At 32.5% G+C, this 72089-nt stretch overlaps 6 protein-coding genes across 7 annotated transcripts; 4 read left to right on the forward strand and 2 right to left on the reverse strand.

Annotated features, from left to right (window-relative positions):
- Positions 1-978: 978 nt before the first annotated feature.
- Positions 979-16923, forward strand: LOC125812111 (cleavage and polyadenylation specificity factor subunit 3-II). Its single transcript, XM_049491604.1, has 13 exons — positions 979-1101; positions 1217-1394; positions 2353-2425; positions 3252-3369; positions 4901-4974; positions 9303-9439; positions 10403-10466; positions 11289-11354; positions 12492-12561; positions 13906-14010; positions 14223-14364; positions 15631-15730; positions 16087-16923. Exons 1-13 carry the CDS (start codon positions 1077-1079, stop codon positions 16921-16923), a joined length of 1989 nt encoding a protein of 662 aa, XP_049347561.1. The 5' UTR covers positions 979-1076.
- Positions 16924-18980: 2057 nt separating this feature from the next.
- LOC125812117 (E3 ubiquitin protein ligase RIE1) lies at positions 18981-25202 on the forward strand. Its single transcript, XM_049491610.1, has 5 exons — positions 18981-19670; positions 22878-22997; positions 23913-24042; positions 24123-24281; positions 24595-25202. Exons 1-5 carry the CDS (start codon positions 19180-19182, stop codon positions 24754-24756), a joined length of 1062 nt encoding a protein of 353 aa, XP_049347567.1. The 5' UTR covers positions 18981-19179; the 3' UTR covers positions 24757-25202.
- Positions 25203-28548: 3346 nt separating this feature from the next.
- On the forward strand, positions 28549-45461 carry LOC125812068 (protein VAC14 homolog). Of its 2 annotated transcripts, none has more exons than XM_049491558.1 (20): positions 28549-28936; positions 29096-29209; positions 29474-29593; positions 30797-30886; positions 30966-31085; positions 31489-31517; positions 31604-31746; positions 31846-31940; positions 34949-35035; positions 35191-35298; positions 35431-35522; positions 37837-37918; positions 39262-39327; positions 41385-41500; positions 41617-41737; positions 41951-42112; positions 42224-42352; positions 43484-43552; positions 44171-44455; positions 45093-45461. In XM_049491558.1, the coding sequence occupies exons 1-20, from the start codon at positions 28841-28843 to the stop codon at positions 45099-45101; spliced, it is 2133 nt and encodes a 710-aa protein (XP_049347515.1). In that variant the 5' UTR covers positions 28549-28840; the 3' UTR covers positions 45102-45461. The 2 variants fall into 2 exon arrangements, with proteins under 2 accessions (XP_049347515.1, XP_049347516.1); XM_049491559.1 differs by having other exon boundaries at positions 29528-29593.
- A 3809-nt stretch (positions 45462-49270) lies between these two features.
- LOC125812070 (probable calcium-binding protein CML25) lies at positions 49271-49979 on the forward strand. Its single transcript, XM_049491560.1, has 2 exons — positions 49271-49633; positions 49728-49979. Exons 1-2 carry the CDS (start codon positions 49289-49291, stop codon positions 49965-49967), a joined length of 585 nt encoding a protein of 194 aa, XP_049347517.1. The 5' UTR covers positions 49271-49288; the 3' UTR covers positions 49968-49979.
- Positions 49980-54679: 4700 nt separating this feature from the next.
- Positions 54680-55158, reverse strand: LOC125812071 (uncharacterized; the record flags this gene model as incomplete). Its single annotated transcript, XM_049491561.1, has 1 exon — positions 54680-55158. A coding segment is annotated over one exon (273 nt), but the record flags the coding sequence as incomplete, so codon positions are not given.
- Positions 55159-62711: 7553 nt separating this feature from the next.
- On the reverse strand, positions 62712-67230 carry LOC125812073 (1-aminocyclopropane-1-carboxylate oxidase homolog 4-like). Its single transcript, XM_049491562.1, has 2 exons — positions 66271-67230; positions 62712-63138 (listed from the first exon to the last, which is right to left on the reverse strand). Exons 1-2 carry the CDS (start codon positions 67108-67110, stop codon positions 62884-62886), a joined length of 1095 nt encoding a protein of 364 aa, XP_049347519.1. The 5' UTR covers positions 67111-67230; the 3' UTR covers positions 62712-62883.
- Positions 67231-72089: the final 4859 nt, after the last annotated feature.

Raw genomic sequence — 72089 nt, forward strand, 5'->3', positions numbered from 1 at the left:
CATATATATTTGCCCACGTGGACATAAAAAATAATGCAAATTATAAATAGTAATGTGTCCATGTGGGCACATATATACCTTTAAAATACACTATTAAATAGTTTAGGGGGTAAAAAATACGGTATTAAATAGTCTAGAGAGGTAATAGATCCTTATGAAAGTTTAGTATCGCAACAACAAATCCGACCAAAGTTGAGGTATATTTTAGACCCTTATCCCTAAATTAATTGGTATAGACATATAACAGAATTCAACGAATTTTGTGAAAATAATTCATAAGTGACTAAAACTCTCTATTTCAATTTGTGTGAACGAAACATTTACTCCTTGCGCGATTTTAAGCGCCAAATTACATACTACCACTCTTCTAAAAACATCTACTATTCCAATGAATAGGCACACAAAGAAATATAAAAAGGTAACACCCATAATTATAAATTATTATTTATACACAAATTTAACATGTGTATTTTTACCCCAAACAACTGAGCAAATTATAGAAATTAACACTTTCAATTTTCAATAAAAATGATTATGTTAAAAAACAAAGTATGCACTGAACTATTGATATTTAAATTCAACAAAGTTAACACTTTCGTCAAGTATTAATCAAACTTTATTTATGAAGTTAACAGTAACTCACATTTAAAGGTACAATTGTATAGTTTCTACTATTTTTGAATTATTTCTAGACTTAAGTGTGGTTCTTAAAAGTATAGTTTCTATTATTTTGTATATCTTTTTCATGTTTAGTAATTAGTATAATTTTTTGTGTATTATGAGTTTTTCTTTATATTTATGATTAATTTATATATTTTTTTTTTTTTTGTCAAATCAATAAATACAAATTATTTAATATTTGATGAGGATTAAAATGTACTTAGTACATAGTTACGAGACTATTTTAAACCTGTCCGCAAACATAAGTAACCATTTTTTGTCATTTTGTCGTCCTAACCCTCACTATATATATGCATCTTTTTCTTGAAGGCAGCTTTTACTAAGCAAAAAGTGAAAGGAAAGAACCGCGAAAGTTGAATTCTACGAATTCATAAGAGAAAATTGAAAAAAAGAAGATGACGATCGATTGTTTAGTGTTGGGTAAGCATTTTTTACTTTATTTTATTATACTTTTGATATACTATACTATATACTATATGTATGCCTACCACATGTTTGATGAAATGCTGAAAAGAAACAATTTTTGAGTTTACAGGTGCAGGACAAGATGTAGGAAAAAGCTGTGTAGTGGTAACTATAAATGGCAAGAGGATAATGTTTGACTGTGGAATGCATATGGGACACGACGATCATCGGAGATACCCAGATTTCTCTCTTATATCTGAGTCTGGTGACTTTGACAATGCTCTTTCATGCATCATCATCACACATTTGTATGTTACTCTGCCACACCCCCTTATCATATGTTTCAATAAACCCCTTTACACCTTGTTGGATTGTTGTTACATACTCCCTACATCCCGACACTTTTCGACACTTTTTGACTTGACATGAAATTTAAGAGGAAAAAAAGGACTTTTGAAATTTGTGTGGTAGGTTTGAAGGGGAATTTTAAAATTAAATTGTTTTCAATCGTAAAGCGACATTCTTTATGGGACAGTCTAAAAAGTAGAGTGTGTCACATAAATGGGAATAGAGGGATTATCACTCATTTGGTATCATATTGTCATGTATTATATTGATGAATGTAATGTTTGGATAAATTGTATCGTTTTACATTTTTATGTAATGCCATACATAAGCAGTATGATGAATAAATTTACAATATTAAAAGTAGGTACACGGTAATTATTATAAGAAAAGGTAGAGTTAGGGATAAAATATAATTATTACAAACATGGGCAAATTGAGGAATTAACAGATAACTAAGCGATCACACCTACCCTGTCGTTACAGAAAATAAGACTTTTCATCCTTACTTAAGGATAGATTTAACCATACGAATCAAATTTAAGTAATATCAATACAAACATTGTATTTATATGTTACAATAGAATAGGTAACAAGATATACCCCAGCGTGGTGAGTCACATCCCCTATTTATATGATGGCTTTGTATTCTCTTACTTTTTTATCTTGTTTAGTGATATTCAATGCACTTCTTTAGCGATAGGGGGAAATTTTTCCCCTGCTTGACGAATTGCATCCCCTATTACATGTTTATATCATAGTGAAAGTTGCTCTTTTGTTTAATTTAATGAAACTGATGACCCCCTTTAGAGACGGAGGAAAGATTTGCCCCAACTTATTGAATCACATCCCCTGTTAAATGTATATGCTATTTTAATATTTTTATTTGTATGGATCTAATCTAATGAACTTTGGTTGCAGCCACCTAGACCATATTGGAGCTCTTCCATATTTTACTGAAGTTTGTGGGTACAATGGCCCCATATACATGACGGTATGGAGTTTCGCTGTTATCCAGGAAAAGTATAACTCGTGATCTTAGAAATTGTTCCGACTAAAAAATCTATCTTACATTTACATGTAATAAACCTAATTTACCTAACATTAGGGATACACTTGTTATCAAAATGCAATATAAATCAATAAATATTGAATATCATGGAGATTATAAAAAAAAGTCACGAGTTGCTGTTTACATTAATTAGACAATGTGAAAATAAAACGTGAAGCAAAATCAGCACAAAAAGAGTTCTGTTTTGGACATATATCCAGATACTTCCTTTAAAATATTAAAGCACTAGAGTAGATCAAGAGATTAGGGAGATGCCTTTTACAAATTAACAAATACTCCCTCCGTCCCTAATTACTTGTCCACTTTTGAATTGGTACACATATTAAGAAAACAATAATTGATATAGTGAGTTTACCATTTTACCCCTATTAATTATGAAGTTGATGAATTAAAAACTTAAAATTTTCAAGAAGTTCTACCTTTTTCGAAGTAATTAATTGAGGGTATAATGGGTAATTTTTTTTTGTCACAGAGGGAGTATGTGATTGCCTACAGACAAACCAGATATGTTGGGAGATTTTTAAGAAAATCTCAATTTTGCTTCATGTTTTGCGCAATATTTTGAATTCCTCTTTTATTCACATCTGATATGTAATTATCAGCCCATGTAATATATGCTTTTAGTATCCAAATTCTTTCTTTGCTAGAAATATTATGAATGAGCAAGAATGTGTACTTGGATTTTCAACTTAGTTTCGCCTTAGTTTATCGTCTACTCTGTGATCAACTTTAATAACTCATCCTTCAGTATCCAACAAAAGCTTTAGCTCCATTGATGCTGGAAGATTATCGCAGAGTGTTGGTTGATAGAAGGGGAGAGAAAGAGCAATTTAGTTCTGAGAATATCACAGATTGCATGAAAAAAGGTATTCTTTCTCCTACTAGTCACTTCCGTGACCTATTTATAGTATGATTAGTAATTGGTGGCAAATGGTTAGAATTTTGTACAGTTCGCAGTATATGTTCATATTGCTTCCATTAAAGTTATCAACTAGGCAAGTTAACTTCTCAGTAGTTATACCAACTTTATTTGGGTCAAAGCAAAGGTAAGTTAGACTGAGCATATTTATGATATCTGTTGAGGAAGTTCACTTTAATTTATTTAATTATATCCTCAACACTCCCCGTTATGTGCACTGCTCATTCTTTTTTCATGGCTAAGCACATAGAATTCTTTTTGATAATGAGTGGCATTGAGATTCGATCCCAAGACCTCTTTCTACTCTGATACCATATTGAAGTCAGTGTTGTCAAACCATATTGAAGATTTGAGGTGTGTGGCCATCTCATCTAAAAGCTTAAGCTTAAAACTGTTAGAAAGAACACACTTTTATTTACTTAATTATATTCTCAACAATCTCTCATGTTGAAATAAGATAGTAATATATATTGTGTATCACTGCCATAACCACTTACAACTCTAATATCCTATTAGTTCTCCAAAAAGAGAAAACCATGTGCAAAGAGGGAGCCATTTGTAATTGTTGCATATATATTGGGTGATAAAAGCTAACTGACAATAATTTGGATTTTCCACTCCTCACATGGTTGCATGAGTGCATTGCCTGACTAATGGACAAACCCTTTCTGTTTATTTTGGTTAAATCTGCTGTCTCAGTTGAGCTGCAAGTCTGACATATGCACAAACCTTTTCTGTCCCCCCCCCCCCCCACACACACACACAAAATTAAATTGGCTGCTTCAGGCTCTTGACAGTTGACACCATTAGTGTGGTTTCAATGGTTCTAATAGTTGCCTTCTCTGACTCATAGGTTAACTACACGAGCTTCTTATGTGGTTTCACTAGTTATCAGTCGAGTATGATAACTATGTTAAATGTGTTACTGCTGACATCAATGGATCATATAGCAGTAACAGTGGCTTGTTCTGCTGCCTCCAGAATCCCATTGTTGAAACCATTCAATATTATTGAGCTTATTACATGTCTACCTACAACTCAGAATTCACACATTGAGCCATTTAGGCACTCCCAGATCATAGGGAACTACATTCTTTTGGCTGGAGATAGATTATCCGTTATAGATCTTGCCAATACTTCATGCTAAAGTTATACTGTGGAAACAAAACAAAGGGAGAACAGACGGTTCTCATTGAAGTACAGGTGTTTTATGAAATCGCTAAATTAAAGCTAGACTTCTAAAAGTTGGCAAGAGAAGCTAGATTCCAAGAGATTGTTGATTGAACTCCTAGATTGAGCAACATTAATTTAATGCACATGCAAGATTGGATTGATGAGTGAAGTGAATTCTACCGATCTAACAAAATGCAGCTATTACATAAGTTAGCAGACATGCTGAGCTAATGATATTTTCTGCATCTTTTCTCTTATTCATCTCCAAATTGATGTGTTATTTAACTTTTGCAATCGGTTTGCAGTTACTGCAGTGGATTTGAAGCAGACTGTGCTGGTTGATCGAGACCTTCAAATTCGAGCATACTACGCTGGACATGTATGGTTTAAACTATTCATTCATTTGCACAAACACTCCAATAACTTTTTCACATGCATTCATTGGTATCAAGCAGATTGACCTGTAGGTTTTCTTTTCAATCTCAAGGGAAAAAGGGAACATCAATTAATGATGAAAACAAAAGCCACATCAACTTAATTCACGATAACGAGTCTGTTTAGATTGACTTATTTTAGGCAGTGTTTTAAAAGGCGGGGGCACGAGGTGAGACGTTTTATGTAGCATGGGTGAGGTGTAAGTCCCGAAATATGGGGGTAATTCCCATGGATCTACGGGGTATATCTCATGTATCTTTAATTTTATAATTTTATAACTATGAAAATAAGAAAATGTAAAAATTTCAATAACTCTGCCAATAAATTCAAATAAATCACTAGTCATATAGAAAAAAATATTATTATTATTATTTTAGAAAGGTATCAACACAAAAAATGATAATATTCAAGATCTTTAAAATAAAATCATCATCCGTTTCATCATTGATCTCTACTTCTACTAGTCCTTCCCATTCTCAACTAATATTTGCACTGGTTATGTTTACATATTTCAAAGAAGAAGAAGTTTAAAAAGTGTAAGAGCAATGACAAAAAATGGATAAAGTTGTGTCAAGAACATAGTGTTACGGAATCTCTATCCTATCAATTTCCGGCATGGCTATCTAGAATACTATTTATGGGAGTGTCATTTTCTATGAGAGGTAGAGAGACTATTTCTGGAAATAGCCTCACTGCCTCCACGAGGTAGTGGTAAGGTTTGCCTACATTCTACCCTTCCCATACCCCACTTGTGGGATTTCACTGAGTGTGTTGTTGTTTGAAAAAATCTCTACAACATGAAAATATGATAACATTAAGTATAAAAATCACTACCCCAATAATAAAAATATGTTATATACTTTTAAAATATTTAAAAACAAATTTATCGCCCGGGACTCACACTTTCATGTCCGGGGCTTATGCCCCAATCTAGGTTGTACACCCTATGGATCTACACTTTTAATTTTACTCTGGAACATTTTTGTTATGCCCCGCCCCGTGGCTCGCCCAGAAAACACCTTTGGAAACACTGATTTAGGTGCTTTTAATCAGTTTTGTAGTTTTAAGGTAAAATAAAAAGTGATTTTAAGCACCTGTTTTTATGCTGAAATAACAAAAATAAGCCAAAAGTCCCAGATAAAGATTTCTAACTTATAACTTTGTACTTACAAGTCATAAGTTATAAGCCCATACAAATGGACTCAATGTTAGAAAAGGATTATGAATTGGATTAAAGGGAGTTAGGTATATCATCTTTTCAAATTTTAAAGGAATGGAAAATGAAGATTAAGAGAGTCATATCTTAGGAGTTAACTGGTAAGCCAGTCTATTGCAACTGATTCTTCTCCTTTAGGTTGGTTTGATCTGAAAGTGTTCTCAAGTTTAAACTGGCTATTTTCCTGGTGCGTATTTCATATTTCAACTTTTTAGAACTAATTATTCCCTTTCCAACTGACCTACATTTCTGAAGCATATGCAGATTATTGATTGACTCTTCTAACCTCCTCTTCTCTCACACACATACGCGATCTTGTGTTAGTGCTTCTGGATACTGCTAATTTACTCGATAGCTGTGTGAAGCACACTAGATTTTCTGTGTTCTTTCTTCAATTTGGAAGCTACAAGCAGCTATATATACTCCATGTCAATAAGCAGAACTGTGTATGTTTGTCTTTTTCTTTCCTGGCTCATTTTCTCCAACTTGAGTGAGAACAATTTTTTGTTGCATTTGGAAGTTCCTCAATTAAAGCAGCAACACAGCATTATCACAAAACAAAAAGAAAATAGCAGCCTTGAAAATCCAATGTGATACCTGGGCATGCCCCTGGGTAGCAAACACAAAACAATGGAGATATGGAATGGTATTCTGGTGAAAACGGAGAAGAAACTTGCTAGATGGAAGGCACAATACCTATCCCTAGGGGGTAGATTGATCCTCATAAACTCTGTTCTGGACTCTTTACCAACCTATGTGATGTCCTTGTTTCCAATCCCAGCAAAGGTGGTGAAAAAACTAGACAAGCTTAGAAGGAACTTCCTATGGAAAATCAATAAGGAGGGAAAGGGTTATAACTTAGTCAACTGGAAGAATGTTCTTCTTAGCAAAGAAAGAGGGGGTTTAGGGATCAGAAATTTGAGGCTGCAAAATGAATGCCTTTTGATGAAATGGCTATGGAGATACATTGAGGAAGATGCAGCTCTCTGGAAGGAGGTTATAGTAGCAAAATATGGAGAACTAAATCCCTGGTGTACGAAAATCACCTCTGAACCATATGGGGTGGGGGTATGGAGGACAATCAGGAACCTATGGCCACAAATGGAAGGAAATGTGTATATTAAGGTGGGTAATGGAAACAAAACTAAATTTTGGAAAGATGGTTGGATAGACCAAACCTCTCTTAGAGAACTTTTTCCAGATTTGTTTCTAATCTGTGAGAACCCTGATGCTAGAGTGAGTGATTGTTGGACAGAACAGGGATGGGACATATCTTTAAGAAGACTACTTAATGATTGGGAGGTGGAGAGGGTGGCAGCGCTACTGGAAAAACTAGCTGGAATGATTATAACTACAACAACAGACAAGATCCTGTGGAAACATAGCAAGGATGGAGTCTTCTCAGTCAACAATGCCTACAAAAGAGGACTAATGGGGATGACAGGGGTCCCAAAATATAATTGGAACTACTTTTGGAAGAGTGACATTCCTACAAAAGTAAAGTGTTTCACCTGGTTAGTGATAAAGAGAGCATGTTTAATAGAAGAAGTTCTACAAAAAGAAAGACAAACAACTGGTTCCTAGGTGTTTTTTGTGCAACTTGACAGGGGAAACAAATAACCATCTCTTCCTGCATTGTAAGTTTACTGCTCAAATTTGGAACTTGTTTCTCAACATCACAAGCATGAACTGGACAATGCCAGAACATACATCAGATCTGTTGAGCTGCTGGATTAGGAGGGGAGGCAGTAAGAGTCAAAAGAGATGGTGGAAGCTAATACCATCATGTGTATGGTGGTCAGTCTGGAAAGAAAGAAATGGAAGATGTTTTGAAGATAGATCCAATTCCATCCACAAAGTTAGATGAAATTGTATAGTATCTCTACTTTTTTGGTGTAAACAACTTTGTATAGATGATATAGACCAGATTATAGATTTGATAGAAAATCTGTAATTATCCCTTTTTGGAGGTAGCCAACATACCCTTAATGTTGAAGAATTCAACCTTACCAGTTTCAAAAAAAAAAGAAAATCCAATGTCTTAAGTTACCCTTATCTCAAAAAAAAGAAAATCCAATGTCTTAAACAATGAAAAGAGGAGAAAGAAAAAAAAACACCTAATTCATAATATGTCTAGCACCAATAATAAAAAAATGCTACTTAGGAAAGTGATATTGCGAAATATACTACCAACAGAACCCACCCTTCGGGGGCCCCCAGTTGTTTGGACTTGGGACTTCCATGTTGGAGGTCTCAAGTTTGAAACCCCTTGCCAGCGAAAGCAAGAGGTTTGCCTTCTGGGTTGAGCTCGTCCTGGTGCGGGTTACCTCTCCTATGTGGTTAGCGAGCTATTGCATAGGAGCGGGGGTTTTACCCTGTGCGCACCCAAAGGATAGTGGCTACGGGTTTCCCTTGTCATAAAAAAAAAATATACTACCAGCAGAAACCAATTGATCAATCAGGAAGTTGACACCACACTACTTGTGTATATACTCATACATATATAGGATTCCCTCACTACATTGGCGTACTGACTTGCGGAAAAATAAAAGCACTAAAGATAACCTGATTGCTATTGCTAGCTGCAAGTTCATTCTTGGAGACAAAGTCATGCAATGCAAATTATAAATCTGAGCTTAACATAGATGCACATACTGTCCTTCTCTATATTGCTGCTGTCTGCCTTCCTTTGTTTCCCTGTAAATATGGCACATGTCATGGGTGATCTCATGTGGAAGACATTTGAACCACCAGCAAATGTGGAAGAAAAACATGGAGTAAAATTAAAATTCTGGATTGATGAAATGGAAAAGAAATTTGTGTTTATCCCTATTAGTTCATGATGTTCTAAACTAGCTGTCTTGTCAAATATTTTAGATATCTTTGATTGAAATCTTTTTATATATCAGACAAACATTCCTTCTTGTGAATTTCAACTCAACTCCCTTCTATTATTATACACAAAAAGAATAGAGCCAGAATTTTTTCATCCAGCTGTAAATCATGCATGAAAGGTCAATCAATATGGTGTTGTGAATATCAAACTCTATGTCTAGGTTCTTGGTGCTGCAATGTTTTATGCTAAAGTGGGCGATGCTGCTATGGTATATACTGGAGATTATAATATGACGGCTGATAGACATCTTGGAGCTGCTCAAATTGACCGGCTGCAGCTGGACCTTGTCATAACAGAGTAAGTAGTGGATACTGGATACCATCTAGAAAATCACCTGCATATGCATCATGGTTGTACCTGTCAAAAGAATACCATGGTAAACAATCTTGGTCAAATATTTAGTCTAAATCAATATTGATGATCATTTTTCTAGTTCCTTTTTTATTTCGCGATTTTCTGCATTTCAAGTGGATTGATGACTTTTGAGTCCCACATCAGTTGTGGGAATGGAAATTCGACTCCTTACATAGTCGGCGACAATCCTCACTCCTTGATCTAGCTTTTGGGGTTAAGTTAGCCTGAAGGTCCATTTCTTTATCATGCTATAGAGCCATACCCTTCCCAATTCATTCTTTACCCGACGTTGGGCCCCATCTTATATTGTCCACTCTGTGTGTGCAAGGGGTGTTGAGTCCACATTGGTTGTGAGAACGGAGATTGGACTCCTGATATGGTCTTGACAATCCTCACCTTTTGAGCTAGCTTTTGAAATTGAGTTAGGCCTAAGATCCATTTCTTTATCAATGACCATTATCGGTTTCCTGATTTCGATGCTCTTTTGGCTAGGCTTGGCTCAAAAAATAGTTTGCACTTAAGAAAAAGTATGATTCAAGATTTGATGAAATATAGTTACCAAGTTTCAAAAAAAAAAAAAGATTTGATGAAATATTGACTAGCACCAAAATCATATGTTAGTACTTGCCAAGATTTATGTCTCCTGCTAATTGGTTTGACTGGAACATCGCAGTGTGAAATGGCATGAACTTGATGTAATATCCTCCTTTTCCCTGTCTTATTCCATGTTGGTGGTATCATATTAGTGTTCTTTCCTTCTCATAGCCTCTTCAAGACAAGTTAAAATCATCACTTTTGATTCAAAATTTGTAGATATCCTGATAAATAAATTTAATGGCATTATCCTTGCTTGAAAAATGATTTTTTTTGCTGCGAAGATCTCTACTCATAATTTTGTTCTTACAGGTCAACTTATGCAACCACCATCCGCGATTCCAAATATGTTCGGGAGAGGGAGTTTCTCGAAGCAGTATGATACTTTTGGCTACTAAAAAGAGTTCTTTTTTCCAATATTGTGCATATGTTTTTCTTATGATTTCTGCTTATAACACATTGCTCTGACAGAATATGCTTGTGAGTGTTAGCAAGGGTCTTGTCTGAATATCCTTGTCCGGGGTGCTATGCTTTATATCCCGATGTCAATGACTAATGTTGATTGGTATAAGGACCCTAGTCTAGTTCTGAAGCATTGACTCTTCTAACAAAGTCAAAAGCGAGTGATGTGATTTGCAGAAGTATATAAATAGTTTGCATGGTGTGCTCACAGTGATTTTAAAGTTGCGATTACAATCTGAGTGCTGTACTCCATACCTAAAACGATATTTGCTTGTGAATTGACAAATCATTGATATTGTCTAAGTATCTCTTAAAAAGTGGTAGGGAAAGAGGCTGCATTGCATTTTCTTTTAGCTGTCACCCCTTGATTGATGATTGATTTCTAACACTGAACAAATCTGTACCAAAGGGAATTTGTGTTTTGTTTAAGACTTGCAAATTAAAAGATGTATGCACGTGCACGTTGTTTTCTTGTTTACGGCACTTCATCAATTACTGCAATTAGGCATAATCTCTTTCAGTTGTATATTTTTTCTGCTCACTTTGCTCTATTTCGGAATTGGAGGGTTTTTGTCTAAAACATTGTATTTATTGCCATTCTCTATTATTAAGAGTCCTTTATTTCTAAAATATTTGTGATTCTTTTCTTGGCATTATCCATTCAATTTGCTTTATTGTATTGTTGAATTCGTTTTTATGTACTCTTGCTTTAATACCAAAATTTGATATTTTTTAGATTCACAAATGTGTTGATAGCGGAGGAAAGGTGCTCATCCCTGCATTTGCTCTTGGAAGAGCTCAGGTTTTTATTCTTTATTTTGGCTAGATCATAAATCAACTCTATTTTTTTCCTTTTTTCTTTTTGATAAGGTGTCTGGGCTATCTTGCGCGTATCTCGACTAATTCTACTGGATACTTGTCACTAGGGGTGGGTGTTCGGTTCTTCAGTTCGGTTGTTCGGTTATGGAAAAATGTGCAACGAACACCGAACCAATTTAGTTCAGTTTTTTCAAAGTTCGTTCTATTCGGTTTTCTAAAACGTTTTTTCGACGCAAGTGAGTAAAATAAAATAAGGACCAAACCAAATTAAGTATAACGTTAATAGTAGAATTATACCAATATATGGTACTAAATTACTAATTATACCAAAATTATATTGGAATTATACCATATAGAATACTAATTATACCACTATTATACTGGAATTATACTATATATAATACTAGATTATCCACTATTATATTAGAATTATACCACATATAGTACTAATTGTACCACTATTATGTTGAAATTATAACATTACTGAAGAGTTAAATGATAATCAATGGTCCTAAACTTCTAATCAGTATTTTGTTTCCAGACATTCCATGAAGAATGTGGTCAACTAGTCCAAACTCTAGTAAGTTATGCATGTAGCTCTCTGAGCTGGCTGTCAATTTGGTTTCAAATATTTGATTATGAGAAACTAAGACATCAATGCTACAAGAGCTTCTGTTAGGCTTGTATTTATTTGGAAGTCCAACTCACTCCAACAAGAGCACCCACATCTGATAGTGCCCATGTATAAGTAATGGTTTACATATTTCAATCAATCAACTTGTACATCAATTCCAAACTTGTGGGAAGTGAGTATGAATCCTCTATATCTATTCCACTCTATCTGCGCTCATTTCACTCTAATATTAAATAAATAAGGAAAATTAGGAGTTTTCTAAGTCTAGAGGTTCTCTATATCTCACACTTATCACTGCTATTGATTTATACATGTGTGGTATAAGTTGCCAAATTATATAACTGATAAACATGGGCTTTCCTCAATCTTACTCTTGATGTTTTTCTTTATGTTCTTGCTGCTTCTTACAATTTTCTTTTCTTCTGCACTGTAATATATTATAACACAAGTATTTATTTTATTGGTGAACTATACTTCTCCAAACAGGAACTCTGTATGTTATTGGATGACTATTGGGAGCGGATGAATCTTAAAGTTCCTATTTATTTTTCCGCAGGTTCTTCTCCCTTGATTTCCTTGCATAATTCCTTTTGTCATTGCAGTTATGTGATATTTCTTTGTTGAAATCTTGGTCCTTCCTTGATCAGATTAGAAGAATTAGAGTCAGAACTAGAATTCTGCAAGTGCACATATATCTCTGTAACTTTATGTGTGATTTATTAAGTGTTGTTGGAGCTATCAAGCTGTCTGCACTATAACATGCCAAGCAATTTTATGTCATATTTAAGAGCTAAAAAAATAAGCCTCCCTGTGTACGTGAAAAATAGTTATTACTTGGTAGAATGTATGCCTTTTAGGATATCCTACTTAGATTTACTGGAGATACCTATGATAGTGTTGCATACGTTTGTTACAGTCTTTAATTACCAGATATTTCCCTGCCAAAAAGTTATTGTGCATGTCAGTAATAATAATACAGCTTCTAGCCACCAGGTTTCGAACTTGAAATGAGATTTTTTCCATTCCCAGTTCCACAAGTCAACAAAATGGGGTTATGATCAGATATCAACTTTGGTAGAATGGTTTGTTTGATTTGAGAGAAGCTCTCCCCTCATTCTGCAGTGTAAGAACCTAGCAATTCTGGAGGCACAATCAAAATCCTCACCTCTTCTCCAAGTGAAGGATCCTCCAAATAAAGGAGGATCCACCTATTCTAATTCCTCTATGCAATTGGAAAATTCTGCCATTCCCCCACTTAACCTGCGGCAGCTTGTTATCTCTGAGGGATATCTAGTGACATTAAAGTCACCACATACTATCCATGGCCCAAGACAGGTGCTTCTCACATTGATCAACTCTTGCCAGAGTGTCCTCCTAAGTCACTCTATTGCAGTCAGCATACACACCAGTTAAATGCCAGCTCCAGTTATCATTTAAACTGGTGAACTTGCCTGTTATGCATTGGTTGCCATCCATCACCATCTCCCCATTCCAAATTCTTTTATCCCAAAGAATTAGGATTCCCCCACTGCTCCCCGGAGCCTCCTTTTGGATTTTTCCCTTCATCTATTGTGCCATATATTCTGAATAACATTGTCTATGTGACCATCAAGTTTTGTTTCTACCAACACAAAGACATTAGCCCCTCACTGTTGAAGAAGCTTTCTCACTAACTCCCTCTTACTTCCCCCATATAACCCCCTAACATTCCAGGAGATTACAACTGCAATAGTTTAGCCTTGAATAAATATTTTACGTATTTCTTTCACTAGGTTGTCATATTAGTTCTCTTAATTAATCTTTTTGGTGGTACAATAATTCTGCAAACATTTTGGATTTACGTAATGTTTTTTTGGTAGTTTGACGCCTTATTCTTAATCCTGAGCTACTAATCTTTCAGGTTTGACTATACAAGCTAATATGTACTATAAAGTTCTCATAAACTGGGCCAGCCAAAAGGTGAAAAATCTTTCCGCAACACGCAATGCATTTGACTTCAAAAATGGTGCTTCCTCTATCACTCATTGCAAGCTTTAGGAAATTGTAGAAATACTAAAACAGTAACAGGGATCACCAAGCTTTCTTGTTCCACGATATTCCTCTTTCTGTATTCCTTAGTAGTTCAAGTGAAAGATTAAGATTTATCTAAAAAAGTGAATGATTAAGATCATACGTAATGCTATGCTCATTACATTATCTGTTGCTTGTACTTTGTAGTCCACAATTTTGAACGTTCCATGATAAATGCTCCTGGACCTTGTGTTTTATTTGCTACTCCCGGCATGCTAAGTGGTGGATTTTCACTTGAAGTTTTCAAGCAATGGGCTCCGTACGAACAAAACCTGATAGCTCTACCAGGGTACCACCTTTAATTCACTTTTATTTAATATCTTGTCATGAGACAAAAAGAAATGCATTTACAAATGTTAATGATACATCCTTGCCTTTGTCTTTTAATAAAAGATGTCTGGGTAATCAGGGACGGATTTATAGCCCAATTTGTGGTGCACGTGAACCCATGGTCTCTCGTGAAAACTAGTATTTTATATACATATTCTTTTAGATTAGATCTAATATTATGTGCTGGCTGCCATGCTCCAAAAAAGTCAAATGGTGCACTTCGTTGAACACTGGGTTATTTGCCCAGAGGAACAAGGATCAATTCCCCCCTAATACTTCCTTTTTTCCTACTTTCTTTCGTGGTTTGCCCACGTGGTGCACCCATGTTATACAAATTCTGGATCCGCCTTTGCCTGGGTTGAGTAAGCTGCTTCAAAATATTTGTCAAGTATTTGCATGCTCTTTTGCTTCTTGAATCTGAAACTCTTGAAGAAAAACTTAATAGTTTATCTTTACACGTTGTCAGCATTACCAAAATGCTATTGAGAGAGTAAAATCATGAGAACTGACTTCCATCAACTTTGCGAGGTGCAACAAAATTTTCGTTGGATCTTATGTCTCAATATACATTCTTTCTTGGTCGAGATGATTGATACTGCTCCTAGCATCAACTGATGATTGTCAAGAGTTGTTTCATTTCAAAAGTGAATATATTCAGTCATTCTTTCCTGCATGGCTGGACCTAAGCACTTGGTGATATCTTTAGTACCAGGAGAAAGTGGGAAGTCAAATTAGAAAACGAAGCTCAGGGTTTGACTTTTTGCAATTCCTTTGGGAATGAGAAAATTGAAACTCATAAATAGGGATGTAAACATTTTATTCGTAATGCTCATTTCTTGTTTATGTATTTTAATCTTTCTATGTTCCCCATCTCATGTTTCTTTCTTCTTCCCTATCAACTTTTCCATATAGGAGCTTTAAGGTCAGCTAGATTCCATTTTAAATACTCCCTACTCTGATTGTGTTCTTTACCCTTTACTGTAAAACTCAGTTGAGCACATCAAAAAGAACAGTGGTATGCTAACTTCATCAATTAATTTTTCGGCTATTGCCTCAGTGAAAGAACTTAAAGCTCTCTCATTTCTCTTTTTACACGTTTAGACTTTAGTCATAAGGATTATTGTTCTTTATCACCATTAGGACTATGTGGCTTCCTATTCCACTTTCTTTGTCACCATTTTACCTACACTTATGTTCCTACTATCCTTTGAATCCTATTTTTCAGATATTGTTTGGCTGAGACAGTAGGACACAAGTTGATGAGAGCTAAACCTCCTGCCAGAATCGATGTTGATAAAAGCACCCAGATTGATGTGCGCTGCCAGGTACTTCTATTCTTGTATCCTCTTAAATTTGCTCAATTCCATGACATACTAGCTCTTTTGTATATGTCTTATCATATGCTCCACTACAATGTTGATATTTTTACTCAAATGACTCTTCAAACAACTGTTAAACTGTCTGGTAATGATTGCGTTAAGAGTTAAATGTGAGGGTTCCTGTCATTTTTCCTTCTGTACAAAATTGTCTTTGTTTCTCTGTTTTAGATTTCTACTTTGGATATCAAAACTTGAAATTATGGATGATATATAGAAACATTTTCAGTTTCTATTTTTTTTTTGTTATTTAGCTTTGATCTTTCTAACTATATAAGTTTATCTGTTTCTTGGATTTTTGCCAGATTCATCAGCTGTCTTTTAGTCCACATACTGATTCCAAGGGAATCATGGATCTGATCAGATTTCTGTCACCCAAAAATGTAATACTTGTACATGGGGAAAAGCCCAAGATGGCATCGCTCAAAGAGAGAATTGAATCAGATCTTAGGATCCCGTGCTATTATCCTGCAAATAATGAGTCTCAGCGCATTGAATCAACTCAATATATTAAAGCTGAGGCATCCAAATCATTTCTCCAAAGTTCTTTGAGCCCAAATTTCAAGTTTCTAAAAACAATTTCAAGAGCAGACACTGGTTTCATTCTTAATGAGAGAGCTGAGTCTTGTGTACAAGTATGTGATGACAGAGTAGCTGAAGGGGCAGTCATCATGCAGAAAGACCAGCACCCAAAAATTGTACACCAGAATGAGTTAATGGATATCTTAGAAGCAGAAAATCATAAAGTTCAGGTTGCTTACTGTTGTCCAGTGTGCGTCCCTAATGAACCTAAAAATGTACCTTTGTCACCAGGAGAAGATATGCATCCTGTGCTTGATAAACGCTCCTTGCTGCATTTATTATACACAAAACTCTCAAATGATTTTCAAGATGTAACAATTCAGAATGATGGGGACTGTCTCCAGATAGGGTCGTTGACTGTCTCTCCCTGTCCGAAGGAGAAGTGTCCTCATAGAAGACATGTTAATCCAGTTAGTACATCTGAAGCAGTAAACTTTTGCTGCACGTGGTCAACGGAAGATGAGAAACTTGCTTGGAGGGTCATCTCAATCATGAAGAATTTGGAGTTGAAGACAAGTGCTCATTTAGAATTGAAAAAATGTTCTGATGAGGGTTCTTAGTGGAGACATGATTCAGTTTACTCTGTTATGAAATGTCAAGAACCATCGTGTAGTCAATGCTCGATAATTACAGCATCTGGAGTAGTTGACTGTATCAAGTGCTATAACATACAGTCATATCGTGTAGTATTCTTTTGGGGTTTACGAGAAGAGGAAAGAAGTATCCTCAGAAAAATCAATTGTAGTTTGACTGTATCAAGTGCTAATGTGATGCTTACATTTTTTGCAAGGAAGAAATATTGAGCTCTTTGGGACTATAGCCTGTTTTATGCTCATGGCAACACTTAGCTTTGCTTAGTGCTTTTTATGGAATACAATTTTTCTTTCCTTCTTTGGTAAAAGGCTGAGATTTTTGTTGGTAGTTGTTGATGCTGCTCGTATACTTGTTACTAGCAGCAAATCTGCACTTTGGTATTTTTTTTATTTTCCAATAGTCGTTGCATATTCATCTATACAGTGTGTTGAGAATCCTGTGGTTTCAGTCTTTCACATTTTGATTTTAGCGGAGGCAAAAATATTAGGCAAAAATATTGGGTGCTTGTGTTTATGGTGGCATAACTGAGGGGTTCTTGTGTTCGCGTGAATTATGATCCGTTCCTAGATCATGTAGTAATGTTATATTTTTTTAAAAAAATACTTAAATATATGTGTGCATTCAAGTTTAAAGTGTCATATAATAAGATGGTTACTGGTACACCTATCTAAATGATTTACAACAATAATAAAAAAACCAGTGCACCTCTCTATGTGAGGTTAGGAGTTCAAATTTTACATTTATTTTATTTTTTTCCGTAAAATTGATTGCACCTCTTTAAGTGATTATCGTCAAACATGGATGCATAACTAATATATGAGAAAAATAATACTAGTATATATTATACCACATTGTTGTCTCAATCTGTCAACATCCTAATAATTAAATGGATTTCTATAAGCTCACATCTTCGTAACAATGAAAAGGGCCAAGGGGTCATTTGTTCTGTAGATAAAATTATGTAAGGATTATAATGTAGAAATTGTAATATTGAATTCATAATCCCTGGATTATAAAGTGATATGATATACTTTTTTTTATTTATGAATATTTAGTTTAATAGATTGAAAATAAAATTTACGATTTGAGGCTTTATGATGCATCCTTATTTGTTAACTATATATTTATCGAGAGAAATAAGAAATTGTTTTGAAAAAGCACCAAATACAATTCCTTGTCTAATCAAATCTTGAACAGTTAGAACTTAAAAACATTTTATCTCTATTATATTTTTTTTTTAATGATAAATACATATTGATAGTCAAGATTTGATAACAGAATTTCATTAAGTTGATATTGACTTGAATTTCACATTTAGGTTTGTCAATTTCTATTCAACATTGTTGTATTAATTGTCAACATCCTAATTATATTATCAAATGACTTTTTTGTCTTCTTAAACAAGAAGATGACATGATAATAATGAAAGTAATTAACGGGTTGTATGATTTAAAGATAAAGTAATATAGAAATTATAATTAAAAAATCAGTATTGTGATTTATAATCTCTAAATTATAAAATCCATATAATTCTTTTGACAAATATTTCGTTTCATTAAATTAAAAATAAAATATACATGACATAATAAAATAACATGTATTTGTTATAGATGGTATAAAGTATTTCTTTTAAAATAATTTAGAATTATCCTTATTTTTAAAGTAAGAAGTAAAAACAAAGAAAAGAAATAAGTAATCACTAATCATGAGTATTTTGGTCTTTTAAGTATTCACTTAATCAAATCATTTCAAAAAATTATTTTTAGAAAGTAATTATTTATGTTTGACTATTTAATTTTAAAAAATATATATATTTTTCAATACATATTTTATGATCATAAATTAAAGACATACTAAATATTCAATATACTCTTTATTTTTATTATCTTAAAAATATCATATAAAAAGTTAAAATAAAAAAATATTTTTTTTTTGGAAAAAATAAAAAGAAAACAAAATCTCCCTTATCCTATTTGTGTCTGTTTTTTATATCAAGTACAAAGATGCTACAAAATTGTCAGTAGCCAGACACAGCTCCCCCACCCCCACCCCCAACCCCCAGTGACACCAAATTCATCAAAAGTTTCAGCAAAAACTCAAATACGTCAGCTAAATCAACACTTATCGATGAGGTGATTATAGTGATAATCAAGATTCAGTTTTTGTTGAGCAAAAAGGAGAAGAAAGATTGAATTTTTATCCATATTGAACATTCAAGAAAAATGGCAACTGAGCCACCAAATATGATTTCTTCCGACCCCACAACTCCACTTCTTCACCGGCGACTCGAAAACGGCGGCAGAGGGGGTCGTCAGTCATCACTTGCTGTGCTTCTTGGTCGGGTCACCGGAAGGCGCGGCGGCGGCGGTGGCGGGGGCGCGTCGTTGTTGGTGAGGGAGACGGCGGCGCGTGAGCTGGATGAGCGAAGAGCTGATTGGGGTTATTCGAAGCCGGTGGTGGCGTTGGATATGATGTGGAATTTGGGGTTTGTGATTGTGTCTGTTGTGATTTTGTCATGTGCGGTGGATGAGTCGCCGAATGTTCCCATTAGGGTTTGGATTTGTGGGTATGCTTTGCAGTGTGTGGTGCATGTGGTGCTTGTGTGGTTGGAATATAGGAGGAGGAGTTTGCAAGGAGGAACTGATGTAGAGGGAAATGATGGTGAGGGTGGTGAAGAGAGGAATGGGGTTTTGGGTATTGGTGATCAGTCAAGGTAAGGTCCATTTCTTGTTCAATAAATTTCAGATTTTTTCATTTGTGTAGCATGATGTTGGTGGTATTACTAATAGTTACAAATAAAACAACAACAAACTCAGTGTAATTTCACAAGTGGGGTCGGGAGAGTCTAGGGAGGGTATGATGTATGGAGCCTTACCCCCTACCAGCAATGTGAACTAGCTCACACGTGAGGAGTTAGTTTCACTTCTAATACAATAAACCAAGTGTTGTCTCACAAGTAGGCTCTAGGGAGTCTAGGGAGTAGGGAGGATAAGATGTATGCAGCCTTACCCCTACCTTTATGAGGTAGAGTGATTGTTTTTGATTGACCCTTGGTAACTCCCCTCCTTTATCCGAGCTTGGGACTAGCAATGTGAACGAGCTCACATGGGTGGAGTTAGCTTCACTTCTAATATAGGTCAGTTAAATTACGTTTAAGCTCGTTGCTCGTGAGACGGTACTATGTTTGGAAGGCGTTAAAAGGGACTATATAGACCTAAAATCAGATGAGGGGAGTTTGTGAAAAGAACTAAAATCTCTTGAAATTCATGTGAACTTATGAACATAATGGAAACAAATGGATTGGTAGAAGTGATTTGAAATAGTTGGTATAAAGGAGATATTGGTATAATGTATAAAACATGAAATGCTGAAGGAAGTGATGGATTCTCTATTCTTCTCAAGTGATATTGTTGGGATCAAATGAATATTGTACTTTCATGGAATGCATGTGCTTGAGGCCTTTTCCGTCAATCTTCTAAGTATCTTTAGCCTCTAAATGGCTAATGGTGACAACCACACTAGCATATGATAAAGTTAGCAAAATGCTCAGCAACTCCTTAAAGTACTTTACAAAATTTTGTAATTGCAAAACTAGACGACGGCATGCATTTAAATATGCAACACAACTCCATCTCTTGCTTGGGCTCCAATAACATTAAAATCTTCATCTTCTCTTTTGATCACTGATTTGTTCTTCTCCTTCTCTTAAACGAACTATTTGAACTTTAGTTGACGAGTTTACAGAAGAAACCTAATGCCAGTGCTCTCTGTAAGAGGCTACTATCTTGGCATTTTCTTCCTCTTTTCCCCCCTACGAATATTTTGTAATCCATTTGAAGACTTGCATGTTTTACTCTCTCTAATTTTTCTATTATAGTACGATAAGTTTGCTTTGTATGTAGTATTTATGTACATAAAAACAAGTACTAAATTTGAACCAAAGGAAAAGTTTTGATTGATCAAATGAAGTATGGTAATTGATTGTGTTTTAGAAGCTGAAATCTTGATAATTGCTATATACTTCAAAGACAGGAACAAGTTTGCTTAACAGAATGGCCAGACGGAATATTTTAAAGCTAAATGTTTCACATTGATTCAAAGGCAATTAACTTCCTTAAGACTTTGTATAAGAGGGACTTATGGTTAGATTGTGAGAGGGCATTGAATAGTGATTTCCTAGCTGCCTGCCGTAGTGTACTCGTAGGCCTCACCAACTGCTATCTATTGGAACACATGCACACTTTTTATAGTCAACCTAGTAAATGGAACTTAATGAGATAATATCTACTAGATTTCATGGATTTTGTTTGATTCATATAGTCATTGAAAGATCCATATATCAGAGAAGGATAATATCTTCCAAGAAAAGGAGCAACAGAGAGCTCAAACTTATGGGAAAATTTTATAGATTTCTTTTATAGGTTAAGGAGATGAAAAATTTACTGAGAATAATGTATCTTTGCTCTGTTATTGGTGAGAGTTCACGGTAGTAGCATATCAGTGATTCTTACCTTTTGGATTAAGTTAATCTAAGTAAAAGTAGTTTCTGCAGGTCTTCATTTCATTCCATGCTGCAAAGCAATTGTTCGTATCTTCTGCATATGACCTTTTGATATTCAATGAATAAGATACACACACATACATATAAACTGTAGAGCATATACGAATACGATATGTATGTATGCATAAGAAGCATTTATGTATTTCATATGACAGACAATTTATATAACCCGCCATCAGTCTCCCATCTTAGAGATGTGTTTGTTGGTTTGGGGGTTGGGGGAGGGGGGACTGCCAAAGAAGCAAATGAAACTTTAAGTGACCTTTTTGTGCTAAGTAAATTTTAAATTTTCTCTCTCATTAAAAAGACATGTGACAGTTGAGTAACAAATCAGGGCTTGACACTTTAAAGATATACTATTTTCTGGAATTCAATCAATATAACATTGTTTCAGACGCTTCACGCTTATTCTAAGAAGAAACTGTTACTCAATTTGATTAGTTGTAATTTTTTGTACTGGTAGAGGTATATGAAATTGATTCTTAAAATATGCTTACAAAGTTAATCTGATTGCTCAAATTGTCACATCTTTATTGACTACAAAGCCCTTTTTTTTGGATAACCTTGGTGTCCGGGCCAGCTTGTCCACACATCGACTAATTCCACGGGATACATGCCACCTCTCAGGTAACTCTATCCACCAAGGCTAGGACAGATGTGAAGAAATCACCTAGTGTTTTTGTCTCTATTGGGATTTGACCACTAGGCCACACTTCTTGGACTAGAAAGTACAATACGAATTATTGCTGTTTCAGAAGTATAATGTTATCTTCATTCTAGAATGTTCCGAATACAAAACGAATGAGGTTTAATAGGGGAAGTTCTATGACATCTTATTGTGAAATCTTTCCATGAATTTTACTTTTAAAGGAATGCAAACTATTCTTTTGCAGATATTCCTACTTATACTCATTGGTGTATCCAAATTCAATTTTATTGATCTGTGTGCATGAGATATGATATACACCTGATCCACCTATTCATAACTTGTGCTTTACAGCTAACATAACCTTGTAGGTTTCTGACCCATCTTTTACAGTATGATTGATGATGATCTGCTATACGCCTATACCTAGTAGTATATTATTACTGAGTTACAATTGATATTTATTACTCTGCAAGATGAAACTACTGCTTAAAGAAGCATGGAAATTATATGTCATTCAACTTGGCTACGTTATTAGCACCTTTTAATCCTCTGGTAGACAAATAGATACATGTATTCTCATTATTTGACCACAGTTTTAAATGTCTTTAGAGCATTGAAAAAGATATGTATTCTTTTTTCTTGATTAATGCTTGCTGCTATAGAGGTGGCAAATTTAATTTATTGACTCCTTTCCATTTTTGACATTGCAGTTTTGCTAAACGATGTGAATATATGAATACAATGGGGTCACTTCTTTGGTGGATAGTTGGCTTTTACTGGATAGTCTCTGGTGGTGAAATTCTTTTACAGAATGCTCCACATTTATACTGGTATGTCAAGATCTACTATCACTTCAAGCCTTTATTTCTAGGGAGGAATCGTAAATGTGGAAAAACTTTTTAAAATCGAATTAGTCTTGCATTATAAAACTTTTATGTTTTGTTGATGGTCCTCTATGAGACTTGTATTTTGTTGTCTCTACTATTTTCAAGTTGTGATCACAAAAATGGCAATCCCCTTTAGGAATTCTCCCTATATTTGTAGGCGTAGTCATTTTGGGACAGCTCAAAAATGTAAAATAGGTCATAGCAATGATGGCATAACCTGTTACTTATAGGCTCTAATTGAGTTTTTCTTAATTTCAATTCCTTTACGCATTCTAGTAGTACTTGTACAGCTCAAATTAATTCCTTTAAACATACTAGTAATACTTGTACAGCTCAAATCAATTCCATTAAACATACTAGTAGTACTTGCATACCTCAAATAGACAGCGGTTTCAAATCTTTGTGATATATTTGTCTAAATGCAACTCTGATCTTTTCACGTTTAAGGAATTGGTAGTTGTGGAAAAGATGTTACTGTATCAGTTCATGAATTGGCCTTTTTCATAATTGTTGTTAATAATAATATAAAAGGACCAGAGACTGAAAAGTCGATTTCTTTTTTTTATCTAGTTATCTAGAGTTTTTAGATGTGCCCTAAAAGATTTAATTACTACATATGTTTGGTTCAGCTGCCTGATTCATGTTTAGGTCGCGGTCTACCTGAATTCTGCTTAGATCTACCATCTCACTACAGCATATAAGTTGTCATCTCAAGAGAAGTCGTGGATGATTATTATCTTATCTCTCTCTCTCTCTCTAAAAAATGTATCTGCTTGATGAATTGTTTATGTGTTTCCTTTTTCTTTTTAAAATGTTCATCAGACAGTCATGTTGGATCACTGATGTAAAGTGATGCAGGTTGGCAGTTGTATTTCTGGCATTCGATGTATTCTTTGCCATCTTTTGTGTTGCTTTGGCATGTCTGATAGGAGTTGCTCTCTGTTGCTGCTTGCCTTGCATAATTGCAGTACTCTATGCAGTGGGTCAGGTAAGAGACAGAAACTATAAATAATTACAGGCCAGCTACTTGATATGTTTCTGGTATGATCTTTTACCTGTAATGTATAGGAAGGTGCGTCCGAGGAAGATCTCAGAGTTCTCCCCAAGTATAGATTCCATATTTGCAAGAATGAGGAGAAACCGAGGGTAGGAGCTGGTAGGATGGTACCAATTGAGACAAGCAGCGGATACCTGGCCACTGAGCGTATTCTTTTACCTGAAGATGCAGTAAGTTAATTTTTGCGCGTCTAAGAAATGCTTAAAGCCAATTATCATTTTCTTTCTCCTTTATTTTGATCCCACTAGTCTGTCTATATTGGAATAGAGCTGTTTCATCGTATGCATATTCCACAACCTTACTTTGGTGTTAACATTTAGCTCTACGGGGTACTGCAATGGTGCTAAGTGAACTTCAGTTATTTACTATTTCAGTTAGAATCCACATTATGTGACACATGCCGAATAGTGATAGACTTAGTAGTATTTCTGAATTATTATTTGTGATAAAATAGTTACCAATATCTCAACTTTTGTTTGCTAGGAATGTTGTATATGTCTTACCTCGTACGAGGATGGAGCAGAACTCCATGCTCTCCCCTGTAATCATCATTTCCACTCCACCTGCATCGTGAAATGGCTTAAGATGAACGCTACATGTCCACTATGCAAGTACAACATCCTGAAGGGGAATGATCAGGTTTAAAGCAGAGGAGAATGAAAAACATTGTACATTGTTTCGGGTTATTAAAGCCACTTATGGAAGCTTGAAACACTACTCGCCGTATCCATATCAGAACAGAAATCTGCTTTCCAACTAGTTGAGCTTCCTCTCATGTTCGCTTAGCATATTGAGATCTTCTCTGTAGTGAATTGTCTTCTGTTATAGAAAAAATGTAGCACCCCGCGAAAAATTAAAAACGAAGAAGGGTTTGTCCTTCCCCCAGCTCATGTAAATTATCTTTGGTTCTCATTGCTTTCCAATAGGTATAGAGGATCCAACTCTTGTAAGTATATGCTATTTTCTTGTGTGTTGTTTTATGTCCAGTTTTTCTTGTGCTCCTTGTTTCTTTTTTCAGATGAACCTTTCTCTATGAAAACAGTAAAGTGGGTGATAGTTTGATAACTAAGTTTTACTCCATTTGTCCATTATGAGCTTTGCCATTTTGTTGCCCTTAATTTAAAAAGGGTAAAGGGTCAAATAATCCCCTAAACTATTCGAAAAGGTCTAGATATACCCTTCATTTAAAGTTTGGCTCACTCATGCCCTCGCCGTCCAACTTTTCGTCTAGATATGCCCATATGGGCGTTAGTTGGCCTGCTGGACATATTCAACTCATTTTTCATTTCTTTAAATGCCACATGAAATTGTCATGTCATTTTGATTTTACCACATGACATTTATATGAAAATGGAAAGGGATAAATTATGCCCTTAAAAAATTTGAACCCATAAACACCTAATCCGACCCATAAATCAACCCCCCTTTTAAATAAACTACCCGACACATTTTCAACAATTTTGTTTAAATTTTTATTTTTTTTCGATAAGTCCCGAAAATGAGTAATTGATTAATAAAAAATAGGAAAAATATAAACAAAAAAAAAAAATTAACGCCAAAACTTCACAAATAAATATTGTAACCTTAAATTCAACAATTTCAATAATTTTTTTTATTTTATTTTTTGGTAAATTTCGAAAATGAGTAATTGATTAATAAATAATATGAAAAATATATAAAATTAACGTCAAAAAATCACAAATAAATATAGTAACCTTAAATTCAAAAATTTCAATAATTTTTTTTTAATTTAAGGTTACTCTATTTATTTTCGAAATTTACCGAAAAAAAATAAAAATTAAAAAAAAATTGTTGAAATTGTTGAATTTAAGGTTACTCCATTTATTTGTGAATTTTTGGCGTAAATTTTATATATTTTTCCTAATTTTTATTAATAAATTACTCATTTTTGAGATTTGCCAAAAAAAAAAAAAAAAAAAAATTGTTGAAATTTTTGAATTTAAGGTTACTATATTTATTTGTGATTTTTTGGCGTTAATTATATATTTTTTAAATATTTTTTATTAATCAATTACTCATTTTCGTGATTCACCGAAAAAATTTAAAAAAATTGTTGAATTTAAGGTTACAATATTTATTTGTGAATTTTTGGCGTTAATTTTATATTTTTTTTTATATTTTTCCTATTTTTTATTAATCAATTACTCATTTTCGGGACTTATCGAAAAAAAATAAAAATTTAAACAAAATTGTTGAAAACGTGTCGGGTAGTTTATTTAAAAGGGGGGTTGATTTATGGGTCGGATTAGGTGTTTATGGGTTCAAATTTTTTAAGGGCATAATTGATCCTTTTCCATTTTCATATAAATGTCATGTGGTAAAATCAAAATGACATGACAATTCCATGTGGCATTTAAAGAAATGGAAAATGAGTTGGATATGTCCAGCAGGCCAACTAACGCCCATAAGGGCATATCTAGACGAAAAGTTGGACGGCAAGGGAACGAGTGAGCCAAACTTTAAACGGAGGATATATCTAGACCTTTTCGAATAGTTTAGGGGCATATTTGACCCTTTACCCATTTAAAAATATACACCATTTACGAAAGAAATTTTGCGTTGGTGCTATTCAAACAACCCCAATAAGTCACCATATATTTCTTGAATTCTGCATGCTTTGTGTTGCTTCACCTAAGTCTACACCAAGCCAACCAACTAAATCATGATTTTAATGTAAATAGCGAATATAAATAAATTTTTACACTATAAAACACAACATTAATTTTCATAAGTATCGTCGAATTTAGTTCTATTCTACATAAACCATCCTAATTTGATTTTATGTCTGCTTGATATAAATGCAAATTTATATATATGATATATAATATTTATATGAAATTAACTAAATTGCATTTATATCAAGCAGACATAAAATCAAATTAGGATGGTTTATGTAGAATAGAACTAAATTCGACGATACTTATGAAAATTAACGTTGTGTTTTATAGGGTAAAAATATATAAAAGAGAATCTTAGGCCCGCCTACATGGTGCCACCACAAACCAAAATTCTTTTTTAATTTATTTATTTATAAAATCAGCCTTACCTTTCATGAAAAATTGTGACTTTTATGAAAAGTTGCGACTTTAATGAAGAGTTGTGACTTTTATGAAAAGTTGCAACTTTAGTGAAGAGTTGCGACTTTTATGAAAAGTTATGACTTCTATGAAAGGTTGTGACCTTTTCGAAGGATTGCAACTTTTCCAAATAGTTGTAACCTTTCTAATAAGGCACAATAAACATTTGTTCACACTACCGTTTGTTATCTATAAATAGAGGGATTTCCTTTCATTTTAACACAACGAAATTTCTGAACCTCCTTTTTTCTTCACAATTAAATATTTGTATACTTTGCTTATGTTGAGTGGCTCACTGACACTATTGCTTATGTTATAGATCTTGATATGTATTTTTACAATCATTAATTTATAATTTATGCTTATGTTATTAAGGCTAAATAATAAGATGCAATAATTTTAATTTTTCTATACATTATTAATGTTTGTTACTACGTAATCTTGTATGTAAGATAATATAATATAATGTTTTAGTTTTAATACCTGATAGGTTTTAAGTATTGTTTTATAAATTCTGTGATATTAAATTATCGCTCAAAGCGCGGGTAATTTTACTAGTTAACTACTAATTGAGGATACATTTTAGACTCGTTTGCTTTTTTAGATTTTTTAATATTAGTATTATTTATGTATATCTTTTTTAAAAAAAAAAGTAACGTTGATAAAAAGTATTATTTATGTATATTTTAAATGTACTTTTTATTTAATTTAATATGATGATAATATATTGTGAGCTTCGTTCAAATGGTGAAATGAAGAGTCATATGGTGATTCCAAGTTCTTTAAAATTGAGAATAATTATTATGTGTTATATTTCATTATTAAAATAAATAAAGTCTAGGCATTTGAATTACCTAAATTCATGTATAAATTTCACGCTTATCTGACATATCTTTTAATTAATTTCTTCATGACAAACAGTATCCTAATAACTAAACATCTTTCTTTTATGTATATAAGAAACTAACAAGTCTCTCATCAAGTTTAACATATTAATATTTGACTTATATATTATATTAGGGAGGCATAAAAAAATTACAATAATAATTTAATTGTTAGATAGATAAATGAACAAGTATCATAGTTAATTAATTTTTTTTAGATAATTTAATAAATCTGATTTTATGAATTTTTTTGGAAGTGGTATAATGAGAACACGCGTGAGCATTTATTTATTTATTTTCTGGTCAAAACTAACCATTTAATTTTTTTTTTTGTCAAAATTATTAATTTATCTGTGGAGTATGAATAAGTTTGAAATAAGAAAAAAAAAAAAAAAGATATCAAAAGAAGACTTTTCCTATAATATTTTTCACCAAACAACACTCTCTGCAAAGCAAATAAATAAATAAAAATTACAATAAAATAAATAAAAAAATTTCTTCAATCTTCCCTCTCGAGTCAATTTTGGTTTTTGGCCAAAATTTTTCTTCAATTTTTTAGATCTGTTTTACTTCAATTTGTGAGTTGCTACAGTCATATAGGTGTTTGTGTGTGTTTATGCACAAAAATTGTTTAGATTGATGTTTGTGTTGAAGCTTAGGGAAGATCAAAAGAGGAATTTGATTTCAAAATTGGGCGAAAAAGTGGGAATTTGTTTCATTTCGTTTTAGGGTGTTTGAATTCTTGTTATGACTACTGCGGAAGCGTTATCTGTGATTCCAGCAGCTGTTCTTCGTAATCTATCGGATAAGCTGTACGAGAAGCGCAAGAATGCTGCTTTAGAGGTTTGTTTTAATGGGGTTTTAATGAATTTTTGTTTTCGTCTCCATTTTTTGTGATTTGGGTTTGTTTTGGTTTTTCCAAAGCTGGGTTTTTCCCCCTCTTGTTTTTGGGATTTGGGTTTTTCTAAAGTTGATATATTGATGCTTATTGATTTTGTGCAGTTGGAAGGGATTGTTAAGCATTTGACATCTGCGGGTGACCATGACAAGATCAATGCTGTTATCAGTTTGTTGTCCCAGGAGTACACTTACTCACCTCAGGCTCATAACCGGAAAGTGAGTTTGAATTTTACTCTTTTAGAGTGGTAGGTTTGGTATAATGGGAAATGATATCCATTATATTGTAGAAAAATGATTTCTAGTAAAAATAATAATTTCTTTGTGTTTCTGGTATCAGTGTGGAAGCATTTTCTTTACAAATATCATAATTCTTACTTATATCACTTGATCAACGACATGTTTGTCAACCATTAGTAATACTGAATATCACCAAACACTTTTTTTTTTTTTGGTACCAACTTTATACCCAACCACACACAGGAAACTTTTTTCCAGAAAGCATTCTTCTCTAACAAACACACACCTGAGCTGCAGGGAGGATTGATAGGACTGGCTGCAGTAACTGTTGGTTTGACTTCAGATGCAGCTCAACACCTTAAGGTAGGGCGTTTACCTCGTGATCAACTTTGTTTCCTATCAGTTTTCAATTTTGTGGAAATGCTTTATAAAATTTGGTTTTGCTATGAGAAAGGGTGAGGTTATTCCCCAAGGCTTTGGTCTCGTGGTAGGAGCACAACGTGTGATGTCGGGTTAGGCACACATAATGGGTAGATGGGCGGGCCCATTATCCAACAAATTTTTGATCATGTGCCATTGGCACTCCAGAGTTTCTCGATTAACAAAGAAAAAAATTGAGGGTGAGATTATATGTGCCTAAGTCTGAATTTTAGGTTCGTGTTTTCAGAGAATGTCATCTGCTATTAATAATTACTAGTAATAGATAAGCCTTTGGATGAGAAGAATGATAAAATAAAACTGAGAACATGCATGTTGATGCTATACTAAGGTGAATATAGGGTCAGGTATCTTTAGCCTTAGTTTCAATTAAGAGTACAGAGTAAGCATTTGGGAGAATGATATGGATGTGAGTTAGTGTGTGTATTACTTTGTCCATACGGGTAATTGACTGGATATATCAGTGTTTGCATTATCATAGACTTGCTCCTCGAAGAAAAAGCAATGTGCATAAAGATGCAGGTTTGTCCACCATCTTATTACTCATTTCTTTTTTTTTCACAGGGTTAATCCTGTTTATTCATTTTGAACAAAAGGGGAAGGTTCACTTGTTTCTTTTCATTCTCTACCTTTTATAAATTATGTTCCTATAAAGAAATCATGTTTATCTGTTATGTTCTAGAAATCTTCATCTCTTTACAATTGTAGTGCATTTATTCCGTGAATAGAGAACTAAGATTTTGTGCCTACTGTTGTTCTTACACTACTTCAGTGCCTGGACTAGGAAAGGTTTTAGTTTCAGGTCTTTTAAAGATAATAGAACTCCAGCCCTGTTCCCGAAAAAATGAATAGGTGAAACTTGAAAGAGTGTATTCATTTTACTTTTGGGTTTAACCTTTTACACTTAAAAAATTACTTTTTGTTTCTAATACTTCTTCCTTGACATCATTTGTAGCTTTTACCTGTACTTATTCAGAGAACAAGTAGCTTTATATATGGTCCCCTTGAAAAGATCACTGATGTTGTTTCTGTGGCTGTTATTGTTATTGTTATTTTGGGATGTTGCATTGAGGATTGTGCTTTTTTCCCCATTATGCAACTTACCTCTCATCTGGATTTGATGTCCAGCAAATTGTCCCGCCAGTCTTACACTCTTTTTCGCACCAAGACAGCAGAGTTCGTTATTATGCCTGTGAAGCTTTGTATAACATCGCAAAGGTGAGAAAGCTAAAGGAGCCTGTACAACACATGTATTTTTGAGTCTTGTTGTTTGGACTTCATTTTTTCTACTTTGCAGGTTGTAAGAGGAGATTTCATCGTATTCTTCAATCAGATCTTTGATGCTTTGTGTAAGCTTGCGGCAGATTCAGATGCCAACGTGCAAAGTGCTGCTCATCTTTTAGATAGACTTGTGAAGGTAATGCTTCACTTCATTTGAATGCATTGGTCAGAGAGGGAAGAGTATGCAAACATTTAAAAAATGATGTGTTGTTTAGATGATAATGAATTCCAGTTCGATATACTACAACAAGGCGGAGAATAGAAGGTGTTGCAGAGGAAAGGAGAGTCTAAAGATAAGGCTTGAGTATTTTTTTCATCGGGGAGTTCAAATGGTGTAAATTTGATAATTTAGGGTAGAAAAGTTGAGTGTCCTTTTCTTTTATTTCCTTTCCCCAATTCTTTTTACCGCCAGTACTTTATGGGAGAGCGGGGGGGACAGAGCAAAGGAGTTGCTTTAATCAAAAGATATGCACAGTTTTGGTATTTTGACTGATCAATTTTGGGTGATAACATTGTGCTAAAACTTTTGTTGGATGCAGGATATCGTCACAGAGAGTGAGCAATTCAGGTGAGTTTGGGTTGTTGGAAACCAGTATCTTCATGCTGGAACCGAAGTTTATTTTCACTGAATTGGACATTTTATTTCTTACACAGCATTGAAGAATTTATTCCTTTGCTGAGAGAACGAATGAATGTCCTCAATCCTCATGTCCGCCAATTTCTTGTTGGGTGGATCACAGTTTTAGACAGTGTTCCGGATATTGATATGCTCGGTTTTCTTCCTGATTTTCTTGATGGTAATTTCTTGTTTTTCAAAGTCAAAACCTTCTAATTATGCAACTCAATGTTCTAAATTTGTTAACTCATGTGGTTTCTCTTGACTTGATGAAGTGCAGGATTATTTAATATGCTGAGTGATTCTAGCCATGAAATACGGCAACAGGCTGATTCTGCACTTTCAGAGTTTTTGCAAGAGATTAAGAATTCTCCAGTAAGATCTATGTCATGTGTGGTGTGTTGTATTTTTTAATGCTCCCAAAGTAAAATAAAATTTTGAACTTGCAACTTTTTTTCTCTACTGGTATTATTGAGAGTTGAGACTCGGATGAAAGATATCTGAATATATGTTTGTCCCTCAACCTGCAACTTAAATTTACTAATTTTTGTTTAGTAATTGTGTTTGGCTTTCCATCTGTATTGAAGACAGTTGTTTCTGCTCTGCTTTTGTATCTGCATCCTTTTGGATTAGTAAGATTTCTTTTTTCGACAAAAATCTTAGCACGTTTTTGACTAGTTATTGTGCATGTGTATACCATATCAATATAATATAATTTGTAACAAAAATAAAAAGTTTCTTCTTCATCTAAAAAAAACAAAACAAAAAAATTAATTCTTACTCACATATATATTTGTATATGTGTGTATTTCTGAAGACATTTGTTCAAGTTATAAAATTGAAATGGTGTCATTACATAATCCTTGACCTCTCCCATACATGAGGCTGAAAAGAGTAGTTTTTGACCAACTTCATCTACACTATCAGTTATAGTAATGGAAGCAACTTCAGTCTTAGTAGCAGTATGAATATGAATATCATTTGTTAGGAAGTGTCTGTATGGTAAAAGGAGTAACTCTAGTTTCAGAATCTCTTAGGCCTCATTTGTTTGCACTTAACGAAGGTCCTAATTGTAATCCTTCCGATTTCAGTCATTTAGTGCTTTTGTTTTTCTAGGTTTGAACTTTTTTTTTTGGATGACTGTGGTGTTCGAGCCAGGTTTCGCGCACTTCGACTAATTCCACGGGATACATGTCACCTCCCACAAGCAATAGGTACTAGGTAACTTTGTCCACCAAGGCTAGGACAGATGGGAAGAAATAAGAATCACCTAGTGTTTTTTTTGTCTCCGCTGGGAATTGAACCTGAAACCTCATGGTTCTCAACCACTTCATTGACCTCTGGGTGCTTTTTTTAAGGTTTGAATCTTAATAATTGAATCTTAACATTAAGGTTTTTTTAATGTTACAACTCCTTAATGGGTCTAAATAGATTTGAATGATTAAGAGTTGTAATAAAGTCTTAATATCATTAAGATGTCTATTCAAGGACTTCTACAAATATGAGTTCACCAATTCCATCCATTATACCTCTACCTCCATTGCCCACAATTATCAATTGCCTATGCCACCGCCTATCATTATCAGCTAGCACCACCCACTACCCATAACCACCATCCTCAACCATAACCACCACCACTGTCAATCACTACAATATGTCACCACCATCAACTACTATTGCTAACAACTGTCAACACTAGCTACTACCCACAACACCACATTAGTCAACAGTCCAACACCATCTCCAATCGGCACCCACAACCACCACTGCTAGCCATCAACACAACCAACCTCCATATAATTTTCTTAAAATATTTTGTGATATTGTGTTAGACTAATTTAGTATTTAATTTAATTTATATTTATTAATTTTTAAATAAAGAAGTTTTTTTTTTTTTTTGAGAAGGTAACATTTGTGTATATTGATAAGCTTTATATATTCAGATGTTGAAAAAATAGTCTTAATTATTTATCATTTAAATCTTAATACAACATCTTAATAATTAGTTGTGTAGTCATATTGAAACATCTAAATCTTAATCCACATCTTAATATTCAAATATGTATTCAGTTTCAAATGTCTCAATCTTAATACAAACAAATGAGACTTCAGTATAGAACTAGATGCATGACCAGACTTGCGTGAACACAACTAATCTTTCAAACCAAAGTCAGCCCAAATTTGACAACTCTATAACCTAAAAGTTCCGGGGAAAGAGCTTTCCTCCTTTCGCAGGTAAAAAATTTATTGACAAAACAAGGTGTAACTTTACAAGAGTAGCATACGACATACATTTAATGCCCCAAAAATCAAGCTGAATATTCACACAAACTGAATCTCTTATCTACACAAGAAAACAAAAGAAACAAACTAAAGAGGGCTTCTGATCCATAACAATGGATATTTGGCTCCTTCAAACAGTTCAATATCATGAATATGTTGCTAATATTTACTCAATATTCTTCCAAAATATAGCACTTAATTGCCCAGCCACAATAAAATCTCACTCCCTGCATCACCATCTATATAAAATATTGATGACCAATCAAGTACTTTGTCGAAACCACTAGCCAACCTGAGGCAGTCGAAAGAGCATAGTGAATACATCCACCTTTTGCCACTTCAGTTTGGAATTAGGTCTTAGGAGCTCTAATATTGTTATTGCTGCACTTGAGCCGGGGGTCTTTCGGAAACTGCCTCTCTATCTCCATGAGATAGTGGTAAGGCCTGCGTTCACTCTACCCTCCCCAGACCCAACTTGTGGGATTTCACTGTGTATGTTGTTGTTGTTCGAGCTCTGATATAGTTGTTTTTTGTAATGTGGTAATCGAACCCCCTTACCAACAAGGTGAAAGTTCAAGTAACCAACCAACCAACCGAACTACTAAGATCCCCCTAGCTCTAATATAGTTGACTCTCTATTGCATTTCTAATTATCTTAGCTCAAGATTTAGTTTTAAAATGGCAGGAACAGTTTTTATGGGACTGAATTATGTTAGATAAAAGAGAGAAATTGAAGAGGTGATCAATGTATACCTTATTTGTCTAATTTCTGTCCTTCCATGTGTCCAAATCTTCTTTTCTGCTTAATGCGTCATTAAAATATATCAGTCAAGAGTGACCACTCAGATGAATTTGATTCATATGGAAGTACTTTTTACAACTCTATAATTCTCTGTATTTTAAGCATAAAAAAGAGAAGATTGGTTATTGTAGTGATTTGTGGAGAAATAATATGGTTCTTGAAGGGAATATATGTCATTAGTATTACAAGGACGTTTTTGTCTATCAACATTTGGTTTGAGGCTTTCAACTTTTATAATAATGTATAGATTTTGTTTGTCCTTAGTTAGTTTTCTAACTTGAAGAATGCTGCTCTTAAGTCTGTAGATTATGGCCGCATGGCTGAAATACTAGTGCAAAGGGCAGGCTCACAGGATGAATTTACTAGGTTGACTTCTATCACTTGGGTAAGTATGTTGATATGCATGTTGCTTGTACCATGTTATCCTTCTTTCTATTGATCAATATTGTGTCTCTTGGCTACGATATCTTCTGGTGTTAACAATATACTAGTGTTTTAACTTGTTAAATCTGTTTGAATAGATTATTTTGTGCCATGCAGATAAATGAATTTGTGAAACTTGGTGGAGATCAACTTGTCCCGTATTATGCTGATATTCTGGGAGCAATATTGCCTTGTATATCTGATAAAGAAGAAAAAATAAGAGTTGTAAGTCGAGATGGTTCCCTTTTCCTTTTATTATATTTGTGTTTTCCCCCTTCTAGTGCTACCTTTCTTCGTTGTTATTGCTTCTTTGTCTGTCACTCTCACTTTTCTATTCGTTGTGCTTCTTCCTTTTAGGTTTCTCGTGAAACAAATGACGAACTTCGTGCAATTGAGGCTGATCCAGCTGAGGGATTTGATGTAGGAGCAATCCTCTCTGTCGCTAGGAGGTATAAGTTACTTATTGAGGGATATTTGGATTTTGAAGATTTGAAGAAGTTGAACTGTCTTGATAGTTGATAGTACAGTAGATAATCAATTAAAGAATTGATTAGTTTCATTAAATAATGGTAGTTGGCTTTTTGTTGAAATATGATTTTTATAGTAGCCAAATACTTCTGACTATAGAACTATGACCTTAATACTTAATTTTTTTTGTTCTTTGTGTTTGTGGACCTTTGGCCTAACTCAATCTCAAAAGCTGATTGCCCATTATTATACAAGGAGACAACAACCTTTTGCCTTGAGCAATGTAGGACTTGACACCCTCCCTCACGCCCGGACAACTGTAGAATGGCTAATATAACATGGGGCTCAACATTGCAAAACCACGTCAACAAGGATCAATGGATCCAGATCAGATACCATGTTAAGTTATGGACCTTGGGCAGTTGGGCCTATCTGGTAGGGTCCCTTGATATGGATCTAGTTATGTGACGCTGCAAGATGAAATCAAATGTTCTTATGCTACGACCTATGGTGCTAGTTCGTTAAGAGAGAGCCTGCAATCTCTCTAGTTAAAGTACTCAAAAACTGGAATAGTTTTTTGCTTATCTTTCCATTGAATTCAAATAACTTTAAATACAACATTGGTGGAGTAACCACCCACCTAATAACAAGGAAATAACTTCCTACTACTACTAGAATGAGAAAGTGGAGAAATAACCTCCTATAAAGAAACAAGAAAACATAATTAATAGATAAGTTGAAGTATTCTACTTTTTGATTTCTTTAAATTTTCTTTGGTAGACTAAAGGGGTGCTAACACTATCTCAATCCTTAATGCTAGCTCATGAGAGGATGATTGACCAATATCATATAAAGAAACCATAACTCAGTTCAGGAATTGACAATCTCTGTTGGGATGTGGGCCATTTCTCTTCCCTGCCTTCCAACTAATTTCTAGCAAATAGGTTTATTTAATTCTATTAGCTAACCTTCCTGATTTGGGTCTCAATCTCATGTTGTTCTCTTTTATTTTTCCTGATACGGTAAAGGTTTCATTAAAGGAAGTACAAAAAAAGTACCCAAAAAATGTTACAAACTCCAGCATAGCTTTATCAGTAACATTCCCAAAACACCTAGAAATTCCATAAGCTGATCTAAGTTATCTACTATATCTCCCTTACCCCGTAAGTACAAATTTTCAGGACATCTATTCTTTGATAAATCTAGGTAACTCCTTTGGTTCTCAAAGCATCTCTTATTTCTTTCCAACCAAATGGTCCAAGAGATCCAAAGAGGTATAGTATTTTAGATTGTCTTCAGATCTTTCTTGACTTTCTGAGATTGCCAACATTATCCTGTTAATCTCTTGTCCCTTTTTATTACTATTGCCTATTGTTTGATCTTCATGAGGCAACCATTGCCATGTGTAAGAGTTATGTTTCAAAAGCAATTACTTAGACTGGAAAGTAGAGAGTGTCCTTTTAGTTACAGGAGTTTGAACAGGTGTACTACATTGCTGATGAGAAAAGACTTACTGGCTCTGAACTGCACATAGAAGTGGCAGATTCTCAGTGAACTCCTGCTATTGGAACCTAGACTCTGGAGCCTTCAACTTCCAGCAATGACTTGGAAATTGATTTAGGGAACTAAATCTTCACAGACGAGAGCTGATCTTTTGGTGTTAGCTCATGGTGCACGTCCCAAACAAATTTGCAAAAAGCAAATGCAGTGAAATGGATGTTTTCAAACACTTATTTTTGCTTTGTACTGTAGCTGGATAATTGCGGAACCTGCTTTTGAATAAGTTTGGGGTGAGATGGGTGATGCCAAATACTATGATGGAACTCTTGTGCCGCTGGATGTGATACATGTGTATGAATGAACCAAAGAACTTATGGAGAAAAACCCAGCTTGTGTGTGTTGGGTGATATGGAAAGAGAGCAACCTGAGATACTTGACGGAATATACAGTTGTACATATTATTAAAAATGTCGATGCCTAGATCTGGTAGCTCTCTGATGTAATTTTCACAATGCATGAAAATGTCAAAATGGCACAATTCATTTGTTCTATGCAACAGTGAACATGCTTCGTAAATGTTTACGACCCTTTTCTACTGCCTGTATGCTTGGCTATCAATAAATTACATATAGAAAAGGCTTATTTTCACCATATAACTAATTTAATAAAAAATGCGATTGGATTATTTATGAAAATCAAAACATAACAGAGTTCGTGATAAGATTAGTTATATCCAAGTAGCTATATGTTATAGTATTGCTTCTAGTTAACTTTCTGTCTCAATTTTTTTATCAGGCAGTTGTCTAGTGAATGGGAGGCAACACGTATTGAATCATTACATTGGATGTGGACCCTGCTTAATGGACATCGGTCAGAGGTGAAGACCTACAATTTAATGACGGTCATCTTGTTTATTCTTTTGCACAATGAGAATACTCTCTCATGGACTTACTGAATGACATAGGAGTTGATATCTTAAACTACGCTGGTTTTCAGTGGGGATACAATACCGTTATCTATTAATGCTGAGTATGGAGCCTGAGTTGCTAAAAGTACTTAGCTCATGTGTTGTTGCTTGTTGGGATGCTTATTAAAGAACAAGGACTCAAGGTTTTGAAAGTGTTTTCTAAAAGAGAGGTCATGAATCATGTTTGAAACCTACAATTTGTGTGTTTCACAAATTTGTATTTTTCATTTAGAAACTAATTGAATTTGCGTAGAAGAAGCAATGGGCTATAGAAGGAGAGAAATCTCGGTTCCCCGCTCTTTGTAGTTGTACTTGTCCCTTCTCTCTCTCTGGAATGAGATGGAAGATCTGGGAAATGTGGTGCCAGTTTCTGCAATAATCTTTGAGCTATATTATACTCCTGTGACATGGTTATTCTTCTACAGCTGCAAATGCTTATTGAAGAAACAGGACGTAAGGTTTTGAAAAGTGTTTTCTACAGGAGAGGTCATGAATAATGTTTGAAACCTAGTTGTGTATTTCACAAATTTGTATTTTTCATTTAGTTTTTTCTTGAGATCAGGTAACTGTATATTCACAAAAAACTCATCATCCAAAGAATGATGGGCTGGTACTTACAATCCATGGGTGTGTAACCATGTATTTTTCATTTAGTAACTAATTGAATCTGTGTAAAACAAGCAAAGGGCTTTTAAAGCAGAGAAGTCTCAGTTCCTTGCTCTTTGTGGTTGTCCCTTCTCTCTCTGGGATGAGATGGAGGAGCTGGGAAATGTGGTGCTAGTTTCTTCAATAATCTTAGAGCCATATTATACTCCTGTGACATGGTTATTCCTGTACAGCTGCATCACCTAATGTTCTGCTGCATCATAGTTGCATTTGATGTTGTCATATTCTGTTCTATCAAAATAAAGCTCTTTATTCATGCTACTATAGTTGTTTTTTCAGGTAAAATCATGCATAAAAAATGGATTTACTATTATCATGACAAGTTTTTTGCATTATATTTAGGTGTATATGTTACAAATTCGATTCAACTTTCACAAGTAGCATTATATATTTGGTATCGGAATAAGTTCATTGATAAATGATAATACTCAGATAATGGAAGATATCTTATTGTCAGTTAATCAATATACGTTTTGTTCTCTGTTACCTTTGTCAAAAAAAATAAAATGTTTTGTTCTCAATTTTTTTATGGCTTCTAAAGTTTGATCTGGTAAGTGAATGTTCATGTTTCCAATTTGTCGAAACAGGTCTTGGTTTTTCTGAATGATGTCTTTGACACTCTCCTAAGGGCGCTATCAGATCCCTCCGATGAGGTATCTCTTATTGCTTTTATTCTTTTTCATTGAGTTTGTCATGCTGGTTTGCTTTGCTAGGTCTAGCCATTGTTCTAGCTTCTGATCAACAAACTTACATCCCAGAATACCTTATCTTGATGGCAAATATATTGATGGACAAGTGATAATAGCCAATATGACTTTTCTGGTAGCATTATGGTTGTGTTTTCCAGGCATTTGCTGACTTTCAAAAGTTCACTTAGGTTTTTGTGCATTAGCTGTGGCCTTTGTTTTGTTCCCCTAGTGTAGTTTCTTGGTAAATTTTGGCCGTAATTCATCCTTCCCTTTTCCCGCACTTAATACCCGTGATTCTTTTTGGCCTCCCCCTTCTTGATTCTTCTGGAAATTTTTACAGCTCTACATGACTCCTTCATTCTTGTTTCCAGATCATCCTTAACCTAATTATCAATCAGTTGAAAAAAAAGAAGAAGAGTAAGAATTAAAATCTTACCTTACATTAATCATTTTTTTAATCCATTGTACTATTTTAAGGCTGGTAAATATTTGCTGCTTGAGTGATTTCTAAAAGTGGTCTAAACTGCATATATGATATTTGATATTTCCTGAATTCATTGCCACAAATATTCTCTTGTTTTGAAGAATAAATGCTAAAAGTTTATTCTAGACTCTTATTACCTTACTAGTTTTTGGATACGCGCGATGCACATGTACTTTATCTCAAGGAGTAAAAATTTACTTAAAATTTGTGTTTGAGATATAAAATAGAAGAGTAAGTCGATGATGGATATTATTTTTCCTTAAAGATGATGAATGTTAAATCCTACATAACTAACTCAGTAAAAGATGAAACTGCCCCTCAATCATCCGTCAGTTATTCAACTTATAATTTGTTCTAGTTTTATAATTTCAATTTTACAAATTATCTATTACCTTTTTAGTTTCAGTGAGAGCATATAACTCTTGAAAATCTAAAAGTGTTGGAGGATAGAACATATAAGTAGGCAACAAATAATCCACGAGCTTCAAATGAACAGACCAAACCCCACTTGTGGGATTTCACAGGGTATGCTTCAGATGAACAGAAAATCAAAGTTCCATGAAAATCATAAAAAGACATACCCAAAGGATATTAATGCGAGTAAGCGAGAAAATTTACTATTGAAAGATGACTTATACACTGAGTGTAAAAAATAGTTACAAAATTAATTTATTTATTCCCTCCACCCCATTTTATGTGAAAGTATTAATGATTGGGGAGTCAACCGATTTTTCTTTGACTATAATTTTCTCAAACTTATTTGAATTAGTTTAAATCATTGGCAATGTTGACTTGTAGCCTTTTCGTGTAATTTTCAAGAATATACCCGAATTCATCGTACGTTCATGCTAATCCTTCCAAAGAATTAATTAAAATTAAAAAGGAAAAGCATAACAAAACCAATTTCACGAAAGAAAAAATGAGAAGAAAATTTCTAGTCATAGAAATATCTGAAAGGGAGACAAATGTGTTCAAGCTCAAATCCTTTAATACTTCATGGTTTATAAATAATAGTAGCTCGATGATCAAAGAACATAGGTGAGGAACTTAAAAAGGCTTAGAAGTTTGAAGCCAACTAAATAGCTGTAAATACAAGTAAACAAAGAGACCAAAAAAGGAAACTACTCTTTGGTATCATTAACATGACTGGACATTATCTTTTATAAAGGTATTTATGTTCCCTTCGGGGTGGTTTAGGCTTGGGACTTCCATGTTGGAGTATAGTATGATGATTAAAAAAAAAATTATGTTTGACCCTTATTACCTGATTAAAAAAACCATTTATGCTTGACCCTTATTAATCTATCTTGAAATGAAAATGAAAGTTAAAGATGATATAAGATAATGGGTTAGATGTTCCGATAAACATTGCCTCTCAGTCAAACTTTTGTTTGAGATTGCTGAAGTCATCTTTCTCACTTCCAAGTTTAAATGCTTGTCTCAAATGAGTCTAGACACCCACTATTCGGGAAGGAGATTTTAGAGGGTGCTTCCTGCTATTTTGATTGTTCTGAGTCTTCTTTAAATTCTCTTCCAGGTAGTGCTCTTGGTGCTTGAGGTGCACGCATGCATAGCCGAAGATCCACAACACTTCCGGCAGCTAGTTGTTTTCCTAGTTCACAGCTTTCAGCATGATCACTCACTCCTGGAGAAGTAAATGCTATATTCTTTTTTCGTTTCTTTGGGGAAAATTTATTGGTATGCTTTTGTTGTTTGGTTTATTGAAGATTCTCTTCTGATGGTATCTTAGCTTTCCTAATCTCTTTCAGACGTGGGGCTTTGATAATTCGACGCCTATGTGTACTTCTAAATGCTGAAAGAGTTTACCGTGAACTGTCCACAATACTTGAAGGAGAATCAGATTTGGACTTTGCTTCTGTGATGGTTCAGGTTTTACTTATATCTTATTTATCAAGAGACTATCACTGTTCCCAATATACAGAGTGAAAGTGCAACGATATAGATCTCACACTTTGTTTTTTTTTAATTAATTTCATGTGATCACAGAACTCTCAAGCTTGGTTTTGAGATATTGTCATGGGGGCTCATATTTAATGTATGGTGCTTAATGTAGTCTTTGATGTATGCTGGTGTTTGTTTCAGGCTTTAAACTTGATTTTGCTTACATCACCTGAGTTGTCTGACCTTCGGGAGGATCTTAAACAATCACTGGTCAAAGATGCTGGGAGAGACTTGTTGCTTTCTTTGTACGCATCTTGGTGCCATTCACCAATGGCAATGATAAGCCTCTGCCTGTTAGCTCAGGTAAGCCTTACAGCCTGCAAGTTTTAAGGCATTCCTCATACCTGTATCAACTATCAAGCATTTGTTACCATTATTTCACAGTGAATATAATGAGCTCCGTCTTTGTTACAGTCATACCAGCATGCAAGTTCTGTTATTCAGTCTTTGGTTGAAGAAGACATCAATGTGAAGTTCTTAGTGCAACTACATAAGTTGATCCACCTTCTGGAGACTCCAACCTTTGCTTACCTTAGGCTTCAGGTGTTTTGAATTTCTCCTTTTATTGATTGTGAAACCTATAATTTTGAATTCCTTTTATCATTTATGGTTCTTTATGATTCAGAAAATAAACATATGAATGTTTGTAATTCCTTTTGCGCTGGAGTTCGCCCGGAAAAGGGAATCTAGTACCAGAGAAACGTGAGTGTGTCATTACTTCTAAGCATATATGCTTATCTTTTAAGCGGTAGATTGAAGGAAAAGGAAATACATATTCTTTTCTTTTTAGAGTAGATCATTCTAATTTTTGGTCGTGAAAGCTCTGTTCCTTTCATATAGCCGACCCAACTTAGTTGATTGAAGTGTAGCTGTTAGTTGTTTGTTAAAGCGGTCTTCTTTGCATTTAGCGTTTTCTGTGGAGTGCGCAAACAAGACTTGTGAAAAAATTGCTGCTCCAGTCTCCATTTGCATACATGTTAAGAAGGGAAACCAGATTGGAATTTAGAAGCTCAATGCATTACTACCAAACTATCTCGACAATCTGCTTTACTGCACCAATGAGAGAAATCCTGTATGAAATTCTGACATTGCTTTTAACAGACTTAAATTGATGACCTGCCAATGGGCAGAAATAAAAATTAAGGTTGGGTGTTGTGTGATTGTTGTAGTGTTATATGGTTGAATTTTATATGCATTGGTTCTGATGATTTGTTCCACAGTTGGGATTTTCATTGTGCCTTTATGAATTGCCAGCTTTTCCATGTGTTTTGAGGAGGCTGCAAACTCATAATTGCTCGTCTTGATACCCTATACTGATTTCTTTTTGTAAGAGGGACGTGCATTTTACCTACAAATTGTTGCTGCATTTCTATTTGAAGTCCCTTCCCTCTAGTGATTCATTGGTGCTCAAAGAACCCTTGGTATTAACTGCAACTATTAGGGTTGCTAAGATTAACTCTTTATATAATATCTATTTCTATTGCTGTTGATTTCTTCAACAAATTGGATTCTTTTTGTTTATGTATTTATTTTTAAAAAACATTTATTGTATTCTGCTTTTTACCTGTTTTATGAAGTTGGTGGTGTTATGATGTACAAGCAATTTTATTGGATTTTTCTCTTTTTCACGAATAAGTTCTTTTAGGAGTATCTTAGTGGCTCTATTTCTTGCAGCTTCTTGAACCTGGAAGATACATATGGTTATTAAAAGCATTATATGGTCTGTTGATGTTGTTGCCGCAGGTATGTTATGTATTATTTTCTCCATTGGTAACTTGAGTTGAAGGTTATTGCTATCAACTGCATACCATTTCTGATGCATGCCAGGAAAAGTTTGTAGTTGTGCATTTGCTTGTGCAAGTTGAGTTTCTGTTGAATCATATGTTTAAGAGTACTGACAAAAATCAATCACCGGGTTGCATTAGTTGTTCAATCCATTTACTATTCCTATATCCTTAGAGTTAGTATGTCATGGCTATTATTTCCAGCTTATACTTGAAATAATCATTCGTGAGTTGTTTCCCTTTTTTTTAATTATAATTTTGGTGTTAGGACCAAATTGGAAAACCTTGATCATTCCACCGATACCTATTACCTGCTACCTTCCATCAACATAGGTACAATGCCGCGTCTCCGCCCACCAAGGCTGAGGCAAATTGGAAAAAACGCCTATTGTCATTTCTCTCTACTGGGATTTGCTCATTAGTTGGTTTTTATGTTAGTAACATAATGAACTACTGAACTCTTTACAAGAGCTTATCTAATTGATTTAACGGATTATCACTCTTATATGCACAACTTATATGTATTAAGCTGCACATCAAGTTTGCTAATGTAGATATTCTTGATCAATTCATGTAGCAAAGTGCAGCCTTCAAGATTCTTCGTACTCGGTTGAAAACTGTTCCTTCATACTCCTTCAAGGAAGAGAAAGTTGCACGAACATCGTCTGGGATTCCATTTTTCAATGGCGGAGGTGGATTACAAATTTCCGATGATGGCAACCCAAATGAGAATTCACATGATATGCATAACGGAATAAACTTTGGTTCTAGGCTGAAGCATTTTAAGCAAATTCAGCAGCAGCATCGTTTGCACTTAAAGTCAGAGACTCAATCACGATTTAGTTCTGCTTCATCAATGAAGGTTCGTGTGCTTCATAATGTCTACTTATTTTGCTGATAATATTTTAGTTGCATATTGCACTCTGATACTTGTCCAAGAGTTAAGTACCTGAGGCTAGAAATATCCTATATGTTAAGGTAGTTAATTATTTCTACCGCGATGACTGCTTGACTGTCTATCTGGGTTGAGTATGGAGAAAAAGAGTTCTTGGACTTTTGGGTTGTGCTTTTTATGTGCCAATGACAAATGATGGATATATTGGTGTGGGTTGCATTCGCGATAAACAAGTGCTTTGTAATGAGGATGTATGTGTTTCATTATTGTGAAATTCCACATCTTTATTATGTGTGCATCTTTTTTATATCGGAGAAATTCCCAGTGGGCTTCTATCCAACTCCAGTTGGTGCACAAGTTCAGAACTCCTGGGAGTACTGCCCTGCTCCTCTACCCTTTTCCCAACTTAAATACTAGACTTTAAGTTTGAGTCCATGATGTGCCTTAACTCACACATCACATACTTGTGATTCTTTCACCACTGAGCCGAAGCTCTGAGACCCATATACTCTATTATATTGATTATTGAATAAACCTTGCTTTCTTTCCTTTTTTTTTCTCTTTGAGTGCATTAGAATCTTAGCTTGAACCTATCTTAATTCAGGAGTTATGAAGACCAGAAGAATCAAAACAATCTGCCGCAGCAACAGACTTGAACGTGCCTTCTTCAAGCGTATGGCGTAGAGCCCCAGTACAGTTGCAACTTTGATTGTTTACTCTTTCTCCTAATCAAGGTTTCTTATACAGCAATCTTGATTTGCTTTCTTTTTCTTTTTTTGGAAAGCATAGTCAAGCTCCGCTAAGTTGTAAATTGTATATCTAGTTATTTGTTTTGTCAAAATTCATTGAGTTGGAAAAATGTGGAGAAAGAGATATTACTTTTAGCTTGGATATTCCAAAGCTATTTTAAAAAGTTTTTGAAAGATATTAAAAGGTAAAATTAGCCCATGTGGTTATGTTATTTTTTGTTGAAGGGGAGCCTTGGAATAACATTGAAGTTGTCTCTGTGAGACCTATAGGTCACGGGTTCGAGCCGTGAACTGACTGTCTACATCACACCCCACCCTTTTGGGATGTGGCTCTTCCTCGAACCTTGTGTGAATGCGGAATACTTTGGGATTGGCCCAAGTGGTAGATGCATAGGAGATAAAAAGTTCCCTTTTATTCATGAGTCTTCTTCTGTTACAAAGAAAGATTCAGTTTTGTGTATTATGAAACCTCTATCCTTCATCCCATTCTTATTACTTGGATTTGAATAATTCTCAAAGCTTGAGTTTTGTGATATTTCCCATGTTTCTTTTGAAATAGTGTTGTTAGTCTTTTCGGTAGATCTTTGGCTCAAGGAAAATATAATTCAAAGCAAGTCGAAAAAAGAATTAATCTGAGGGAAGGAGTAGTGGAGTCATGGAAAAATTCTGTAGATAGCAAGTCAAAACATTCTTAAAAAAAGAAGAAGAAACATAACTACAACACAATAATACGATAATTAAAGTGCAAAAGAATAATAGACATTAAGGAACTCTTTGAATAGTACTACGACTATTAGTATGGAAAGATAAATGAGACAACTCTCTACTACTACCAAACATTCATCCTAATTTGTGTCCTCCACAACCTTTTATCTAAGGTCGTGTACTCGGTAATCTGAAATTGTGTAATATACAGTCTAATCACCTCTACCCAATACTTTTTCGACTTTTTCAACATCTCATTAAATTATTCATAGTCAATCTCTCATACCTCCACACAAAAGTATTTGTGCATCTCTTCTTCACATGTTCAAACCATCTTAGTCATGCTTCTCGCATCTTATCCTACATTAAGGTTCTTCTCATCTTATCTCGGATAACTTCATTCGTAATCTTTATCATTCATATGACCACATATTCATTGCAATCAAATATACTAAATTATAAACCCATGTATCTGTCCTGTCATAAGCTTTTGTCTATTTATTTGAACTCTTGGTAGTTTTTGGAATTTAAAACAAATTTAGTTTTTGCTAGGTTGGTTGATTTTGGTTTAGTTTCTTGAAAAATGATCTCTACAGTTGGATTTGGTTTTGAATAAGCTCAACATATATACATGAATTGTTGTGACTAGTGAGTGCTACCTTGGGATTTTTTTTCACAAGATAGACATAATTTAGTTTCTATAATAACCTTTTCTTTATACAAAGTCTCTTCAATAGGATCCTTAAGTCTCTTTCATAACTCAAACCTTTGTAGTCTTTAAGATGCAGTACAACTTTCTATGACCAGTAGCGGATTCAGAATTTTAAAATGATGTGAGCTAGCTCCACTATATTTAGCATAAAATAGTAAGAATATGATAAATCTTTGATGAATTCATAGTATTTAATCATTCAATAGTCTTTTAATTATAAATAAACATTAATATGTTGGTGTACGTAACATTAATCAAAGCTTCAATGCGAAAAATTGTAGTTCCTCATGCACTACAAGAAAATTGTGAATTACATGGGGATTTTCCTGGGAATTAGTATGAAAATTTGCAGGAAAATAAGTTTCATGTGAATTTTCATACTAATCCCCAGGAAAATTCCCATGTACACTTTTTTGGTAGTGTTAGCGATAAGCAACCAAGGCATAGATACTTATTTAAGTTTTTGTTATGACTTGTATATATTTGTGGAATGCTATTCTATATACAAGTCATAAAAACAATGGATGTGGGTTAATCAATTTTGTTATTTTTTATTTATTTATAAAAGCAAAAAGCTCAAATATGTAATCTTATGCCATCCATTATAAGTTTGGCTCATTTATGTCATTTTCGTTTGAGAAAAATGCTTATCCATGCCATTATTTGTTAATGGACAACAATTTTGATTTAGGAGAACCATTTTTTTACACGTGGTCAATTATGATTCAGTCATGGCATCAATTAAGTCATTTTAAATGGAAAAAAGCTCAAATATGTCATCGAACTTTGAAAAAAAATTCATTTATGCAATCCGTTAAAAGTTTGGCTCATTTATGCCATTTCAATTAACACAATAATGACATGTATGAGCTTTTTCTCAAACGAAAATGACATAGATGAGACAAACTTTTAACATATGTCATAAATGAATATTTTTTAAAGTTTGATGTCATATTTGAGTCTTTTCCTTTAATAAAAAACCGACCTGGGTCGATTGATATTTTAAAATAATAATAATAATTTATTTGGATAAGTATATATCGAATATCAGATAGTTATATAAAAAAAATTCTAAATCTTTGTTACTTATTTTTTTTTTTGTTCGAAGATATATACAAAAATGTTTGTTAAGCTATATCCACTATGTATATTTGTATATATCCATTCAAACTTTAGGTTAAGTAGGTTCTCTTACCTAATGTGCACCGAATGCAATAGGGATATCTTCTATCTTCTTGTTCATAATTTTTTTCGATAAGTAATATAAATAAAGATAAAAATAAAAATAAATTTTGAACGCAAGACAATATTAACGAACTCAGTATAATTTTATAAGTGAAATTTGATGATAAATAATGTGCATTCAAACATTATTTTTTCTTTGTGGAGGTTCATATCCTCTAATCCCATATTTTAAGATAACAAATGAAAATCCGTAATCCTTTGCGACCAACTTTTAAAAAAAGTATATCAAATTGATTTTTCTAAAATGAATTATATAAGTAAATCAATCTAAATTGTGTATTAGTCTAGATAACTTTTAAATTTATTTGGTCAAACTTTTAAATCTGCTTATCTAAAAATCTAGATAACTGTAAATTTAATTGGTCAAACTTTAAGAATCTATTTATTTCAAAGTCTAGATAACTTTTAATTTTATTTGGTCAAACTTTTAAAATCTGTTTATTTCAAAAAAAAATTTGTCATAAATAAATTTTAAAAGTACTTTTAAAAAATTATGGTTTGTATTTAACTAATCAATTGATGTATCCTACATAAATAAACTACTATAAAATCATTAAGACTAAATTTTATACAAGGTCAGTCTAAATTACTTTTGGTAAACAACACATTAAAAGTCTAGATAGATTTCTTAATCTGTTTTAGTCAAACTTCCAAAACTTACTTATTTATAAAGTGTTTTTTTTTTATTATTATTGTAGTCCAAAGTAAATTTTAGAAAACTACTTTTAAAGAGTTATAATTTGTTTTCAATTAATCAATTTGAGAAACATTCCTTCTAATACTAGAGCATCAATTCACCAAGACAAAAATTAATTTGAGAGAGAGCCTATTTTTTCCTTTTCTTAAAAATAACTTATGCTATAATCATAAATATTTATTTTCAAACACCTTAATTATTACTCTCAAATATAACCATTTAAAAAAAAAATAATTTAATCTTCTAGACGTTTGGTCAAACATGTGGAGTTAATGTATTCAACATAAATAGTAAATCACTATAAAAATCATTAGCTATTAAATTAGTAAGTATAATCCAAAAATATAAATATTTTCCTTAAAATAGTTTATAAATATTCCACTTGTCCTTAGCCTTTTTAAAATCACAACTAATTCATAAAATCAGTCCTTGTCGTGCATGCACGTAATAATAAAATTTCTTAATTTACCAAAAAAAACATCAAAATCGCCATTTCTATTCCTTAAAGATCTCAAAAAAAACCAAACATAAATTTGAATTATTCTTTAAACAAGATCCTTAATTATCTCTCTCTAATCTCTATCTAATCTTCTTGCAAAAAAAAATAAATCACAAATTCTATTAAGGTTTTCTCATTTCATTTCATTCATTCATTCGTTCATTCATCAATTTGTTGAATTTAACTTGACGATATGGGGTTGAAATCTTTGTTCAAAATTAAGAAAAAAGGTGTCCCTAGTGCAAACCCTTTCGTTGTCAACGATAATTCAATGCCTGTGAATTTATCGAGGGTATCCTCGATAGATTCACGTGCAAGGATCGAGGAGGAACTAGAACAAGTGTTCAAGAAATTCGACGTGAATGGTGATGGAAAGATATGTTCATTGGAATTAGGGTCCATCATGGCGAGCCTCGGGAACCCCGCCACGGAGGAGGAGTTGGTCAACATGATACGTGAAGTGGATTCGGATGGGGATGGGTTCATTGACTTGCAAGAATTTATCGAGCTTAATACAAAGGATATCGATTCTAACGAGGTATACGTTAATTTTAAAAAAATATTTAATCGCATTGTTATCATTGAACTATTTAAAATAGGTCAAACTTAGGTCTTACGTTTTTATTTTTAAGGTACTTGAGAGCCTTAAGGATGCATTTTCAGTGTTCGATATGGATAAGAATGGGTCCATCTCCGCCGAGGAGTTGCTAACCGTTCTCCGAAGCCTCGGAGAGGATTGCACCTTGGCGGAGTGTCGGAAAATGATTAGTGGTGTTGATTGTGATGGTGATGGGATGATTGATTTCGAGGAGTTTAAGATTATGATGGCAAAAGGTTCTCGATTTGGCGTAGCGGATGCTAGGATTGTGTAAATTTGATTAGGTACTTTTATGTGTTCTTTTAATTTCATATGTTTGATTCGAGAAGTAGAAATTCAAATTCTATATAGAAAAAAGAAAGAAAAGATAAAGGAGGATGAATAGTTGTTCTCATGATCGGAAAATTGCTAATTTCCAACGGAAATTTTCGACGAAATCTGTCAATGACTAGTCAAATCTTGAATCTTCGTCAAAAATTAGCAATTTTCTGATAGTGTCTCTTTTATTTTTAATTTTAATTTATTGTTGTTAGAATTTCTTATATGTAGTTCCAAGTTATGGAATGATGAGCAAATGAAATTTAGAGGATTTAAAGAATTGTTAGTAAATTATTGAAATTCCATTTTATGAATATTATTGTGTTTGATGGTAATTGGAGAGATATATGGTTTTAAATTTTCGTTTCCATATTGGCATTTCTATTTATTTCAATTGGTAAAAACACTTATGAGATTCCATTTGTATTATTTTTTTCTGAATTGTGGCTATGTATTTATACTCATTTACTGAGGTTAAATATGAAAATGGTCCCAAAGCTTCTTGAAAGAATCACATTAGATAGTTCCTTATATATAATTGCAATATTATACCACCTTCGTCCACTTTTAATTGCCATGTTGCACTTTTCAAAAATCAATTTGACTAATTTTCAAAGTTAATTTAGATTACATCAATTCAATATTTTAAACAAAAAATTTAGATATTAAAAAACTATACGAAAATTACTACAAATTGTAATTTATTGCATATCAATATGATGAAAAATACATCGTATCGTAAAATGCTAGTCAAAATTCTTATAGTTTGACTCTAAAAATGGAAATCATGACAATTAAAAGCAGAGAGTAATAAATGATAATTTCAATTCACATAATTTTGAACAGATCAATATATAACTTACCTATTTACTATCTTAATGTATCTTATTTTATCCATATTTGATTCAATCCATTTATCACTTTTAATTTTTTTTTTTCCTTTTTATTTTATAGTTTATTCGAATTATGAACCCCATGTCTAAAAGAAAGTCAACTTATGAGCAAATACATGAAACTTCAAGATGTGAATCAAGAAGCTTGAAAGAAAATATACAGCGCCGAACATACACATTGCATTTACATATAGCCATATATTTTTCAGTTTACATTTACATAACTAATATCTTTTTGCAATCAATGTATATATCCTATATATTATTTAAAGAGAATGCATACATTTTCTATGTCAGGTGGGCAAAAAATAATGTATAATATCAGTTCAACATTGTTTAGAGGGTAATAGGACGTTCGCATAGTTAAAGTATTTTTTTGAAAATTCGGAACAACTTCTAGTGTCACTTTATGTCTTTTCTCTATTATATACAATATGCTTTATATATTAATATACTATGAATCATGTATCTATCTTATATAAAAATGTGTAAACATATATTAACCTTATATAAAGTGCATAACAATTATAAAAATACATAAACTTTGTTAGTTACAGTGACGAACAACTTCTACGATTTCAGATGCAATTGTCATTCAAAACCAAATTCAAAATTTTATCAAATGATTTCAAATTTTGTAGACAAGCTTGTTAAAATATTTCGAATAAGTCTAAACAACACTCATTTTAAATCTATCACAAAAGTCAAATTTTAAATACTAACTCACTTTTTTTAAAATTATTCAATAATGATAGATTACCTTATTAACCCCGATTAGAGCTCCAAATTGTTATGAATCAGCCCTAACTCGATACCATTGGTTACCACCAATGGTGTCACGAAAAAATTACTTAGCTCTCAATTAATAGTGTACGTGTGTGCTTTGTTGTGTGATTTTTATTCTACTCTTTCCGTTCACTTTTACTCTTATTAAGTTTATGTCGAGTATTCAGTGTCATGTTATGTTATAATGTTCATAGAACTATGAAAAAATTAATTATAAAATTATATTTGTTCACTTGATGATCAACTCAGGGGCAGAGCTACACCTTAGCATGGGTGGTAAGATAAACAACCTTTGTTGAAATTTTTTTGTGAGTATATATGTTAAATATCAATATTTTTGAATATATACAAATCGTGGAACAATCTTGACATACTAAAGAAAGATAGCTCAATGGTTATGGTTATTCAAAGTTGCCTCAAGGGCTTGGATTTGAGCCCAGACTAGGGCATTTTTTTGTTTAATTTTTTTTAAGTTTCGTTTTTAAGAAAACAAAAGTGACATTCCTATCTTCATAATCTGACTAACGTGGTTTATTTTTTTACTTGTCCTAAAGTATGAACACCCTTGAGGAAAATCTTGGTCCCACCACTGGATCAACTGATAGTATGAACAAAATAATATAATGTTAAAAAGGTAAGGAAAGACGTCTATAAATTAATTAAACAAAATGGTATAGTGTAAATAAGTGAAAAATGTAATTATTTTACCTTAATGATAAATAAATTTAAAGATTTTTTTTGGTTTTACTTTTTCAATTTACGTTAAATTTAAGAGCAATTTTCACATATAGCAAACACAAAAATCATATTTGTATGCTATAACTATATAATTTGCATAATTGCGCTCCATAACAAATTTTATGTTTGCTATGACTATTTTGCTATACATATATACAAAAGAAGCTGGCTATTTCGCTATACATATATACAAAAGAAGCAATTGTATAATCTGTTTCGGTATACATATACAAAAGAAGCAATTGTATAATCTGTGTTTGTATAAAGCGAGAAAGAGAGAAAAACAAAAGAAAACTGGACATGGGAAGATCGTATTTGTATAATCACAAGTGTATAGGACGAAAATATATGCATTTGTATTTGTATATACAATTTTCTCTCGATTTATACAAACACAAACGCAATGTATACATTTATGTTTGTATAAAGTGAGAGTGAGGAGCGAGATCTGGAAGAAGGGAGAGAGGGGAACGAAAATATATGTATATATACAATTTTCTCTCGCTTTATACAAATACAAACACATTTTATACATTTGTGCTTGTATAAAAGCTAGAGAGGCGAGCGAGATTCACCAGGGAGAGGCGAAATAACAACAGTTTGCGATGGGGTACAATTAAATCAAAGTATGATTATAACATTTAATTTGAATTAATAGTTTGCTATTATATACAATTTTTCCTAAATTTAATAGGTAGATTTGTTAGATATATGAAAATAAAAAAGGTTGATTTTTTTAGCAAAATAGTATATTTTTGTTATTTTCTCTCATATTTTAGGTACGATTTTAATCAAATTTATTAAAATTACTTTTGTGAAAGAGGAGACAAAATCAAATAAATTTTGTGCAACAAAACAAAAAAATTGTAACTTTAGGTAACGAATACAAAATTGGATTACCACCCATGAAGCATAATCTAACTAAATTGAGGAATTAGTTAGAGTTTAGTTACACTATCCTTTTGATATGATCTAGTCTACTCTAATGAAACCCTTTTAGCCCATATTTTTTGCCGTTTGAATGCTCATACTATCTAACATAAACTTATAAGCGTTTTGTCATAAAATTTCTAGATTTATCGAACTGTTGTAGTATGATGATGGGAACTTAAAACGCCTTCATTCTTAATATAGCATTTTGCCACAAAATTTTCTATATTTATTAGTATCAGTTGTGGTGGAATGATGGGGACTTAAATCACTTTCATTCTTAATTAAAACATAGTTATCATAAATGAATCTTTATAAGATACATTCAATTTTAATCGACTTCAATAATTAAGATCGTTTTCTTTATTTGTAATGTATAACCAACTAGCCGTTCAATCATCATTAATTTTTTATTTATGAATTATAAAAACTTTAATTTTGTGACCCCAATGACAATGAGTTGCCTCAACCACACACCAAAAAAAAAATAATGTGGAAAGACTAGATTAGATTTGTTGAATTCCATCCCACTAATTTCCAAATTTCAAAAGTTGAAAATTAGAAACGTTTCTCCCATTCAACATACTTTTCACCAATGAATATTTTGTCTCTAATATTCAAAATTTGAAAGATGAATATTGTTTGAATATTTGGTCTTCTACTCTCTAGTATTCAAATTTAAAAGGTCATTAATCTTCTTGTTAAACTACGTCTTAACAACTGCGTACATCATATCCTCTTTTGTTCTCACTTGTGTAATTATACTGAACATACTACAGCTAAACAACGACAACATCTTAATCATTAGATCTATAGAACTGCAATCATCGTTGATATTTTCTCAAGTTAATTCTAATTTAAAACGGTATCCTAATAATTTCTTGTTACAAGCCCACAGTATTTGCCCAGAAAAAAAAATTCTATCGAAATCATTTGAGGAATCAGATACTTTATAACAATTGGAATATAAAATTGAAAAATGTTTGTTATACACACTTTAAGAAAAAAAATTTATACCAGAAAATTACATTTTTCTAATGTAGAAAATAATTTATTTTATTGACGATGACATGATTTAACGAAAATATGTACATAAAAAGATAAAGCAAGCAAAGAAACGAGTAGTTATAGAAAGACTATGCAAATTCGAAGTTTCAAATTTGAGTCCTGACTATAAAATTATTTTTGAAACAAAAATTTTATGTCGATAATGAAATTTTCTTACATAAATCCAGATTTAATCGAGTTCAGTGATAAACAAAAACAGGAAATATAAATTCAGATTAATCGAATCCATAAAAAACACACCAACTAAATTACGAAACACAATCTATTACTGCAAAATCTGAAAACAGAGTAAAATAATCCAAAGAAACAGGGGACCTGCATCTCTATATATATACAAATCTATAGAAGAAGAAAAAAACTACTATGAAAAACTTCTCGAGACTCGAGTCTTCTGATTAAAGGTGGATGAATCCTAACCATCTCATCACGACCTTCGATTTAGCGCTAACTAAAAGTAGATTAACTTCCAACAGAAATAGGCCTATGAGCTAATCCAAGCGGCGATCTCGATCGTTGCTGCTGCTGTTTTCCGGTGATCTCCGGTTGCGTTAAAGCTGGATACTTAATTTTCTCCATTTCTTGTCTTATTTTTCGAACTTGGCTATGAATTATAACAACTCCATCTTCCAAATTATTGTTGATTTTGCCTTGTTTCTGCTCCATTTCTCTGCTAATAACAGAAGTATCAAAACTTATTAGTAATTTTTTGGACACAAAATTTGTGTTTTTTTGTGTGTTAGTTGGGAAATTCAGAAGGTATGAGGGTTGTATTTATAGGTAGAAAAAGATTGGTGAAAATGACATGGTTGGTTAATAGTTTGTTCACGAGTCTATTTTTTCTAGATTTTTCTAATGAAAAATAAATTATTATTCCTTTTTAAAAATTATTATTATTATGTACTCTTCGTTTTAATGTATTTGTCCTATTTAAATCTTTTTTTAGGGTCCATTTGGAGGTGGTGCTCCCAACATGATTTTCTCCATATTCAGGGCTTGAACCCGAGACCTCTAATTAAAGGGTGAAGCACTCTCATCAATGCACTACCATCCATGTTGGTGTCCTGTTTAAACCTAGTATAGGAAAGTTGTGAACTTTATTATCTTAAATTAAGAATATGTAAAATATATATAAATATTTTTATATTTTATAATTTTAAATAATTATTACAAAATTGTCGATAAATATATTTTAAAAATTGGACAAAGGTGTATTTAATAATGTGAAAGCAAAATTGTGTTTTTGAAAATTAATAATGCAAGATGGCTCCTTTTGGTGAACCGTATCTATCATCTATGACGAGATCTATATCAAGTTGTATTGCCGAAAATGCCCTTAAAGTTTTACAAAATTTCTAAATTTCCCACTCAAAAAAAGGAAATATTATTATTATTATTTTTAAAAAAAATTACGGATGCTTGACAATCAATTTAAATAAATTTATAACATTATTTCGTATAAATCTTATACGGTCACCAAGTTTGCAATTTGTTTTTCAGATAACGTAAAAATAAATGATTATGCTTGTGAAACTTATTGTAATTAAATTAAATGATTTGAACTTGTTCAATATATTAGGAATGACTTCTTCTTATATTTGTCCACTCAAACAAATTAAACTAAAATTAATTATTTTGCTATGATGGTAATTATTTATTATTAAGTTGGATTAGTGTGAAAGTCAAATTGCCCTAAACCCAAAGACAATACGTGACAACTTCCAATTCAATATTCAGTGGCTGCAGTCAAATATGTTAGAAGAGAAAATGTATGTCTCTTTTCAACAGTCCACTTTAGATGATTTCTTTAATTTGACTCATCTACGAGATATTGATGTTAGAAGGTGCCACCAAAATTTAAAGGAGCGGAATATTATTTATGTAATAAATTATATTTAAAAGTTATGGAAATAAGAATGTTAAAATGTATGTATAGGTATATTAGAAGAGATAAGACTAAAAAATAAGAATATAGATAAGATAGATTAAATGATTATGATGAAGGATAAGGTGCAGAAAGCAAGGATTATGAGATTGTTCGGAGACGTATGGATGCACAAATGAAAAGGTGTGGAAAATTGGTTGTAGATGCTTATATTAGAGGTAAGTCAAATAAGTATTAGGGAGAGGTGATTAGATACGATATAATGCAGTTGTTGTTTATTAAGAACATGCATGATATGAGATAGAAAATTATGAATGACACGGATTAGGATATTACTTTAGGTAATTTAAAATTGTCTTGCCTAATCTTTCGTAGTGATCGTAGTATTACCCTAAAGAGTTTCTTGGTACTCCATTTTTGTTACTATTTACTACTTTTCTCATTTTGATTATCCGAGTACTTTGTAGTAGTGATTGTTTCAATTTTAGTTATTTTGTCATGTTTTCTTTAGTATTTTTATCTTGATTTCTTCATCTATATTGTTTTTTTTTTTTTGAACTGCTTGGTTATGATTTTACTTGAATCGAATGGCTATCAAAAACAAATCTCTACTTTACAAGGGTAGGATCCATAAACATACTATCTTCTCCGAACCTCATTTATGAAGATTGCACTGACTATATCCTCCATACCAAACACACTCAGACTACCTAAATATCAAAATCAAAGACGAAGTTAAAGTGTGGTATACAAATTTGATCAAATCTAATAAATTTAATTCGAATTTCATATTTATTTTTAAAAATTTATTTTATATATATATATATATATATAATTTAAACTTTAATAATAATCTAATGAAATTTAAATCTCTATCTCATTTAGCATCTAATTAAAATGTGCAAGATTCCAAAGCACATTTAGTTGGCACATGAGATATTTTTCCCTTTCAACTCTACTTGAGATATTTTAGTAAAATACGAAATTAATAATTTATATAAAAGATGCCATGTCACTATCATTTGATTTGAGGCAGAAAAATGACGTGGCATTAAGGGTGTTAAGTTTGTTGGCGGTGGGCGGCCGGCCATTTCAAATTACGCATCTGGTTTCTGTCCACGTGGCATTGTTTTTCAGCCACGTGTATGGTTATAATTTGTTAAAAACATGAGTAAATATACCTCCAAATTCTCGCTAAACCTAGTACACGTATTTTCAATACTTCTTTCGACTTGATGCTCCTACAAGAGTTTGAGATTACTTGTTATATTATGTGGCAGATCGAAAGTGTATTTAAGTTTATAGTCAAATAAAATCATATTTTTAAGACTGTCAATATTTCAAGAAGAAACTAATAATTTGCGTTAAAAATTCAACAATATTTTAAATATTCTCTCTTTTAACAAACTTGAAGAACCAAAGTTGACAATACATACTTTAAAAAAGAACTATTTTTAAATTTTATACTCAATCAAAATTTTCTTTTCCTAGATATTTTGGTAATACGAAATTAATAATTTTTCAGAATATATGTAACTATCATTACTCTATTTCAAAAACAATTTATTCAAAGTGTAAGAGATTAAAATCAGCCACGTGTAAAACTACTTTTTTTTAAAAGTAAGGCACTGCAATTATTTATTGTTACACGCATCATTTTTGACTTGGCTAATACTATATGATTAATAATGTTAACATTATTACTAAGTTTATTTAGTAAATTTTACTCGTTGTAGGACCCCTCTAATATTGTATAAATAAAATAAAATTGGCATGTTGGCGTACATAATTACCTTTAGATTATTTTATTATGCGTGGTTGGATAATTATATTTGAAATAATAATCACTATTAATTTAGGTATCTATCACATTGCTTCTTTGCTTCGATGATTATCTTAATTAAGACCTCTCTTTTCAACTTCTTTTGACTAATTCAACTAACTATTACCTTTTTCCGTTCAAATTAGTGCATTTTTAGATGGTGAGTCGTGACATATCTCTTAAGAAAATTAATTAATTACGTCAATTAAAGGGTCAAAGAGAAAAGGGTAACCTTGGGAATTTTTTTTTATTAACTTTTGATCTTTGAGAAATTCATTTATTTTAATTAAATGGAAAGAAATTTAGAGTATGTTTGGTTTGTCATTGACTTATAATTTTTTACTATAAGCCAAAAGTTATAAGTTATATGACTTTTGATTTATTTTTAACATTTTAACTTTAAATTAAATACTTATATAAATATCATTTTTTTAATTTATCAAAACACTCCAAAAATAATTAAAAATTATTTTACTTAAAACACTTAAATTAAGTCAATTCAAACGAACGCTTACTTATTTTGGATGGAAGGGAGTAATATGTTTTGTTGCTTTATTTCTATCATCATTTGTAAACTTGGTCATTTAGGAGACAATTAATTAAAAAATGGGAGGAAATCAAGTTGTTTACTTAATTTTTGTATCCCAACCAACCCACTCCTAAAGTATTTAAAAAAAAGAGTAAAGAATTAAGGCAGCTTAATTAAATTCAGATTGAATAGCTACCATTTTCCTTTTATTTAGTATTATGGTTTTGTCAACGAAGTGTATATCTTTTTCTTGAAAAAAAAAAAATATAATGAGAAGGATGATATAATTAGGATTTAATTGATATACTAGTATTTTTATGACAAGTTTTTCTATATATAATAACAGTAATAATATATTTTGATATAATTGTACGAATAAAATTTGAAAATAATAAAATATTAATATACGTATTATTTTCAAAAGATTATCGACTCTGATTATATATCTCCGAAAATATTTGTAATAAAAATTAAAGTTAAAATATAAAATAAAAAATGAAAACAGTGACGTGGCTGAGATGGCAGCTAAGGCGGTTGAGATTGGTCGGTGGCCGTCAGCTACAGATTAAGCATCTGGGTGCTTGCCACGTTGCACTTTTGTACGCGGTGTTTGAAAATACTTCTAAACTTAACTTAAGTTATTAAATTAATTCTTAAATTATTAATAATTTTCAAAAAAATTTTCTTTTATTAACTGAAGTCTGAACTTATATACACTTCGATTTTGCGCCCTAAGTGAAAAACACTCCTATATACTCATCAAATTTAGAGGTGTTTTCAATATTTTTTTTGGTTTTTTAATTAAAAACGATCCTATGATCTTACAAAAGTTTAAAACTACTTGCTATGTTATGTGATTGTGACATGTTGAGATATATCTAAGTTTAATTAATTAAATAGAAAAATATATTTAAAGCTATTAATAATTCAAAAATAAAACTAATAATTCATTCCAACTTTAATGATATTTTCTATACTTCTCTTTCAATAATCTAACAAAATTATATTGATCATAATAAAAGGACAATAACGGATTATAAGCCGGAAAAGAATGAACAATATTTTCTAATTATTCAGGAGAAATAGAAAAGAAAAACATACCACTAGGTTTCTTAAATTGAAAATCAAATTAAATAAAACAAATCGACACTAACCAAATAGATAAATATAAATATAATTTGGTTTTTAATTATTTAAAAATTATTAAATTAATTTAATTTTAATTAAAACAATTAAACAATCAACCCAAACCTTTATTCAGACATAAAATTATTAGCTCTAACTAAGAATAAAAAAATCTCAATCGTTTCGCGATTTCATGTGATAGTTGAGTTATTGGCATATCTACTTTTGGGATTCTATACATCATCATTTTAATGCCCAAGTTGACGAGAAAATCTTTGTCAGATTTAGCTTTGTACCAAAAGTGGACATCAGTTTTATAAGTGGAGTCCTAAACAAAAATGGTGCAGAACAAAATTTATTTTTATAATGAAAATAGATTCACAAAATAAATAAATATGATCCTTCTAGTTCAAGTGAATTATTAAGATACTTTTTAAGTCTAAGAGAATTGTTAAATTTTATATATATATATATATTTACCTTTTTTTCAATAAAATTCTTAAGTATTTTGCATTTTTGAGGAGAATAATTTAAGATTAATTAAAAGGGTAATAGTGAAAAGTATCTTAATTTTTTGTCTTTAAATATCTTTCTTAAATGGTGTGTTTATAAACCAACAATTCACTTAATATGGATTAGGAGTAGGAGGAGTAACATATTTCGTTTCGATTTATTTTTCTTAATAAAAAAAAAAGGCAATACTTTATTTTTTGATCCGTTTAAAAATTATTGGCTTTTTCATTTTTTGATAACTATAATTCCAACTAATTTATATATATCATTTTTAAGATCACGAAATTAAAATGCATTTTGTTACCTTCTATATATCATTAGTTTAATTAAGAGTTTAAAACTATAAGAGATTTAAAAGTTTTATCATTTACATTTTCTTTGTGAAGTTTAAACTAAACAAATAAATTAATTAAATAAGAAAATAAACAGGTTAACCCCGTTTTAATAAAAGGAATTATGTAACCAAAGTTAACGTTGAACGTTAAATTAGTGTTAACGCACAGTTGACCATATAAAATACATGAATTTCATGTGTTATGTAAAGATGAAATAATTAGTGTGAATTTCATGTGTTTTCTATGGTCAAACTGTACATCCACACAAGTTTAACGTTAACGTTAACTTTGGGTTAAGAAAACATTTTGAGTAAATTATATGGCGGTTAGTACATAGAGGTTGTGAGTAGAGATTAAGGATGATGTTGGTTAATGATAGTGATTGGCAATAGTGATTAATGATAATTGTTGTCGTCTGATAATTGTGGAGAATTGCAATGATAGCTAATGGTGAAGGTGAATGTAAATGTTGGTTGGAATATATAATGATAGCTGAGAATGATGATTGTTAGAGCGATTTATGATTGTGCATGGTTGAATGTGATAATTGTCAATCGTGGGTACTGGTGATAATGAATGTTGATTGTGGTGATTGATGTTGGTATTGATCATGGTGGTGGTATGGCTGATAATTGTGATGGATGATAGTGATAACTGACGGTAGTTGATGATGACTATGATGATGATTAATTGTGATAAATTTTCTATGGTGATGGTTTAATTTTGGCTGAGCATGGTGGTTGAGGGTGGTGGTATTTTATAATGGTGAACAATAATAGTCGCAGTTAATTAGTGATCATCAAAGTAAATGGAATAACGATGAATTGTCATTTCTGTAGAAACTTTGAATTAATGATGTTAAAATTTTATTATAAATCTTAATCATGGTTAAAATCTTGACCTTAGAAATAATATGCTTAAGGAGTAAGATCTGAACAATGATCAATAAAAATTAAGATCTTTATTAAGTATAAACAAATAGAATCTTAATTCGAATGTCTCATGGGGGCTATAATAAGCATAGAATATTCATATTGTAGGGATATTAGTGCTTGATTTCAAAATTCAAAGAAATATAATCTCAATTAAACCATATTACAAATGTGATTAATTGATTAGAATAATGTGAAAATTTAGAGATTCGATTAAACAGTAGTTGTTATACATGAAGTTGACTATGGCAATCAATTACTAGTCAAAAGTTATACACTAACAATTGGTTACATAGTCTATATAATATGTTTCACACTTGTGTAGCTCCATACATTTAGCAAAAATATCACAATAATTTGTCTTTGAGGTGGGTCCTTTGTCGACATAACGTGACCATAGTACCATTTATAAACTTCGTGCAACGAGCTCAACGGAAAAATCATGTTTAGGAGACATATCACATGCTAGACTAACTTGATCGTCCTTACAGGCCATATTATCAATTATTATTCTTCACTTTATCGTGTTGTATCAATATAGATCCAATAAAGTTATTTACAAGGTTGAATCATTGAAACAGAACATGAAGTATGTAAATTGCTTTCATCAATTACTTGTATATTTAATTTGATGCATTATTATTGTGGGATGCTTCAAATAAGAGTATGAATAATATAATTAGAAAAATGTTGTTATTCAATTAGTCCTAATCAAGTAAGGAGGCAAGAAAAAAATGGCACGTTGATGTTATTTTATTATTATAGTTATAAATTAATTGAAAAGTAACTATGATTGGAAAATGGTTAGTTGATTTGCAATAATAGTTTCTTTCTTCAAAATCAAAAAAAGCTATGATGTTGATACACCAACAATTGCAATTATGTATTTATTTTTTTGTTCTCTTTCGTAATATTTTATTTCTCTTGATTTTTGGAATCAAATGATTGATGGTAGGTCGAATAAAATTTGAGATGTTAATTTTGAAGTACAAGTTGTATAAAAATAGAATTATTAGGGGAAAAGGATCAATAATTCCATCCATCATATTAATCGTGCAAAAATACACTAATGGCATGGGCGAGACACGTGCTACAATGACCAGTACAAAGGGTTGCAAATAGAACTTAGAACGACAATAAAACAATAAAAGCGAATCAAGATGGATATTATAGATATCGCCACACATGTTTAAAGTACAGAACATTTACAAGCATATATATGTTTGATGAAATTTTGCTACTTTACAGTATTCTTATTCCACAACATACGTATAAGAAGAGTAATTTGATGCAACACATCTATAAAGAAGATGTTACATTTAATTTGAAACCCTGTAGTAATTTGTCAAAGTCTTTCCATCCAACTCCTTTGAAAAGAATCTCCCCATGTAATCCTTGTACATGAAGTCGCGGTAAACGGCTGGCTTTTCATCTGATATTAGTTCAGGGAGAGGTCCAAATGAGTTCTCTCTTTGGCCTGGGTTCAAGAAGATGGCAACTGATACGCGGGGTTCTTGAAAAGGGTTGGCTAGAACTCGGTGCACCACACTCTTGTATTCATCATTCGATATTATCTGTAAAAGTGAAGTCGATTCATCATGATACATAATGATCTGAGGAAGCATGAGAAACAAAAAAGATACGGATTGAACCAGACTATGTTCAGGATAATAGCACCAGCAAAAGTCAAAATTAAGCATATAAATAGTTGTTCTTGACACAGCATTTTGGTCTCAGTTGTGTCTATCATTACTACCTCGGGATGCCTGCCACCAGCAACAGATACCAGGTAACTTTGTCCACCGAGGCTAGGACAAATGGAAAGAATCACCTAATGTCTTTAGTCTATGCTGGGAATTCTCAACCATTTCATTGACCACTAGGCCACACCCTTGGGTGCCTACTAATACTTTGTTTGGTACACTTTTTCTATCTATGTATACGCTCTCTTTGGTGTTATGCTATGTATAACTAATACATGAAAAATCATGGTATGAGCAATGCAAGAGGTTTAATGCACACATTAGCATGGTTAAAAACACAATTGCCCCTCAAAATCTTTCCCACATTAACTCAAGTGTTAGTAAACGAGCCCACCGAACTAATTGTCAATAGCTGAAGAAGCCCTCACCCATTTTTTATTGCTTGCGACTCACCCAAAATAACATTTCTCAACAAGGAAAGAGTATATAGGAGATGGAGCTCAAGGGAGAAATTAAAAGATAGGTCTATAGAATGACAATTATTTGGTTGAAATATTAAGAATCAAAGTCTTCATCAAAAACAAATATGCAACATCACCATCTTTTTTTGAAACTGTATATGTAACATCACCATCTTTCCAAAAGCTTCTTGCTGAATAACATGAGTTCCAGAAAGAAGTCATGGTGCGAGTTAGTGTAGGCATGCCAGAAAGACAAAGGTGCATCAGAATGTACACATGCAATCAAAATAGCTTGTGTTTAGTGGAAGGCTAAAATACAACAATATATCCAGTGTAGTCTCACAAGTGGGGTTGGGGAGGATGGTGGGTATGCAAACCTTACACACCTACCTTTGTTGCGTAGGTTGTTTCTGATAGACCTTAGTGGAAGGCTAAAATGAGAAAGAAAATTATGAAAATAAGGTTTTCCTAGCTATTGAACATGTTCCCAATTAACCACAAGGCAAAGAACTGTTGTTGTACAACAATTTTAAATGTCATACCAAAACATTACAAGAAGAACAAATACACTAGTGAATGAACTTCCTATTCAACCAGCATGTATGTCAACATTCAGCAATTGAAATGAAAATTTCGGGTCAATAGCAATGCAAAATCAAATTTTCTCTCTTGAACCCTACAAGCATGCATACTAGTCTTGGATACCTAAACTTGGAGAACATGTAGGCATGCCCTTCTCACAAGAGTCAAAATGAGAAAAATGCAAACATGATAGCTTTCTTTTATAAGAAAGGAAAATGCTCAAATAAGAACTCCATCCTAAGCACCTCAAAGGGTATCGGCATTGAAAATCATCTGCCACTGCAATGCAACCTAAAACTTCAGCTGTTAAAGCACCTAATGCACAATACTTCAGCTACAGATTCTATTATTCTCGGTACGGCAGTTATAATGACATTTTTATGTTAGTGTGACTTGAGCCATTCAGTTATAGGGATAATAAAGTGTTCCTCAAAGATACTAAACAATCCATGTTACAATTCCTTGGAAAAAGAACAGTCAAGAAACAAATGAAAATGATTTGCATTGGTCTAATATGACACCTTTGTATAGGCAATTTAACTTCTCCTTGAACTAGTAAAATATAAGGTCAGTTCCTGTTTAATATTATAGCAAAAGGCACATGGATGCTCTCAAATCTAAACAATGTGAGCCATAAAATGAACAATTTTGAACCCTCCCAGTAATGACAAAACATGTTCGATTTAACGTCCAAAAGTTGAAATTTGTTGCATCTACTAAAGCTAACAACTAATAATAGTTGGAGCGATTAGAAAATTTGACCTTACAAGTTACTCTTAAGAGGGTGTGAAATGTTCCAAGTTCACACATTTATCGCTGAAAAATCTTAGTGCCATATAAGAACAGGAGATTCATCCCCAATCTTCTCTTTTCCTTGGTAAGCAAATGCTTATTCGAGAAAAGCAAAAGCTATTTCTTTATCAGCCAATCCAACAAAACATAAACAGAATAACCTGTTTGAATGGCATTGAGGCTGTCTCATATAGGACTTTTCATAAGCAACTAGCTATTTTAAAGAGTTCTTTCACCTATCAAGATCATTCATTAGTCACCACTCACCCCCTCACCTCTTCCATAATGCACCCATAGGTTTTATAATCAGAAACCAAAAACCACAATGAAAGATAACTATCAATCACACATAAACGAGTCAAACATACCTATATGCTAAAAGAAGAGCAGAATACAACATAGACATCGGACACGCTTTTTACCTAAATGGTCACTTAAGTTCAGGAAATGGTCTTAACTTTATCCTAAAAGAATTGAATCTGAATTTAGATAAAGTCTACATTTTGCATTTTTCAGATCAATCCTGGTCCAAGTCTAACAGCTAAAGCTGCTTTGAGTTTCACACAGCCAAATGAGAACATGACTAAATTCACCCAGTAAGCTCACAAACTTGATAAAATTCATCCCTCAAATATTTACTAACCAGAGTTTTTGACCTAAAAGTCAAAAGTTTAGGAATTGGCCTAACCTTGTCCTAAAAACAATTGACACCAGACACAGATAGTCTTATAAGTTTGCATTTTTTAATCAATTTCGATCCAATTTGCTTATCGTCATATAAGTTCATGAATTCGATCAAATTCATCTCAAGCATATAACACTATTCAACTTACAACGATTGGTAGCTAGTTAGGAAATAAGCTATTCATATATAAAACTAATACAACATTTGATTTTCAATTAGAAACCGCATAACTAATACATGTGTAAATTATGATGAAATTTGTATATTATCTTATTAATAACTAATACTTGCATAACTCTAACCAGCTACCAAACGACCCCTTTTAACACTATGCTATGAACCAAACCAAGTTGTTATATTTAAGTAAAGAATAGTAGTGAGGCCAACCCATGTGCTTAAACAAACCATAAACAATATCCTCCAACTTCCAAGCATGCAAATTATACTACACAAATCTAAGTACAAGCAAGTAACAGAGTATACCTGAAGAATATCACCAATATTAATCACAATAGCCCCCGGAATCGGCTTCAAATCCACCCATTCTTCCCCAAATTTCACTTGCAATCCAGTCATTTCATTCTGCACCAACACCGTCAACACACCGGGATCTGTATGCGGCGTCAGCCCTTTCGTCAACTCCGGCTGTGGACAATAAGGATAGTAATGTGCAGCCATAACTCTTCCATCCAAACAAGACAATTCCTTCAATCTATCCTTTTCCACCCCTAACCCTTCACACAATAAACCCATCAATTCTTCCCCAATTTTCACCACTTCCTTATCCCACTCAACAATCGCCTCCCTACACACCTCCGGCACATACTCCCAATCCGGCGGAGTAGGCGTCAACCTCACCTGCAACGTATCCCTCCAGCTTGCAGCTTTCGAGTTGTACAAATCAAAATTCGTAGAATACGCTGCTCCACGAGTAATATCCCTACTATAATACTTCATCTTCAATTCATCATTCTGTTCGTTAAACGATTTAATCGAACCTACAATTCTGTTTATAGCGCTGACCGGAACAGAATGATTGATAATCTGGAAGAACCCTAAGCTCGTTGAAGCACGATGAACTTGTTCAACGACCGTTTCCCGAGGAGCAGAGAAGTCAACGACGGGTATGGAGTGATTGTTACCGGGTCGGGTTTTGGGCTCCGGGTTTGGTTCTTCCGAGTGGATGAAGAAACTGGGTATGGTAGTAAGTCCCTTATCAACAAGACCTTTAACTCCGATTTTCGACTCGTCGAATTGTTTCAGTTGTTCGAGACGATCGGAGTTCGGAACTGGGTTTGGGTTCAGAGGACCGGAATTCGCCATTTTTGTAACGAGCTTTTGAGCTACACAGAAACGGCGGATTTGAGTTGTGAAAAAGAAAATGAATACAACACGTTATTAATAGTTAGAAAATTCATGGAAGTTAAAAAAGATAGTTTCGACAATGAGTGATCATTATTGTATTAACGGAAACAAAAGAAAGCGATTGGTGTTAAAGTATGACTTTTCAAGGCGAATTTGAATTTAGCGTGATTTTAATATAAATATTGAAAATTCAATGTGAACGATTTTGTGCGAATTTAAATTTAGCTATAGATATAGTCAGATTTTAATATAAATTTCGAACACTTAATGTGATTTTTTTATTTAAATTTAAATTTAGTCAAACTTCAATATAAATATTAAACATGAAAAAAAAGAAGCAAACAAACATGGAATATTTATTATCTAGAAACAACTAAAATATTACTTCAAATATTTTTATTTTTAAACATTACAGATTAAACGATATGCTAATACATTATATATATATATATTAATTTAAATCCACAATTCGAAAAAATTAACTTTCTAAAATTTTGTGTCAAAATAAAACTACATAATCAAGGTGAAAAGGATGGAGTTCTACTCCCTTAGTTTTATTTATTAATTTTAACAAACTAAACATTTCTTGTAATTTTTTTCTTATCGTGTCAACAACAAACAACAACAATAAACTTAATATGTTCCTGATCAAGAGAGCGTAAAGTGTACATAAATCTTATCTAACTTTGAAAAGTTAAAAAAAAATATTTTTGTAAGATCTTTGACTTAGTAAACTGTGAAAAAAAAGAAAGATAAAACAACTAAATATAAATAATAATAGTCAAAAGTTTTAAAATCAAAAACATCATTAATAAAGCTAATTTAGTAAAATGCACCTCTAATTATAATTTTCTTAAGAACTACGAGAGTTAAATAATATAAAACGAAATGAGTATATTTTGTGTTATGTCTGAAGAACGTTTGGAGAAAAGTTTTGGCCATAGATATTATGTACATTGTACAAGTTGTTTTTGGAAAAAAGTTTAACCATAAAATTTGTCTAAGTTTTGGCAAACAACCCAAGATCTCAAAATCTTGAAAAAATGTGTGTGCACGTTTTTTGGTCAAAATTTTTCGATTTTTAAAAAATATTAAAACATACTTCCATTTTTTATATTTATGATAAAAACTAAAAAAAAAAAACAATTTGTAATGATTCCAACTATAGTTCTATTTACTTTACCCTACCTTTAATTAAAGATATTACTCATGTAAAATAAGAAATTATATTAAAGAATAGTTAGTTACTATAGTTATTATTATGTATTTTATTGCATCAATGAACCTTTGTAACTAATTATAATTTGATAAATTATAATAATTGTATCATTAATAATTTTATTAAATTATCATGTTATAATTTTGGATAATATATTATATAATTCATTATGAAAAAGGACAATATTCTATTAAATTTATGGATATTCTTTATAATTTTTAAAATGTATAGATATAAATCACGTTTCATGTTTTTTTTTCTTTAAAAAGAATGAAATATGTTTCTCAAAAATTATGGACGTTACATATTAAATTTTACCTTAAACTGGTTTTTTTTTTTGAAAAAAAATATTTAAAATTTTATGATCAAACGCTAATTTATTTATGTCCGAACCTTTATAGCTTGACATATGGACCAATGGTTCCACTTTCACAATTTTCCATTTTGAATAATCTTTCTTTCTCTTCATCACGTCTCTCTTCTTGTTTGAAAGCTTACCATATATAAATCCAATTCTTTTGCTTTTTATTGTAAAATTCATCGAAAATAGTTCAAGATGATAAAATAACAAAGGAAATTAAAAATATATTTATTTTTTTATAAATATTTTCTTTAAGTGTATAATATAATATAATATAATATCTCTATTTATACGATAATATTGTGGGAATACACAAGATTATCATGAATATAATATTTTAACTTATTTGAAATTATGAAATTTGAACAATGTTAATGTCGATTGTGGAGTGTTGTTTTAACTCAACGAAAACAAAAGAGAGCTACGGAAAAGAATATGGAATATTCATATTTTATATTATCTAGAAACGAACTAAAATATTACTTATTTTGTTTTAATTTATTTATCTTAATTTTAGTTTGTTTAATAATTAAGATATATTTTTATTTAAAATATATATTACTTTTTATAACTCTTGAATTTTAATTTTTTATTTTAATATATTTAAATTATTTTAATGGATTAGCGGTCCCACTTTCACCATTTTTAGATAAATCTTCCGCCTTCCTCACGTCTCTACCTTTCTTTGTTTTGTTTTTCCACTCTTGGCAATATTTATATTGAAATTCGATTAAATTTAAATTTTATCGAGATGTTTTACTTTAGATCTTTTCTTTGCTTTTCTAATTCTTTTCCTCAAAAAATTATTTTTATAATATTACTTTCTTCTTTCACTTTTATTTACTCATAATTTTTTTCATATTTTTTAAGATAATAAATAAAATACATAATTTATTTATTATATAATTTATAGTTTTAATGGATTTTAAAAAAATAAATAGTTAATATTAAAAATAAAATTTGAAAAACAAAAAATTGGCAAAATTGTGAAAAAAGAAGTTGAATGGAACAAGCAAATATAATACGTACAATATCAATCAAAGTTCAACGATATTGATTATGCTTCTTTAATTAAAGGGAAACAAAAGAAAGCCACGGAAACAAACATTGAATGATTTAGTTTTATCTAGAAAGAAATAATAGTGAAATGATATATTTTTTTAGTTATAATTGCAATATTATATATATATATATATATAATTCATTATATTTTAATTTTATACATTTTAAAATTTATAACTTTTGTTTTTAAAAATTAAATATTTTATGTTCAAAATTACATTGAATATTAGTTAGTTTAACTCCCTATTGCGCGTTAGTTGTCATAATTTCCTTTATGAGAATCAAATAATATGTATTTTGACTAATCTTTTAAGATATATTTTTCATTATATTTTTATGAAAAAATTACAATTTATAGTACTCCCATATAATTTTTGAATATCTAAAATTTTATTTTAAAATATCAAATTAATGTAATCTAATTTAGCTTTAAAAATTATTCAAATAATCTCTCAAAAATCGCAACATAACAACTAAAAGGAACGGAAGGGTACTATGTCACGACCCAGACCGTCGTGATTGGCACCCACACTAACCCTCCAGTGGGAGAACCATTACTACAACCAAACTAAACAACTTAACCAAAAATTAGGCACTTAAGGATACAGAAGCATATTTAAATGACAATAAAAATGGAGTCCCCATAAACTCCAAAGTTTTAACTACAACTTAACCAAACTAATGCGGAAGTCTTAACCCTTAGAACCTGAAAGTCATTGTACCAAAACTCTACTAACGACAAGTCTAAGAACAAGGGGTAAAACCCCAAAACTAAAAGAACACCTTAACAAATAGTCTGAGTCCGAAAAGAGTGGACTTAAACAAGAAAGATCCATGGCAACTCGAAAAAAGGGGCTCACCCTTGAATCCGGTCACGCTCAATAGTCACCTAGCTGAAGTCTATCAATAGCCGCCTGAAGATGCCCTGTACTCAACAAAGAACAAGCAAGTGCAGTATCAGTACACAACTATCGTGTACTGGTAGGATCACGCGGCTATCCCAAAAGGTGAAACACATGTAAATAACCACAACATTATAAAACAAACATATACCGAACATGTACAATATTAGTCATCTTTTCAGGATCAATGTAGCATTACACGTTCTCAATACTACACATTGGTTATCATTTAAAGCAATACACAATCTTTCAACCTCAATCACCATTAGCTATAAACGTAATCATCACAAGTAGATACACAACACAATTCAATGGTCCTCTCACGGAACCCAATTCAATGGTCCTTTCATTGAACCCAAACCCAAACTATTAGCATACCAGAACGTGCATGGTACCCGATCTAATGATTATGCCGGAACGTGGCAATCGATCCCATAAATATGTCGGAACGTGGCAACCGATCCATATATTTTTGTTGGAACGTGGCAACCGATCCCAGTTAGTGTGTCGGATCGTGACACCCACCTATTCAACAAACCACAATCACAATCACAATGTATATTCGCACAATCATACAACAAGAGGTGATTCATGGCATTCCATTATTCAATTATCCTTGTTTACGATTGGGGTGATCAATAATGCAACATTCACATACATACATGTATTATAATAAAGCAATTACAAACATATATCACACCAACATGAAATCACAACCATCACCTACCTCGAATCCAAGCTTAAATCCCCTAAGACACTTGAATCTTCCCTTTTTGGATTCTTCCCGTTTGTTTGTGGTCTAAAAACATATAATTAACGCAAGGATTAACAAACGAGACCTAATTACCCGGATTATAATCAATAATATCAATCCTAGGTTAAACACTTGATCCCCATACCCAGATTAGGGCTTTTTCCACCATAATTCCCAGATCAAAACCCTCCCCCATCGATAATTACCTAAGCAATTAAGTTCTACGGATCGAAACATGGATTCGGGGAGTGAAAACCTTACCTTTAGCCTCAAGAATGGTGAAAAATGCTCAAGAACTCGTATGGGGTCATCTCTTAGCTCTCAAGTTCGAAAATTGCAGAATAAAATGATTTTGGGGTTTATTTCCGACTTTAAGTCGCGTCTGCCCTGCCATGGCGGCACCACCCCGCCACAGCGGCCTCGCTACAACGACACCAATCCCGCTTTGGCGGCCAACACGGAGACAAAATGCTAAATAAAGAATTCCAAAGCCTCATTTCACAACACACTTTCAACCAACGACACTCAGAAAATATCGTTCACGCTAAGATCGATTTCGGGAGTTCTACTCGCCCAAATTCAATTCCGTAAAGTCGTACGGGTTCCTTAACGTCTTAGCTATCCACTCATGTAATCAAA

Source organism: Solanum verrucosum, unplaced genomic scaffold, assembly GCF_900185275.1.
Source record: "Solanum verrucosum unplaced genomic scaffold, falcon-dt-bn FXZP01000603.1, whole genome shotgun sequence".
Taxonomy (NCBI): domain Eukaryota; kingdom Viridiplantae; phylum Streptophyta; class Magnoliopsida; order Solanales; family Solanaceae; genus Solanum; species Solanum verrucosum.

Excerpts from the sequence above, each read along its gene's own strand:
- LOC125812111 (XM_049491604.1), top strand. The coding sequence starts at position 1,077 with ATGACGATCGATTGTTTAGTGTTGG. Across the intron at positions 1,395-2,352 it reads TGCATCATCATCACACATTT|CCACCTAGACCATATTGGAG; the intron begins GTATGTTACTCT and ends CTTTGGTTGCAG. Across the intron at positions 4,975-9,302 it reads GAGCATACTACGCTGGACAT|GTTCTTGGTGCTGCAATGTT; the intron begins GTATGGTTTAAA and ends CTCTATGTCTAG.
- LOC125812073 (XM_049491562.1), bottom strand. The coding sequence starts at position 67,110 with ATGGCGAATTCCGGTCCTCTGAACCCAAACCCAGTTCCGAACTCCGAT. Across the intron at positions 63,139-66,270 it reads ATATTGGTGATATTCTTCAG|ATAATATCGAATGATGAATA; the intron begins GTATACTCTGTT and ends TCACTTTTACAG.
- LOC125812068 (XM_049491558.1), top strand. The coding sequence starts at position 28,841 with ATGACTACTGCGGAAGCGTTATCTGTGATTCCAGCAGCTGTTCTTCGT. Across the intron at positions 35,299-35,430 it reads AAGAAGAAAAAATAAGAGTT|GTTTCTCGTGAAACAAATGA; the intron begins GTAAGTCGAGAT and ends TCTTCCTTTTAG. Across the intron at positions 42,113-42,223 it reads GCCTCTGCCTGTTAGCTCAG|TCATACCAGCATGCAAGTTC; the intron begins GTAAGCCTTACA and ends TCTTTGTTACAG.
- LOC125812117 (XM_049491610.1), top strand. The coding sequence starts at position 19,180 with ATGGCAACTGAGCCACCAAATATGATTTCTTCCGACCCCACAACTCCA. Across the intron at positions 22,998-23,912 it reads AATGCTCCACATTTATACTG|GTTGGCAGTTGTATTTCTGG; the intron begins GTATGTCAAGAT and ends AAAGTGATGCAG. Across the intron at positions 24,282-24,594 it reads TTCTTTTACCTGAAGATGCA|GAATGTTGTATATGTCTTAC; the intron begins GTAAGTTAATTT and ends TTTGTTTGCTAG.
- LOC125812070 (XM_049491560.1), top strand. The coding sequence starts at position 49,289 with ATGGGGTTGAAATCTTTGTTCAAAATTAAGAAAAAAGGTGTCCCTAGT. Across the intron at positions 49,634-49,727 it reads AGGATATCGATTCTAACGAG|GTACTTGAGAGCCTTAAGGA; the intron begins GTATACGTTAAT and ends TTTATTTTTAAG.